The sequence below is a fragment of the Trypanosoma cruzi genome, assembly GCF_000209065.1.
Source record: "Trypanosoma cruzi strain CL Brener chromosome Unknown tcruzi_1047053504769, whole genome shotgun sequence".
In the NCBI taxonomy this organism is placed as follows: Eukaryota; Euglenozoa; class Kinetoplastea; order Trypanosomatida; family Trypanosomatidae; genus Trypanosoma; species Trypanosoma cruzi.
Window position 1 is genome coordinate 1 of NW_921055.1, and position 51,820 is coordinate 51,820.

General features: G+C 53.9%; 11 protein-coding genes and 3 pseudogenes across 11 annotated transcripts, besides 41 other annotated features; all 14 read left to right on the forward strand.

Moving 5' to 3' along the window:
* Positions 1-456: a sequence feature (heterozygous, non-Esmeraldo-like haplotype).
* On the forward strand, positions 1-582 carry Tc00.1047053504769.5 (uncharacterized protein; the record flags this gene model as incomplete). The annotated part of the gene is made up of 1 exon (XM_812405.1): positions 1-582. A coding segment is annotated over one exon (582 nt), but the record flags the coding sequence as incomplete, so codon positions are not given.
* Positions 457-876: a sequence feature (areas merged during assembly that could not be assigned to a particular haplotype. This can correspond to areas where the two haplotypes were merged or to regions with more than two copies in the genome that were merged during assembly.).
* Positions 857-879: a microsatellite.
* Positions 877-1,335: a sequence feature (heterozygous, Esmeraldo-like haplotype).
* Positions 1,173-2,036, forward strand: Tc00.1047053504769.10 (uncharacterized protein; the record flags this gene model as incomplete). Its single annotated transcript, XM_812395.1, has 1 exon — positions 1,173-2,036. One exon carries the CDS (start codon positions 1,173-1,175, stop codon positions 2,034-2,036), a length of 864 nt encoding a protein of 287 aa, XP_817488.1.
* Positions 1,336-7,093: a sequence feature (areas not merged during assembly with more than two copies in the genome that could not be assigned to a particular haplotype).
* On the forward strand, positions 2,603-3,409 carry Tc00.1047053504769.20 (mucin-associated surface protein (MASP), putative; the record flags this gene model as incomplete). The annotated part of the gene is made up of 1 exon (XM_812396.1): positions 2,603-3,409. One exon carries the CDS (start codon positions 2,603-2,605, stop codon positions 3,407-3,409), a length of 807 nt encoding a protein of 268 aa, XP_817489.1.
* Positions 3,764-3,811: a sequence feature (T-rich).
* Positions 3,986-5,683, forward strand: Tc00.1047053504769.41 (annotated as a pseudogene).
* Positions 6,598-7,076: a mobile genetic element.
* Positions 7,094-7,766: a sequence feature (haploid, non-Esmeraldo-like haplotype).
* Positions 7,115-7,143: a sequence feature (AT_rich).
* Tc00.1047053504769.60 (uncharacterized protein) lies at positions 7,152-8,384 on the forward strand (the record flags this gene model as incomplete). Its single annotated transcript, XM_812397.1, has 1 exon — positions 7,152-8,384. One exon carries the CDS (start codon positions 7,152-7,154, stop codon positions 8,382-8,384), a length of 1,233 nt encoding a protein of 410 aa, XP_817490.1.
* Positions 7,767-11,603: a sequence feature (heterozygous, non-Esmeraldo-like haplotype).
* Positions 8,418-8,459: a microsatellite.
* Positions 8,489-8,567: a sequence feature (T-rich).
* Positions 8,617-8,662: a sequence feature (T-rich).
* Positions 8,701-10,299, forward strand: Tc00.1047053504769.70 (uncharacterized protein; the record flags this gene model as incomplete). The annotated part of the gene is made up of 1 exon (XM_812398.1): positions 8,701-10,299. The coding sequence occupies one exon, from the start codon at positions 8,701-8,703 to the stop codon at positions 10,297-10,299; it is 1,599 nt and encodes a 532-aa protein (XP_817491.1).
* Positions 10,347-10,368: a sequence feature (AT_rich).
* Positions 10,385-10,416: a microsatellite.
* Positions 10,453-10,502: a sequence feature (A-rich).
* On the forward strand, positions 11,272-13,698 carry Tc00.1047053504769.80 (uncharacterized protein; the record flags this gene model as incomplete). The annotated part of the gene is made up of 1 exon (XM_812399.1): positions 11,272-13,698. The coding sequence occupies one exon, from the start codon at positions 11,272-11,274 to the stop codon at positions 13,696-13,698; it is 2,427 nt and encodes an 808-aa protein (XP_817492.1).
* Positions 11,604-11,900: a sequence feature (haploid, non-Esmeraldo-like haplotype).
* Positions 11,901-12,004: a sequence feature (haploid, Esmeraldo-like haplotype).
* Positions 12,005-12,577: a sequence feature (areas merged during assembly that could not be assigned to a particular haplotype. This can correspond to areas where the two haplotypes were merged or to regions with more than two copies in the genome that were merged during assembly.).
* Positions 12,578-16,621: a sequence feature (heterozygous, non-Esmeraldo-like haplotype).
* Positions 13,727-13,764: a microsatellite.
* Positions 13,911-13,939: a microsatellite.
* Positions 14,071-14,093: a sequence feature (AT_rich).
* Positions 14,103-14,141: a microsatellite.
* Positions 14,142-14,169: a microsatellite.
* Positions 14,205-14,244: a sequence feature (AT_rich).
* Positions 14,319-14,354: a microsatellite.
* Positions 14,485-14,752: a mobile genetic element.
* Positions 14,642-14,668: a sequence feature (AT_rich).
* Positions 15,334-15,358: a microsatellite.
* Positions 15,425-15,463: a sequence feature (AT_rich).
* Positions 15,544-16,014, forward strand: Tc00.1047053504769.89 (uncharacterized protein; the record flags this gene model as incomplete). The annotated part of the gene is made up of 1 exon (XM_812404.1): positions 15,544-16,014. The coding sequence occupies one exon, from the start codon at positions 15,544-15,546 to the stop codon at positions 16,012-16,014; it is 471 nt and encodes a 156-aa protein (XP_817497.1).
* Positions 16,597-16,627: a microsatellite.
* Positions 16,622-16,959: a sequence feature (haploid, non-Esmeraldo-like haplotype).
* Positions 16,960-51,820: a sequence feature (areas not merged during assembly with more than two copies in the genome that could not be assigned to a particular haplotype).
* Tc00.1047053504769.100 (trans-sialidase, putative) lies at positions 17,742-20,039 on the forward strand (the record flags this gene model as incomplete). The annotated part of the gene is made up of 1 exon (XM_812400.1): positions 17,742-20,039. One exon carries the CDS (start codon positions 17,742-17,744, stop codon positions 20,037-20,039), a length of 2,298 nt encoding a protein of 765 aa, XP_817493.1.
* Positions 20,485-20,545: a sequence feature (T-rich).
* Positions 20,637-20,686: a sequence feature (T-rich).
* Positions 21,097-25,167: a mobile genetic element.
* On the forward strand, positions 25,353-26,459 carry Tc00.1047053504769.140 (trans-sialidase, putative; the record flags this gene model as incomplete). The annotated part of the gene is made up of 1 exon (XM_812401.1): positions 25,353-26,459. One exon carries the CDS (start codon positions 25,353-25,355, stop codon positions 26,457-26,459), a length of 1,107 nt encoding a protein of 368 aa, XP_817494.1.
* Positions 26,518-26,559: a sequence feature (T-rich).
* Tc00.1047053504769.150 (uncharacterized protein) lies at positions 27,381-27,830 on the forward strand (the record flags this gene model as incomplete). Its single annotated transcript, XM_812402.1, has 1 exon — positions 27,381-27,830. The coding sequence occupies one exon, from the start codon at positions 27,381-27,383 to the stop codon at positions 27,828-27,830; it is 450 nt and encodes a 149-aa protein (XP_817495.1).
* Positions 29,335-39,390, forward strand: Tc00.1047053504769.160 (dispersed gene family protein 1 (DGF-1), putative; the record flags this gene model as incomplete). Its single annotated transcript, XM_812403.1, has 1 exon — positions 29,335-39,390. The coding sequence occupies one exon, from the start codon at positions 29,335-29,337 to the stop codon at positions 39,388-39,390; it is 10,056 nt and encodes a 3,351-aa protein (XP_817496.1).
* Positions 36,595-36,735: a microsatellite.
* Positions 39,750-42,767, forward strand: Tc00.1047053504769.170 (annotated as a pseudogene).
* Positions 46,210-48,528, forward strand: Tc00.1047053504769.190 (annotated as a pseudogene).
* Positions 48,635-48,654: a microsatellite.
* Positions 49,198-49,218: a sequence feature (AT_rich).

Consider the following 51,820-nt stretch of genomic DNA (forward strand, 5'->3'; position numbering starts at 1 on the left):
AGACGACAGCCGCAACCTCAACAGAAGCAGCAAACAAACAACAGAAGTGGTGGGGGCGGTAGTAGTCAGAATAGTATCAACAGCAGCAATAGTGCTACTTGCAAGTGGGTTGCTACTGCTGCTTGCAGTCGTTCTCTTTCGGATGGGAGTTTTGTAACGGTTAGTTCTTCCCATTCCACGGAACGCATTACAAGTGCACCTGACCTGACCACCCCTAATATCTCTTCTGCCCCGCAGAGAGAATGGATTTGTTCAGGGAGGGCCATTGCCAATGGCGAAACGCTAAAGAGTGGCTCGGAGGAGGTGGCGACATCAAGCCAAGGGGCGAGTCTCAGCCGTCCACGCAACACACACAGCACAAGTGATAGGAGCGGCCTGGCCACAACGCAAATTGGAAATTTTATAGGCTTCTCACCGCCTATTCTTTGCCCTAATGACGCCAATGACAATGCGGAAGAGAATGAGGTTGATGAGAGGGAGGCAGATTGCGTTGTACAGCTGCGCTTTGACGATGGTCTTCTGTCCCTTTCGCAGCTCTCAGCCGCGTCGGCAAGCACGGTTGATGCGGCAGAGAATTTATAGTTGAGAAGGGGGATTTCATCTCCTCTTTTTTTCTCCGAGTAGCCGATGCTTTTTTCTCTCTTTATGTGTGTGTTTACCCGTCAATGTCCCCCCTCCCCCCTTTTTCTTCTTTTTGCTCTGCTAGATGTGGCGTGTCTCTTTCCTTTGAGCATCATGTTTTGCGGCGACACTTGCCCTTTTCTTACTTTTTATTTTATTTTCATGGGTCCTCCAATTTAACACGGCGGCTCCTAATTATTTTTGTTTATGCGCTTTTTTGCGGGGGCAACCACTGCAACAACAACAACAACAACAACACATGTACACATACATGCGTTTCCCTTCTGTTTCTCTCTTTGCTTCATTGTATGAGTTTATTTGGATTGCTCATTTTACATGTATGACCGTGTGCAAAAACATTTGGTTGCGCAGACGTCTATAGCCGTGTGTTTAAATATACACATGTTTGCCTTTACTCATTAGGCTTAGCACCAGTGTGTGTGTGTGTGCAGCCGTGATGGCGATGACGATGACTGGCCGTGTGCTGCTGGTGTGTGCCCTCCGCGTGCTTTGGTGCGGTGTCAGCGGTGGCTACGCGCTGTTTTTTAACGATGAGTTGCACGCATATTATTAGGGGGCAAACGGTAAATACTGTAAAGCCCTTCCCGACGTTTTTTTGCAGTAAAACAACTGGGGAAAAGTCTCCACAAAATGCAGCGGGAGGCTCTGTCACAGGGGGAAATGCCGAGTCGGGAGAGGAGGCGAGTGCTCAATCAATTGCTGGTCTGGGAGGGGAAGGAAGTGGTGAACCGAGTGGCGGTGATTCTGCTGGGAGGCTGGCCCACGGTTCGGAGGGAAGTGGATCGGGTCGTTCGAAAGAAGATGAAGGTAAAGCAGAAGAATTAAACCAGCAGGGAGGAGCGCCTCCGTCACCACTACCACCAGCACCAGCACCAACAGGGCCGATAAATTTGCCGAGGTCAGCGGAACCCGGTGAACCAGCGACCTCCGGTGTGACAACAGAACCACAATCGGCGCAGCAGCTGCAGTCACAGTTGCCGGCGGCAGGAAAACAAGGCGTTACGGGCGACGGTTCACCAGAGCCAGGAACGGCAGCCGCATCAGATGCCACGCGGAGCACAACAGCATGGGGTGACGCTGAGCCAACATCCCCATCCCCAGGCGGCCAGGCTGCTGCCAGCGGTCCGGGCGAAAACTCCGCAGCGGAGGGGACTCCCAACGGCACCCCGCCGTCTGCTGCCGCGGTGACGCACGACGACAATACCAACACCACCGACACGGCCACCTGCGAGGGAAATTCTACGGCGGCAGGCATGCTGGCTCCACTTTCCTCTGCGCCCACAACGAAGGCGCTGGAGAGCAGCGTCGGAAGTGACGCCTGCTTCCATGACACCCGTCTGCATGCCCCGCTGCTGCTCGCTCTGGCTGCGCTTGCGTACGCCGCTCTGGGCTGAGAATTCTGTGTGGGCTGTGCGTGCCAGCACTCAGCCGCGGGGACTTGTGCGCGTCTATTGTTTTCCTAAGTAATAAACACGAAAAAAATAATGACTGTGTTTTACTGTTTTTATTTGCATTCGCTGCCCTGCTGTGTGCTCCTTGCCGCTCCCCGCGTCCATCACGTTGAACGCATCCCAGACACACTCATGTGCATGGCACGCACACAACTGTTTGCGTGGAGTCACGTTTGAGGATGGGTGCGTGCGCGCTGGAGCCATACTGTGCAGTCCTTTGTTTTGTGTGTTTTTATGTTTTACTTCATTGCTGTTCTTTTACCTGTGTTTTGTTTTTAAGCGTTTTGTGGGTATTTTTCTGCTTACTTGCTGCGGGGCGTTGTGTGTTTTTCCCCTTCGCTGGTTTTAACTGTCTCATGGTGTGTGTGCGCTGCCGCTGCTGGGCTGCTGCCATTTGTGACTGTGCGGTGGCTGTGCGTGGTGTAGCGGCCGTGTCTCTCCTTTTGCTTTCACTCTGCGTTGACGTGTTGTTAGTCTGTGCTGAAGGCTACACGCAATTGACAGGAGTGATGGCGATGATGATGGCTGGCCGTGTGCTGCTGGTGTGTGCCCTCTGCGTGCTGTGGTGCGGTGCCTGCGGTGGCTACGCGTGGGATTTCAACGGAAACGAATCGTTGAATGAACAACATTACGGAGCAAACGGCACATACTGCAGGCTCAACAGCAGCCTCTTTCTTTGCAAAGAGAAAAGAAATGCAAGTGAACTCGAAGAAACTACCTCACAGAAGAGTAACACTCAGAGCGGGACTGGGAGTGACGAATTAAATGCCGGTGATTCCTCTGAGGGGCAGGACAACAGTTCGGAGGGAAATGATTTGCGTGGCTCGGGTCGTTCGAAAGAAGATGAAGGTAAAAAAGAATTAAAAAATTCTGTAGAGGGAGAAACAACGCCAACACAACCATCAACGGTATCGGAAGATTTGCCGAAGCCAGCGGCACCGGGTGGACCAGAAGCCCCCGGCACGGAGACAGAACTACAACCACCGCAGCAGTCACCGCCGCAGTCGCCGTTGCCGGCGGGAGGAACACCAACACCAACACCAACTGCCGATGGTTCTTCTGGGGGGCGGGACAACAGTTCGGAGAAAAATGGTTTGGATGAATCGGAAAAAACAGACGCAGGCCCACAGGAATCACAACCGCCGCAAGGGAACGTAACAGAAACACCAACACCAGCAACAGTCACCGCCGCTCAAACAGGTGCCACGAGGACGCCTGACGAGAGTGACGGCAGCACCGCGGCCTTCCACTCCACCTCCCCTCTTCTGCTTTTTCTTGTTGCGTGTGCGGCTGCTGCTGCGGTGGTGGCCGCGTGAGAGTGAGGGAGAGAGAGCCGTGCACCGCCCGCACACACACTCGTCCTTCTCTCTGTGTGTGTGTCCCTTTGCATGGACTCTCGCCCTCACCTCAGCCTAATAAGCACACACTTAATTTTTTTACTTATTTATGCATGCACACCCATGCAGGCCCGTTGGTTCTCTCTTTTGAGCCACACGCACCGCTGCCGTCCTGCTTGGCTGCATGGTGGAGCATCGTAACAGTTTTTTTTCGTTTTTTATTTATTTTCCATTGCTTTGAGTGGGCGACCTCTCTCTCTCTCCCTGTGTGTGTGTGTTTTGCTTTACGGGAGCAATGAGAGTGTGTGTGCTTCGGTCGTCCCACGCTTCGGCTTCTTGTTTTTTTATTTTTCTTTTTTGCTTTTTGTTTTTTGTTTTCTTCGTTGAGTCTCTGCTCGTGTTGTGGTTGAGTGCACTCATTCCACCGTTTTATCAGTGGCTTGCATTGACTGCGGGCGTTTAAATCTCTTCTTTGTGTTCTCATACCGTTTCTTTCTTTTTGTAGAGGTGTCAGCCTCTTGCATCCTCGTCAGGCCATTACGTTTTTTCTTCCACATGCGCCATGCGTCGGTTGATCCACGTCGCCCCGCGGCCTGCAGTGCTGCTGCTGCTTGTGATGATGCCTGCGATGTGAATTGCCGGCGGGTGTCCCGCTGTCATCCTGACGTATCCCTGCTTCCTTGACGATGCGGTGCGTGCCGACGGCGTGTGGGCGTCCCCGGGTGTGGTGGGAGACGTGCCTCTCGGAGCGCATGATGCGTTGCGGGCGTGCAGCGTCGTTTGGAGGGACCGATGGGTGCCCGTCCGCATCAAGGCGCCAACGACGGACCCGTGTGGCAGCAGGAGGCACTGCGGCTTCTCCTGGTGTTGCACAGCGAATGCATTGGACGGCGCGTTTGGCTGCAGGAATGGTGTTGTGTCGTCTGCGCACGGGAACGCTGTTGCCGAGGTTGTCCCTGCTGCTGTCAAACTGCATGCGGATCGTCTGCTCGTGCAGCCACTGGAGGGTTCGTTGATTTTGCCGTCACTCACCACGGGCAGTGTTTGCAGTTGGTTCACTGTGCCTGCTGAGCATTGTTCGGCTGGCGCTGCCAATTCTGACACAGTGCAGTACGTGGCTGCTGCGCCGGGTGGTGTGTGGGCACTGCCGTGCGCTACGCTGGAGGATGCCTGTCCCGTCGCTGGCGCCATGAACATTGCCCGGCCGCTTTGTTTCACGGACGCCTCGCCACCCGCCTCGCCGCGCACCTGATGGCCCATGCTGTCGGGTTTACCTGCCCGCACATGGCAGGCCGCGGCATGGTGAGGAATGCTGCCTGTGTGCGTGGCGGGGCGCTGTTGGTGGTGGTGCACTCGACGACTGCCGCGATGGCAGAGAGGGAGCACCACGACTGCGACGACGTTGATGGCGTGGAGCAGCAGGATGGCGATGGGGACGGGAGGACGCTGGAGTCGCACCGGTCGCGGTGCCATGCGAGGGATGAGTGGATGGCAGCGATTGGGGTGCCGGCGACTGCACGGAGCTGACGCTGGCTGCATTGGCTGTCCTGGGCTGCATGAGGGTGAAGCGGGAGATGGCGGAGCCGACGCGTTGGTGCGGGGATTCGGGTTGTGCGCTGCAGCAGCAGAGGAACTGCTCCGCACTGAACATGGGTGAGTATCTTCGCATGCTGTGCGAATTGGGCGTTCCCGTCGAATGCTGCGCGTCGGATCGGTATTCCAGTGGCTGGTGTTTGGGAGTGTGCATAAAATGTCAGCAAAGCGCCCGATGGACAGCTGCCCCATCATTGATCCCGCACTGGATGTGAGGGGTGCTGACGGTGTTATTTGGCGGGGAGAATGTTTGTTTGCGGTGCCCGGGGATAGGCCCTCTTCGTGGTGTCCGGACACGCCTCCCACGAACACGACAGATGCGAGGGACCCGGAGGAGACGTATCTGAGTGCTGCCATGCATGCGGCATTGGGGTGCCTTGTCATGCAGGTGCGTCTTAGAGTGGTCGAAAAGGGCGGCGTCCGTTGGGTCCCATGCACGGACGGGGCGACGATTGCGTGGGCCACTCGACCGTACGATGAGGGAAGCGTTGCTTGCCGTGGCCACGCGCAGGTGTGCGCGATATCCGCCGCCGCCGGCACTCTCCTTCCGGTGGTTCCGTGGGACGGCGAGGCGAGGGCGTGGAGCAGGACGGTCCCACTGGCAATTACTGGACAAGGATTGCGAGGGGGCATCCGTCCCCGTTGCGGAGAGCATTGATCCCGGCCGCGGCACCCCACCGAAGGATGTCGACTCGGCTGCACCCCAGAAGAATCCGTCGCCCGAGGAGAGGCAGTTGCCCCAGATGCTCCGACAGGCGACGGGGTGATCTCGCCCAGCGACACCGCGGGTGCGCCGCAGGAGGCTTTGAAGAAGAGCGGTCTTCCGTGCAACGACGATGTTGCCGCCGATGGTGTGACGTCTGTTGTGGGACAACCAGCAGGAGATGAGGCCGCCAGCGACAGGGCCGGTGGGGGTGCCACAACCACGGGACCCAAGGGCCCTGATGCCGCTGATGCCGCGCAGGGCGCCGTGGACCCTCCGCAGAGCGATGATGATGCGGCGGTGGGGCGCGGGGATTGGGAGAGGGACCTGACGGACGCCCCGCCTCCGATCCACGGCAATGACGCTGCTGCTGCAGCTTGTCCCTGTCCGCTGCTTCTTCTGCTTGCCGCTGCCGCCGCCGTGACACCACTCTGCTGAGCGGCGGCATGGATCCCGTCGCACGGTGAGGCGACTGCTGTTGCCTCCTGCGTGGATTGCGCTCAGCAGTGGATGCAAGAGAGAAACAATCCATGCCAATTGATATGCCTCGCTCTATATATACTTTCTGTTTGTCTGTACACTTTATGCCAGGGACATGCTCTATACACTCTGCCTCTCCTGTGCTGGCTGCCGATGTCGAGGCATCACACACCTTTTTTCTTTTTGATGGTTTACGAGTACCAATCTGCTTGACTTCTTCTGAGGAATGCCGTGAGGGCGTTTGTGTGCGTGTGCGAGGGCCCCGTGTGGGCTGCGATTTCTCATTATTGTTTATTTATTTGCCTTGGCTTTGTGTAATGATCCTTCGCTTCTCCTATTGTGTGTGTTGTGTGATGGGCGGTAAATGAAGTGTTTGGACGAGCCGAAGAATAGGTGCTTGTGACCAGGATGCTTGTGACGAGGGCTGGCTGCCTAAATGAATATGCATCCTGATAAAACGAAGACATTTCTGTGCGGTACTTTTTCTCTGTCTTGTGGTCGATTGGATGACCGCGATGGACGCAATCAGGGTGCCGATGGCGGTAGGACAAAAGTGTTTATTTATTATTAATTTTGCCTTCACAGCCAACTCCCTTTTGATTTCCCACCACGCGGCGGTGTTTTGTGGCTGCAGGACTCCGAAGTCTGCCGCCTCGCAGGTCTGTATCTACATATCCCATCCGAATAGAGTGAGCGGCCCACAATTGTGGCTAACGGACGATATTTATATACATATATACACTTACCTGGTGTTAAGCTTTGAGGGTGTGGTGAATCCACTCTTGTCCCGCTCATCCTTTCGTATTCCTATCTGGTTTGTTTTCTACCGTTGATACACTCAGGATCCGGCGAGCGGCCCAGAGGATTATTCTGCTTTAATTTCTTTTCTTTTTTATTAAGCTTTTTAGAATTTATTTCATTTTTTATTTTTATTTTACTGCGGTGATGAGGAGTTGCTCGACGTATGCATCTGAGGACGTTTCCTGCGCGACGGCGCGCGGAGGGTGCAGCGGTGTACCTGCAGGTTTGTGTCCGCCATCGCGGGTACCAACTCCACCGCGGTCAATGGACTTGTTGGATGAGCTTTTTTCTTCTCCCCCAGTTTCGGTGCCGTCTGGGAGTCATTTAGTTTCTGGTGTGCCTGTGAGAGACGATGCTGCGGCTGCGACATGTTTGCCAGCCGATGATTTTGCTGCTGCCCCAGTCTCGAGGCATTCTATTGGGGATTCGGTGGGGGCGGGTCCCAATGTATGCGACGTTCTCTCCTCTGCCCACTCGGAGCGACTGGAGGAAGTTGTGTTGGTTCTTGAGCGCATCATGAATGATGATGTGCCTCGATGGTACGAAGCGTCTGTTATTTTGCAGAGTCTTCTCTGTCGGAGTGACTCTGGCAGCATGCCGAATCGAGTGGCGAGTGACGGGATGGGAGGTGACCCACAGGGGAGTTCTGTTTGGAACGATGGGTTTGTTAATACTCATCGTAATTTGGTTTCTATTTTTCCTTTTTTGGAGTTTGTGCAGACATTCAAACACGTGTCGGCCTTTCCGTTCCTGCAGGTCCCACGTTTGGCCTTCAAACTCCGCCAGTGTGTACGAGATTGGGTGGAAAGTCATGGTGGTGTGCGAGCGGTGTTGTCAGATTCAAGTTTGGTTCTGGATCTTCAGACGTTGCTGAAAAATGTCAATGAGGTGTTTGTTGCCGTGGTTGCGACGTCGCCTCAATCTGCTTCCGAGGCCTTGTTACTTTCATCGCTTACAGACGTGTGTCGTTACTGCATACAGTTGGTGTGCACGTGCCTTCCTCATGGGAACCATTTATTTTTTGCAACGACCATGCAATCGGTGATGCATCACAACTCCTCCGTGATGCCTCATTTGGAGGGGGAGCTAAAAGCCCAAGAGGATATTTTACAGCTGTTGGTTGTAGCACGCTCGACTGCATATCATCGATGCTCAGAAGATATACAAGCCAGTGTTTCTCCTCTTGTTGCAGAGCTTTTTTCTCTATTGGATACCTTTTCTTCATCATCCATGGTGCCGTTGGATAAGAAGAAGGTGCCAGAGAGGCGGTGTAAATTGAGTGGTCTCAGGCTTAATTCCTCTGATACATCTGAAGTAATAGATGCCTTTGTCAAGCGCTACTGGAACGTGGCAATAGGATCACCGATACCCCCTTAGAGAAGCCGGAAAAACTGTTTTTATTTGATTCGGTATATATATATATATATTTATATTTTGTATTTATTTATATATTTGCATGTTTATGTGTTTATTTGCGTTGCTTTTTTTTTTTAATTTTCTTTTTTTTTTTATGTGCTCACAAATGCTCTTTTCTTTTTCTTTCTCTTTTCTTCTCCTTCTGCGCATGCATGAGAGTGAGGACTTTGCAATATTTGCCACGCCGTGATGATTTTAACTTTATTTTTATTTTTTTATTTTTTTCCATTTTTTTTTTTTACTTGTCTCGCCAGTCAGTTCAGAACAAGAATTAGGAATGTGCTCGAAGGAGATTTTGTCTGCTTGTGCACCCACATTTGAGGACATTGCTCTTGAGAACCGTAAACTTTTGGAGTTATTGGGCATTCTTCCAAACAACCGGGCTGTTTTACATTCTTTGATGCAGATGATGTCCTGCATGGGGGAATTGTCTAATCTTGCATACAACAATGAAACGTCACTATCGCCCTTTGAGCAGGGTGAGGTCCGTGCGGTTGTGGGAAAGATGGCGGTCTGTTTGGCCACATTTGGCGAGGCATTTGACATCAATGTGGGCCAAGCCGCCATGGATACTCTTGCGGATCAGTTCCATCGAGCAAGCAACAGTACGTTGGGGCGATCCAGAGCGGAACGGAAGAAGTCTTTCTTGTCGACGCTCGTTGCAGAGGATACTGCAAAAGAGGAAGGAAAGAGCCATGCTCATGCTCGGCCCAATATTCTTTTGTCACCAACGTCGAATCGAGACTTCTTTGGGTTTCTGGACGAACTCGTTACTTACAGTCGAAGTGACTTTGAAAAGGCCGAGCTGAAGTGGGTGGCTCCGCTGCCTGACGGAACAATTCAGGAACTCGTTGAGAATGGCTCGGCGATCAACGTGCAGTACAATGACCTCCCCAAGTACTTGGAGTGTGTTCAACGCTACCGCAATGCCAGAACGAATGAGGCGAATAGGAATAAACCCGAAGCGGAGACTGCACCCTTCGTAACATCGCAGCGTGTCAAGAGCGCCTCAGTTCCTATTTTGCCAGACAACTCACAGCATGACAAGGAACGACCCATTTCTTCCCCAGGCGTAATGGACGGAGGTCTGATGAGTCCTGGGACCTTGATGTTCCCATCGGCATCGGATACATCGGTGGCCAAGGCAGACATTGGCGATTTCAGCTCTGCTGAGTTATGTTCTTCAGATGCCGACTTTTGCGCCAAGGTTGAGGGGCTAAAGCGAGGACAAGTGACGGGCTTACAGATTGCACAACTGAACTTGACGTTTAGTGTGCCACGGAACGGTAGACTTGTGGAGCTTATCCCCAACGGTATCCATGTGAAGGTAACATCTGCTAATGTGGCCGAGTTTCTTCGACTTTTAGGGGATAAATCTGTAAACCAATGCGGACGAATTCGTCGTATGGAGAGCATTAAGAAAATTGAGGTTACCGGTGCGGGATCGCAGGACCTTTCGAGGGAAAAGGACAAATTTTCTCCGACGCATTTCTCAAAGGATATTTTTGCACCATACGAAGACCGTACGAGTTTTTTAGTTGATTTTGATGCTTCCGATGAAATTTTACCTATTTTTATAAAAGAGAGGGAACAGCAACAACGCAGGGCTGAAAGCCAGTATGTACGTGTTGTTTGTCAGGGCGATCTGAAGGCATGGAGGGCCATCATTGATGAGGTGCAGAATAACCCTGCAGCCCTAAAGAAGTACGGAGTAACATTTTGTGTCCCCGCCGCGGTTGTCGTTGATGCAACGGAGGAGGAGCAGATCACGAAAGTACATGAGTTGATGCGAGGTGGCATCTCCACCCCCGTGGAGGACTCTCAACTTTGGCTGTTTTCGAGACTAATTGAGCAGTTTTCCCATTCCTTTTCATGAGACGGGGGACGAGGGACATTTATTTGTTTTTAATCCGCCTCCCTTCCTTTTATTTATTTATTTATTTTTGTTCAATATATAAACCAAAGAAAAGGAAAAAGAAAAGAAAAAAAAAGAGAGGGGGAAATAAAAGGGAAATAAAAGAGGAAGAGGCAAAAACAAAAACAAAGAAAAACAAAAACAAACAGAAAACAGAAAACAAACGAACACAACAAAATGGGGCCATGAGCTTTTGTGTGTGGGTGGGTGCGTGTATGCCTCTGATGGTGAAATTGTGTCAGCGGCATGGGGAGTGGGGAGTGGGGATCCGCCTATGACTGCTGTATTTGTTGGTGCACAATCACCCTCTTTTTTTTTTCTTTTTTTTCTGTAATAGGGGCATGCTGAAGAGGATTTGAGCGGGAGCAGTTGCCCGCGCCATGGTACTTTTTTCCGTTCTCTTGGATTCATCTTGTAGTGGTCTTCTATGGGCAGACACACAGCGCTGGAATTTTGAGGAATGAGGGAGGGCCGCATCGGCGGTTTTTCTCCTTCTTTTTTTTAATGGTCTGCCTATATATGTGTATATATTATATAAGCGGATAAAAGTTTTGTTTCTTCGCCTTCCAGGGTTTTTCCCTTCTGGCGAGTTCATTGAATGGCCCGGCGCCAGAGCTGAGAGAAGGGGCGGGGGTTCCTGTCCGACTGTCGGTAACAGTGAGTGGGGTACTTCATCCGTCATTGGGGGCGTGTGGGGCGAATAAAAACGTGGCGTTTGGTCTCTTTTCAGTTTTTTTCTTTTTTTGTGTGTTTATTTACTGTCGTTGTTGTTTAACTTTTGTCGGGGGCAGACGGAACGAATTTACCCCATAATTTTTTTTTTTTTTGCTCTTTTCACTCACACGCACTCTCTCTCTCCCACACACACACAGAAACACAGCAAGAATCACCCGTTTCTCTTTTTACTAATTTTGACTCTTTGAGCGAAGCTCCATGAGCGCTGACGACAACGACAGTCTGTGGCTGCAGAAGAGCATTCACATCTCGGACCCGATCCCAGAGACCGGCGAGAAGGCGCATCTTCAGAATGATGGAAAACAGGAGGAGCCTAAAAGTGCATCAAAAAAGACGGCAGACCCTGAAATTGAATTGACGAGGACACCGTTCAGTATAAATTCTTTGCGACCAATGCATTGCCCTTCGCAGCGTCTCTCCTGTCGTCTTTCAATGGCAAACTCGGCCTTTGCTTCTTTCCAGGAGCTTGATGAGTTACGCGCACGCGTGAGCCAAATGACGCGCGAGCGTCTCAAGTGGTCGAATGTCCAGCGTGACCTGGAGATCGCACGATTTGAACTGACGCAGGCGCGGGAGGAGCTAAAAACTGTGCGGGATTACGTGAAAACGATGAGGGAGGAGTTGGATGGGGCAAACAGTCGAGCGGATCGTGAGACGAGAGAGCGGCAAACGCTTGAAACACAATTAAACGATGTTATGGAAAAGCGGAGGGCGGAAACACAATTTTTAAAGCAAAAGCTTGATGATGTGGAGGCAGAACACACCCGGCGTCTTGCGGAGATGGCTGAGCGGACAGAATTAGAGTGTAACTCGCGCAGCGAGACCTTGCGGGGTGATGTGGCCAAACTTTCAGAGGAAATAGAGGAACTAGAGGCAAGAAGCATCCAATTAGATCGGGAGCGTATGCAGTTCTACAAGGAAAATGAGGAATTGCGTGGACAACTGAAGGGCATTCAGGAAAAGTACGATGACTCCAGGCGCGCTGTAGAAGAATATTCCAGACGCTGCATCGAGCTGGAGAAGATGCATGCGGAGTTTGTGAAGGAGACTGAAAAATCACACGCGGAGGTGTTGAACTCTCACATGACGCTAAGCGATGAACGCGTACGCCAGATTACTGAGTCGAAGGATGAAATGGTAAAGGACCTTCGAGATGAATTGCAGGCACAAAAGGAGAAATCCCGTGCCCTCATTGACGATCTTTCGTCGTTGCGTCATCGGTGCCAGATTGCGGAGGAGGAGTTGAAGCAGCAAGGCTTGGATCACCAAAAGGAAATTAAACGACTTCTTGATGAGCATCGTCTTGCCCTCTGCCAACAACAACTGCAGACGGAATCGCTTCTGCGTGAGGCGAAGGGGGGCCGGCTATCGATGGAGGAAGAGCGCTCCTCTTTGAAGCGTCAACTTACGAGGACGTCCGAAGAACTCTCCACCGTGACCACCATTCTTGCTCAACGGGAGAAGCACATCAGTCACTTGGAGAAGGAGCTTGCCACGGCAAAGGACACCGCGTTAAGAATGGAGCAAGAAAATATATCCCTTTCAAAAGAGGCAGAGGCGGCACAGGAGGCTCTGGCCCACGCCGAAGAACGGGTTCAACGGCTCATGGAGCAACAAGACACATCGGATGCTGATTACGCAAAGGACTTGCGAGAACTAAAGGATCAGCTTGCTACCACCCAAGAAGAACTTGTGCGTGTGAGGGGTGAGCTTTCATCTACCGCGCAAGAGAAAATGAGGCATGAGACAGAGTGCAGAGGTGTAATCTCTGGGCTGCGAACAAAGTTGGAGGAGGCACGATATGATGCAGACGCCATGCAGCAACTCACCCGTGAAAAGAAGCACTTGGATGAGATTGCGGAGGAATACAGGGGAAAGTATCTTTCCATGTGCAAGAAGGTGGAAAATCTTGATATTGAGCTGACGGCCGCGACAAATCGGTGCACGCTGCTGGAAAAACGTCTGGATGAGGAGCTACGCCGTTCACTACGAAATGTCTCCACGTCTCCCACTCCACAAAGACAAAATGGCGTGGAAAAAAGACTTCGGAGTGCATCATCGGTGAATGTGCCACTATCCTTGACAACGCACCCGAGAAAGAAGAGCCGATCAGTCGAACCACGTGTTTTTACCATCAGTGGATTTGATGCATCGGAGTTGTTGACTGAAATTAAGCAGCTGCCCCATGCAACAGTTGCTGAGTGTCGGTCAAACACACCAGTTCCCTCCAATTTGACGCACCTGATCACAAATGGTCAGCTAACTATCAAATTACTCACAGCTCTGGTGCGTGGGTGTTGGATATTGCCAGATGTTTACGTGCGTGACTCGGTGCGGGATCAACGGTGGCTTGATGAGAGCGCCTATGGCTTTCGTCACGAGCGTCCTCCGCTCTTCCAAAAACGCATTGGATTTACCGAGGGATTCATTTCTTCCAGGCATTACAACACTGCCAAACTCATTACGGACGAGGGCGGTGCCACTGTGGAGACTGAGTTGCGTGTTGCAGACATAGTCTTATGCACTCACGCTGAACATGGCACTTTAGAAGAATGCACGCATGCAATGACGTGGGACAAAGTCGTGGAACTTATTTATCCGGTGAAGATTGGCGAAACGCAATAGAGGCATGAAGAGAAAATAGAATCCACCCCAAAAACAAAAACAAAAAAACAAAAAAAAAGAAAGACAGGGTATTGTTTGTGAGGAAATGAAGGAGAGAGAAGATACAAAAGATACAGACACGCTTATAGAGTCACAGTGGGATGCCCTTTTTTTTGGATTTGGAGGGGAGGGGGCATACATTTTTTAAATTTTTGTTTACCGTCCCAGAGAGTTTTTATTTTATTTTATTTTATTTTATTTTTTCCATCTCTCTCTCTCTCTCTCTATAGATATATATGTGTCTTTTCCCTCTCTCCACATTTTATACACGAAAAGGCTTCTACATGTCTTTTTTATTGTATCCAGACAGAAATTTTTATATAACTAAGAGAGAATAAATAAATATAAATATAATTGTGGGATGCTGATCATAGGAATGGTAATAATGATGATAATAATAATAATTTATTTTATTTTATTTTTTTTTATTTTTCCCGTCTTCACCTTGTGAGTATTTCTCTGCAGTGTTAATTTGTTATTACTAATTAATATAAATATATTTTTTTTCTTTTGGGATTTCATATCTTTTTTTCTTTTTTGTGTACGTGCATGTTGCCTCGGAGCGCAGGATGACAACTGCATTCTTTTCTTTTCTTTTCTTTTTTTTTTTTTTTTTTGCCCGACTGGTGGCACACACACAAACCGAAAAGGACAGCGTACAAAAACGGTGTTAAAGAAAATCCTGCCAACGGACTGACATCGATGGGAACCGCACTCTTTGGCCTTATTTTTTGCCGGTAATTCTTGGGTGCTTGTGACCAGGATGCTTGCGACGAGGGCTGGCTGCCTAAATTAATATGCATCCTGATAAAACGAAGACATTTCTGTGCGGTACTTTTTCACTGTCTTGTGGTGGATTGGATGACCGCGATGGACGCAATCAGGGTGCCGATGGCGGTAGGACAAAATTATTTATTTATTATTAATTTTACCTTCACAGCCAACCCCTTTTTGATTTCCCACCACGCGGCGGTGTCTTGTGGCTGCAGGACTCCGAAGTCTGCCACTTCGTAAGCCATGGTGTTTCTAACCCCAACAACGTGCAGCGTGTCACGATGGTGGCAGTCCAAATATGTATATAAATGTAATATATGTGGTTGGAGCAAGCACTGAGTGGATTGCGAACCCACTGCCCCTCCGTTTGCCCTTTTCTCCCGTCTTGCTTGGTTTCTTTAGATATTCAAACAAAATATTTGCGTGGACGGCTGGCCGGTTCCTTAACCCGTTTCTTACTTGTCGTGTGTGTTTGTATTTGATATTATTTCTTTTTTTTTTACTTTTTTGGTACAGAGGCATATGTAAGTTTTGTTCTGTTTGCTGTTCCCGCGAAATACCGCAATCCTCATATTGGCAAAAAAACAAAAACAGTGTGTGCTAACGTGAGGTTATTTATTCGTGGGCATATGGCAGCCCTGTGATTACTACGAATTTTTATTATTATTGTTGTATTCTCTTTTCTCCCTCATGGATGCGTGAAATTCAAATTGCCCATAATTCTCATTTAATCTCCCCCACACACCGTGAACGCCTGAAGGGGAATTACGAATGTTTCTTTAGTGGAGAAAAAGCCTTTCTCTAACACATGTGCCGATTAACGTGTGTGTGTGTGCGTGTGTATGTGGTTTTGTTTCTGCCGCCGGTTCTGTTTCTTAATTTGGATGAAACTGTCTTTTTGTGATGGAAAAACTAATAATAATTGTTATAAGAATTATTATTATTATAATAACTGAAACACACAGAGAGGTGAAGATTCAGTATCAACGTATATAACACAAACAAGTCTGGGTAGGGTAAAAGTTTGGACCCATGACGATACCCGTGGAGGTGGTGGATCAGGAAGTTGTAAACGACAATGATGAACAATGTTTTCAGGGGCTTTCGTGGTCCTCACGGATTCAGGGTTACGTACTCTTCACGGCATTGGGATTTTTCTCTTCATTTATGGGTTGGGTCTCCTTGGGCATTGGGTACTATTGGAAGTACTCGGTTTTATCTACCTTGGGGTCTCTCATGTCTTTGGCGAGTACTTTTATACTTATGGGTCCCCGCGCGCAACTTAATTACATGTTTGATGAGTACCGCCGCACTTCTTCCCTGCTCTACATTAGCTCCTTGATTATCACTTGGATTGTCGCTATCGCCTATAAGTCCGCCCTCCTTTGTAGCCTCTGCGGTTTGCTACAATACGGATGTTTAATATGGTATTCTCTTTCGTACGTTCCGTACGGCCAGGAAGCTGTCTCCGGTTTTATTGCTCGTCTCATTTTTTCCCGGTAGGAAAAGGGATGACATGTGACTCCATGGACGGCACTGCAGCGAAAATAATATTTATGCAAAATTCTTCAGCGGTATGTCTGTTTTTCCGTGTTTCTAAATTTTCACTGTGTTTTGTGGCCGTGAGAAAATTTTATGGTTCGAAAAAAAAAAAAAAAACAGTAATCAAAAAGAGAATATTTTCTCCGTCTTTCATGGCTAGTTGTTTGAGAACGTCACTTTTATGGACTGCGGCCTGGGCGTAATGTCCACAGACCACGATGGGAAGAAGGTAAGAAATGCACAAGGTGTGCCTCTGTAGTGAGGGGAGAATGGGAACTCGTATTGGAAGAGAGAGAGAGAGAGTGGGTGGAAGGAGTTTTGTTGAAAAACGTGCAACAAATCTGACTGACTTATCGCATCGCCATTGTGAGCAGACTTTCCCGCGTAGAAGACGTCTGCTCTGTGGGGTAAATTGGTGTGAGCCTCGGGAGCCACCCTGGCGGTGTGTTGAGCGATGTGGCCCGAGAGAAGCGGGTGGGATAACAACAATGGATGGTTAAATGGCGTGGACGCTTTTGTTAAAAATTGTTTGACGTCCCCACGAAAGAAAAAAACGAAAAAAAAAAAAAAAAAACGTCTTGTTCGGGTGAAAGACAGCACCAATAAAGGGATTTTTCTAATACCTCACCTTCGCTTCTGCGTCGGGCATTTCTTCACGCACAACATTTGTGTTTTTGTGAGCAAATCCTTTTTCCGGTTAAAAGAAAGAAAAACAAAAAAGGAATAGATTGCTGATAAGGGCTTCTATGGTTGTGTAACAGGCGTTTAACAGGGATGACTATTTCTGAGTGGTTTTTTTGAGGCTTGTTAAGACGGCACCAAAATGCTGTTTGAAGACAATAATGAAAATGAGTTTGCTGCGACTACCCCGAAGAGGGCAGCATGAGCAGAGCCGGGTGGAGGGCAGTGGCGTGAGGTTTGTGTGAAGAGAATCCGCGAAAGGAGGAGCGAACTGCGTTTGGCGGTGCTGCCGTGCGATTTGCAGGGAAAGAAGAAAAACAAGTGATTTCTGACATGTTGGTGAGTGTGCCACGGCCACCGATGAGTTCTCAGGGAGAGGGACAGGAGGGAGGGAGACGGAGACCGTGCACATCGACTGCGGCGTGTGGTGCCAGAGGATGCGGTTGCCGTAGTGAAGGATGTGACGGCTGTCATAAGTGCAGGAGAGCGTCATCTGCGTGCCTGCAGAGCTTGCAGGTGCCGCGAGGAGGTGCAGGCGACCTCTCATCATTGGGCTGCTGAGGCCGTTTTTCTTCTCTGCTCAGCGGGAGAAGCAACTCTTCCTGCACGTGACATGCTGGTCTGCTTCGATGCTCCCAACGGGGCATCACGTCGCCGTGTCGTTGCAGTGCAGCTCTCGTTTTCCTCACTGCACACGTGGCCCCCTCTCATCTGTCTTTTTTGCAGGGCCATTGCCCGCGGCCCTCATTGGGAGGCTGCCCAAATTTTTTCCTTAATTTTTGTGTGCTGTTGAGAAGCGCTGGGGGGTAATGGCTGCGGGGATGTTGATGTTGTGCTTCGCTTTGAGTGGTGGCGGTGTGTATTACCATTGTGTTGCCTTTTTTCCGCCGTTTTTTTATTGCTTTCCTTCAAGAAGGAAGTTACGACTAAACGCTAATCGCTACTGTGAAATTTGAAGGCACTGAAAGGACCAACAGCACACACACCGCCCACACACACATATTTACATGCTCTCACGTGTTGCTGCTGTGAAGGCACCCCGCACACACAACCGTCGCCGCGTGACCGGATCCAGCGGAAGGAGGAGGGAAGGAAGAGAGAGTGAGCTGCAGAGGCCCAACATGTCCCGGCATCTCTTCTACTCTGCGGTGCCGCTTCTCCTCCTCCTTGTGACGTGGATGTGCTGCGGCAGTGGCGCTGCGACCGCTGATGAGGCAGCGTCAGGGGATTTGCAACTGCCGCAGGAGATCGCCATGTTTTTGCCGAATAAGACGCAGGTGGTACCAAAAAGTGGTGGTGAAGGCAAAGTGAAGGATATCTTTGCTTCACCCGCTCTCGTCCGTGCTGGTGGAGTGATGATTGCATTTGTCGAAGGCCGCACCAAACATACAGATTTTCCAGAAGCGATTGATCTCAGTTCTTCTGATATTGTTGCCGGGTACATCAAGGCTCCAGAGACGTGGCAGTCTCTTGTTGCTGAGGTAACCAAAGATAACTGGAAGGCACACACTGTCCTTGAGAGTACGAATAGTAAGTATCGTGTGGGTGTTGCGAAGCTACCCACCGGAATTACAAGGGGCAATAAAGTGTTTCTGCTAGTGGGGAGCTATGAAGAGTGGCGTGAAAATGTTGATGATACTTGGAAGACCGAGGCATGGAACATTAAAGTGATTGAGGGTGAGGCCACGCAGTCCACGGAAGTTCAGCAGAGTCAACCGATCAACTGGGGCGAACCCAAACCGCTGTTCCAAACTGACTCTCCTAATAATAAAGGTGACCTAAAGGAATTTTTGGGTGGTGGTGGCTCAGGAATTGTGATGGGGAATGGCACGCTTGTGTTTCCTCTTACGGCGAAGGATGAAAATGATAAGGTTTTCTCCCTAATCACTTATTCGACGGACGACGGCCAAAAGTGGGAGATACCAGAGGGCGTTTCTTCTGCGGCATGCCGTTCCCCCCGCATCACCGAATGGGAGGAGGGAACACTTCTCATGGTTACTTATTGCGAGGATGGCCGCAAGGTGTTTGAGTCGCGTGACATGGGGAAAACGTGGACGAGAGCTTTTGGGACACTCTTGGGCGTGTGGCTCAAATCAGGTCCAGAACTTCCGGAAGTAAGTTTGCGTGTGGATGCTCTCATCACCGCGACCATTGAGGGAAGGAAGGTCATGCTGTACACACAGAAAGTGAGACATTCTCTGGAAGTGGATGAACCCAACGCACTCCACCTTTGGATCACGGACAACAGCCGCACGTTTCATCTTGGACCGTTTTCTGTGGACACTGCTGAGAATAAGACGTTTGCCAACACTTTGTTGTACTCGGATGATGAGCTTTTTCTTTCACAACAGAGGGGCATTAGAGACAGTACAGCCGTTTCACTTGCCCACCTGACTGAGGAGCTGAATACGATCAAGTCCGTCCTCAGTACTTGGGCACAGCTGGACGCCTCCTTCTCCGAGTCGTCTATACCCACGGCTGGTCTGGTTGGATTCTTGTCCAATACGTCGTCCGGTGGTGACACGTGGATCGACGGTTACCGTTGCATGAATGCAAGCGTTACGAAAGCAACGAAGGTCAAAAATGGTTTCAAATTCACGGGGCCTGGGTCCAGGGCAACATGGCCCGTAAACAGTCGGTGGGATATAAAACAGTACGGCTTTGTGGATTACAACTTCACTCTTGTGGCGACGGTGAACATACACCAGGTTCCGAAGGGGAGCACTCCTCTGCTGGGTGCGAGTCTGAGGGGGAGTAAGAGGACGAAGTTAATTGGTTTGTCGTACGGTGCGGACGGTAAGTGGGAGACATTGTATGACGGGACAAAAACAGTACAGGGTGGCACTTGGGAGCCGGGGAAAGAATACCAAGTGGCGCTCATGCTGCAGGACGGCAAAAAGGGCTTGGTGTACGTGGATGGTGTGATTGTGGGGAGCTCGGCGATGTTACCAACACCTGACGAGCGGTGGACTGAAGTTTCATACTTCTACTTTGGGGGCGACGAGGGAGACAGCGGCAGCAATGCGACAGTGAAGGACGTCTTTCTGTACAGCCGCCCACTGAGTGTCGGCGAACTAAAAATGATCAAGAAAGTTGAAGATAAAAAAGAAAGCGGTGACGGTGACGGTGAAGATAAAAAAGGAAGCGGTGACGGTGACGGTGAAGATAAAAAAGGAAGCGGTGACGGTAAAAAAGGAAGCGGTGACGGTAAAAAAGGAAGCGGTGACGGCTCCATGCGTGAGGGTATGTCTCGGGTGCTGCTGCTGCTGGGGCTGTGCGGCTTTGTGGAACTCTACGGGGCGTAACGCAGTGAGGATTTCCTGCCACCAGCGGGAGCTATATGTATCTCTCCACTCACTCTCCGAAATAATTGACTTTTGTGCGGATGTACCTTTTGTTTTATATATTTTTATTGTCGATTGGACCACCCCTTTCTGTCCGTGTAATTCATTATTTAAATGGCGTGCTCTCCCTCCCGGGACTGCATTGCGGGGCCTGTCTTTTTTTCTTATATATATATGTATTATAGTGGAATATTTTGAGAATGGCGGGATGTCTTTGGTGTTTCCGTCGGCCGACGACAGGTGCAGTCGGCATTGAGCGCCACGACGATGGTGCGGTAAAGAAGGGATTTAAGATGTGCAGCAACGCACTGAATGTCCCAATGAAATGTGGGTGTTGTGAGGACACCAGGGGGTTGAACGGCTGACGCAAATATATTTTTACTTTTGCGGGAAGAATATACACGTGTTTTTTTCTTTGTTTTTTTTCGTCACGATGTTTTTCTTTTTTCTTTTTTTGTTATATTTCTATGGGTGTGGAAACTGCTTCAAGGAATCTTTTTTTTTTCGTTTCAATTTTCTTGTTTTTTGTGAGCGTGAAAAACTTCTTCAAGGGGACTGTTTTTTGCGTTTTAATTTCTTTTTTTTAAATTTTTTTTTTTTGTTTCTTTAAGCGTCTTGTGGGTTGCCGTGCCATCTCGAGCCTTATTGGCCTTCTCTTCTCCTCCTTGTCCGTCCTGCACCTCTGCTGCGTGTTTTTCTGTCCTTTCACGTGCGTGGCTCTCTCTCCTTTTTTTGTGCGTTGCTGTGGGTGATTCCTGCGTGGTGTGTGTGTGGCCCCAAAACAAAGTTGTCCGAGGGCACACCTGTCGGCACGATGGCCGCAGCGTGTGGCTGCCACTCTGTTCTCTTGGGAGATATGCCACGACGCTTTCACTTGTGTGTTGTTTCGGGGACAATGTGCCGGCGGCTGCGCGATTGCCGAATGGAGGGAGAGGAGTGGAGGGAGTTGCGTGAGCGCAGCGGTCAAGGGTCGCGCTGGGTGTCTCGCCGCGGAGGGGAATGCCCACCCAGCCCAACACCGCTCCTGCTGTGCGGGGATTTCAACATGCATCACCCACAGTGGGAGCCATTCTTGGAGACTTCTTCAAGCGAGGTTGCTGCAGAATTTTTAGAACTGTGCACGGATGCGGGACTCACCTTGGTTAACATCCCTGGTGAGATCACGTGTGCCCGTGGCACAAGAGAACGATCCTGTATCGATCTGACATGGTCAAAGCATTTGACTGTGTCGGATTGGTCAGCTTCCGTGTCGCCGCTTAGTGATCATTATATGCTGACATTTACGCTGCATCAGGCATTTAAGGATACCATACCTTCGGCACCCCCTTCGGCACCTAGGATATTCTACAGTTGGGGGAGTGCAATTGGGATTCATTCGTCAAGGACTTCGACGCACAACTTCCGGCATACGACTATAAAAAGCAGTCCACCGGCATTAAAGACTTCACGAGAGCGCTTATAACTTCGCATTGACGACATTTCTCCCGCGGCATGCACAAGGACGGTCCCAGGCTTTGGGACGACACTTTCATGGAAGCCGAGCGGATTGCTACCGACAGCAAGGCCCGCTATCTACAGTTACCGACGCCCGACCGTGAGGCAGAAATGCAACGGACAAGGAGTCAATTCTTCCTCCTACTCCGAGAGCGCTGGCGCAACACGTATCTACGCCGCATCAGCAAGTTAAATCCAGGCGAGCCTCTCGTATGGAAATACATTTCCGGACGAAAAAAGGCATCACTTCCATCTCCCACATCAATGTTATTAGGAGATGGTCAACACACTTATAAAACAGCAAGGAGAGCAGCGAATGCTCTCAATCGCATCTTTCTTCCATTTCACCCCTCTCACAAGGCAGTTAGGTTTTCCAAAGGCATCAACAGACAGAGTGCATCTTTGAACATTAATGCTTCCTTTCTTTTTGGGCAGCAGAACAACAGCGAGTCTGCTGCCTCATTTACTTCAGGTTCTTCACTCTCATCTAGTTTCGAGCCACAGGATAAAAACGAAGCTGCCACCACATCTGGTTTAGTTGCTCATCTTCACTCCCCTTTTGATGCACCTTTTAATCGTACGGAACTGCTTGCTGCGCTACGTAATACGCCGTATGGCAAGGCCCCCGGACCGGATGAAGTCTACAGTGAGGCACTGCGACATATTTCGTCAAAGGGCCTCCGATTCCTTCTTCGTTGCATTAACCACAGTTGGACGACCGGTACGATCCCGGTTGAGTGAAGACGCGCTACCATCGTTCCACTCTTAAAACCCGATAATTCGCCGGAACTGCTTGAGTCATATCGACCCATCAGCCTTACCTCCATTGTGAGTAAGGTTGCTGAGAGAATGGTACTGAAGAGATTGCTTTGGGTGTGGACGCCGCACCCCCACCAGTATGCATATCGCAGTATGCGTACTACGACGATGCAGCTGGCACACCTGATACACGAAGTGGAGCATAATAGAAATCATTATTTCCAAGTGAGCCTTCCCAAGAAGAGCGGTATTGGCATTCAACCCCACTACAGACCCCATCGGACTCTGCTGGTGTTGGTTGATTTCAGCAAGGCCTTTGACTCCATAGATCATCGAGTCCTCAGTCGCTTGCTGGCTAATATTCCGGGGGCGAATTGTAGAAGGTGGCTTAGAAACTTTCTATGTGGTCGCTACGCGAAGACACGAGTTGGTCACAGACACAGCGTTCGGCGTCCCATGCTGCGAGGAGCTCCTCAGTGGTCCGTGCTGGGACCGTATTTGTTCTCCCTTTACGTACACCCACTTCTCAATCTGCTGAACAGCTTTGCGGGTGTCACAGCAGACATGTATGCGGACGACCTCTCTATTATCGTTAAGGGGCAGTCCCGGGAAGACGCCATTCCCACTGCCAACATGGTTCTTGAAAAACTGCATGCGTGGAGTCAGGAAAATGGCCTGGCCATTAACCCGTCAAAGTGTGAAGCCGCTTGGTTCACACTATCCACGCACACGGAGTCAGATTATGATCGTGAAGGAAGGTGGCCCCTGGTAGTGGCTGGATGTCAAATCCCAGTCATGACCATGGGGGCATCGCGAACTACGAAGCTTCTCGGCATGGATCTCGATCCACGACTGACGCTAAATGTGGCGGCCACCAAGCAATGCGCTGCCACTTCGCAACGGATATCGCAGCTACGTTGCATAGCGCACAAAGAGGCGGGACCATCTCCACATGACCTACGCACGTTCGTCATTGGATACGGTGCTTCCAAATTACGCTATGGCAGCGAGCTCACATGGGCAGTAGCGACGGATTCAGCGAAGAATGAGATGCAGAAGACGTACGCAACTCTAGCACGCATTGTCAGCGGAGTTCCGAGCACTGTCAACCCGGAATCCGCGCTACTGGAGGCTAATATGCCGCCGCTCCACGTTCTTTGCCTGCGCGCGCGGCTCTCAATATTTGATAACACACGCGCATGTCAGATGGACTGGATGCGGAGACCCCCGCCTGAGCCTTCGCCTCGCGCCGGTTTCCGCATCTCGCCATTATCTCGGGACGAGCTATATGCCTTTGTAGACGCATACGCAAAGGGCTACGGCATCCCACGGAGCTCACCACGCGAGGAGCGGTTCTTTCGCAGCTCCATTCCTCCCTGGTCTGCGGCCTCCGCTCACCGGGTCACCATCGGTGTGGAACTTCCGATAGACCACTCAATAACTGACGAAGAAGAGCTGATACGGTAAAAGCGCAGAGTCAGCGAAGAGGCTCTGGCGCTGCACAGCCATCGATCGTGGATACGTGCGACCGATGGCGGTGTAGACGTTCCCAAGACAGCAGGGGTTGGAATACTGCTTTCATCCCTCAACTAATCGGAGATAATAGAAAAGGCCAGTATAAACTGCGGTGCACGCCCATGCAGCTGCAGGACGGAATCCCGTGCGCTGCTTCTAGCCCTAGAGAAGCTGATGATTCCTCGTATCCAGCACAGGCGTAAAACCCTGCTTGTGGTTACGGACAGTCAGTCTCTTCTAGCGGCTCTAAACAAGGGCCCGCTCAGTCAGACAGACTGGACGGAGGATCAGATCTGGCAGCGTCTATTAACACTGACGTGTGCCGGCTGGTCCGTGCACCTGCAGTTTTGTTACGGATATTGCGGAATACATGCTAACGAGCTTGCAGATCAGTATGCGACGCAGACTATGGAAAGTGGACAATACACGGAGCAAGGAATCGCACCTTTATGGCATACGGATCTGCCGACATGTTTGACTACCCAGCTCCCCAACAAGTGGCGTAACACCATTCGTCAATACACTCATCGCTACTTGCTTTGCGGCACAAGGCCATCAGATCTCAGCGGTAAGGACCTGATCACTCAGGAGGTTCTTCACCGTCAGGAACTGGTTCACCTCGCAAGGGCAAGGTGCGGGGAATCTGAGCTCTGGGGCCGACTATACTGGGCCGTCAGAGATTGCACGAACCAATGCCGATTCTGCAACATCTCACCGGAACAGTCTGCATATATGCGCTCTAACAACGATCCAACTGCACCGGGGACGGACACTGTTCCCCCGTCGGCGAGGGAGGAAGACGTCTCTCCAGTAAGGAGACGGAACCTCACACGCCGTCGGAAGGAGAAATGTCCGCACTGTGATTCCACATTGACGGGATTCTCGAATCTCGTCAGTCACTGTCGGTCATTTCATCCGGAGCATCCTCCACCGCTTCCCGAGCTCAAGTGCGATTTCTGTGACATGGTTTTCCCCACACGGAGAAGCACCGCACAGCACAGAAGTCACTGCGCACACAACCCAGACGCCACACGGCATCTAAACAGCAGTGCCAGGAGGCGATCCCTGCTGCCGCAGGATCAGCCAGCTTCCACAAGCACGCCAATCGGCCCGCAGGAAACCTTGCACCATCTGCTTCTAGAATGTCCAGACACCTTGGCTGTGCGCCAACGGCTGGGCATTGAACAGGACCTTCGCCTCGGAAAGTTCTCTCAATGGCAGTTGCTTCATAGCAGGAAACTTTTGTCGTTGCTCGACCACCTCTTCGGCACTCAGATGGCACTGTATAGCTAGACGCGCTGGTAAGAGTAGTAAAAAAAAATTAAGCCGATATCCCGTGAGGGTGATGACGCTGCCGCCAGTTCTCTTCTGGTGAAAAGTGAGGATAATAAGGAGTTGATTTTACTGTACGAGAAGAGGAATGGTGATGGGACATACAGTCTTGTTGCCATGCGCCTGACTCAGCAGCTGGAGCGGATAAAGTGTGCGGTGAAGACATAGAAAGAAATGGACAACGCCTTGGGAGTTCCCACTGAAGGGCTGGTTGTTTTTTTGTCCAGCACATTGGACGGGACTGCATGGAAGGACGAGTACCTCGGCGTGAATGCCAAAGTGGGGAGCGGAGTGACCAGCACGGAGAGCGGTGTGAATTTCCGGGGAGCAGGGGCACAGTGGCCTGTTGGCGACATGGGGCAGACTGTGCCGTACTACCTTACAAACAACAAGTTCACTCTTTCGGCGACGGTGGTCATCCACGAGGTGCCGGAGGCAGGCAGCAGCCCCATTCCTTTGATTGGTGCGAGGCTGAACGACACGGCCAGCACGGTGCTCTTTCAGCTGTCGTACACGAGTGAAAGAAATTGGAACCTCACACTTCACAAGATGGAGTTTTTGGTGAAGCCGTCCGGTGATGTTGGCAATTGGGAAACAAACACGGCAATTCGAGTGACGGTGCAAAAGGATAACGATGATGAATGGTTTGTGTACGCTAATGGGAGAAGAATATACGAGACGGATGAAAAAGAAATGGCTCAGGACCGTAACGCTGATCAGTTTGGTTCACACAGGATCTCACACTTCTTCTTTGGTGCGGGCAATAAGAAAGATGAAGAGGGCAGCTATGTGACGGTGGCTGATCTCCTTCTGCACGACGACGCGCTGTTTGACGATGACCTCGGAGACCTCAACGCCAGGACAGTTCCTATTCGACATCCGGCTGCCGAAGAACTGGACACTGCGGTGAAAGTCACAGCGACGGGGGAAGAAAAGCAGAAGGCCACACAGCTGACGACTTTCTTGGCAGACGTTGAAGAGGCTCCAATTGCACAACCGACTGACTCTCAGTCTGTCCGTGTTCTTGCGGGCAGTGAATCGAGTGCTGAGAATGTTACGGACGAATTGCATCCACGCACCGCCGCTACAAATGACACTTCCGTTCCAGAAACCAATCACTCAGCATCCGATGGCAGTATGAGTCCAGAGGACCGCCTCGCCCTGATCACCGACGCGAAATTGATCCTGCATGATTTACTTGGTGACAGCACTGCGCGTGTGCGCGTGTCTTGTGTGTTGCTGCTTCTTCTGGTACTGTGTGCACTTGTGGCAGTCTTGTGAGCCGAAGAGTGTGACATTGCGAGTACTCACGGAGATTGTGTGGCGCATTCCCCGCGGGTTCTTTTCTTTTTTTTTTCCTTTTTTTTTCTTGTGTTTTTTTGTAATACTCAGTAATTCTTTTTTTCCTTTTTTTTTAATTTTTGGTTGCTGCACACTGTCATGAGCGAATTCTTTTCCCCCTATTGTTTGCTTTTGTTTTTGCCCACACGCGGTGCCGGCCCTGCGGCTGTGCATTCCACGGCCTGCACGAAGGGGGGATTGGAAGAAGAGGCCGGATGCCGCAATAAAAGTGAGGGATGTTGTGTGGGCTGGTGGAGCAGTACAATTTCATTTTTTTGTTTTACTTTTCTTTTTTCATTTTTTATTCTTGGTGCAGGTAATATTTATACAGAACACACGGTCGTCTTGTGCCGAACCGGCACATGAAGTAAAATCCCTGCCGAATCAACATCTTTTCTTTTTTATATTTTTGGGGTTTTTTCTGAACTCCTACCCTTTTGTTTCTTTTTTTTTTTCCCTTTTTTTAATCCCTGCGGACTTTTTTTTGTCTGTGCCATGTCCACTGCCACTTTTTGTCCTTGTGTCCCATTTCTTGCCTCTCTGCTGACCGTGCTGTTGAAATGCCCCTATTGCCTCTCTTTTTTTTTCTGCTAGAGGCACTGATGTTCCTCGACGACAATTGTTTGTGTTCCCCATTGCGATGGCAGGAGATTGACTGGACGCCGTGCCCCGGCCTGTTGAGTACACTTGTAGGGGAGCAAATGATGTGCGCTGTGCCTCACTGTGAGTGTATGGCGCCACTCGGCACAATCTGCTGTGGGGCGTACTTCCAATCCGTCGGGGCAGAGAGAAGTAAAGGACAGCGCCGTGGACTTGTATGCGCTCCGTCCCTCTTGTTGCGGCCGTGGGTCTGCTGTGCGCATGACTATATCTTGCGGCGCGACGTGGATGGCGGTGCTTCTGCGTGCGTTGTGCGGCGTGTTTCTCTTCCCCATGTTTTTTCCCTTTTGTGTGTGGGAAGGTTGTGGGAGAGGATGTGTGCGGGAGAATGAGCATGGGTGGCTGCCAGCCCCGCCCAGCGCATTGGAGAATTCCGTACACGTGGCTTTGCTTGACGGCGTTTCGCGGCACCCAGAGTGTGGCGAGGAGGAGGATGGGGAAGATCTGTTGTGGGCAGAAGGAGGATGGACAGGACAGTCCTCTTCCGTGTCATTTCCGATGTCGTTGGCAGTACATACTGAGAGCGTAAATTTGAGCGAGTGCGAGATGAAAGGTTTGTGCCGCTTTGTGTGTGCTACTCAATCGTCGTCATTGCACGCTGTCGTCACGGTGCGTTGTTGTGCGGTGCTGTTTGATGAGGGAATGGCGTGATACCACGGCTGCTGTGCACCACAACCATTTATTGCCTCTGCACCGTCATTGTTTTTTTTTTTTTTTTAGTTTGTGTGAATTTTTTCTTTTGCTTCACAATGAATTTGTTGGAGGAGCTTTGGTTTTGGTGACTGATTTACGGTGTTTTGCCTTGTGTGTCGGTTGCGGTGCTCCTACGTGATGCTAAAGCGTTTGATCGGGTATTTACCCTTCTTTTTGAGTCCTGCAGCCGACCTTGTTTGGTCATGGCGGCAGCAATGGGACTCTGCGGCTGCGTGTTCGTCGCACGTGTCGCCTCTCCCGCTGTTGCTTCCTTGCTGTATTGGTGGGGGAGTGGGCGAGTGATGGCGTCGGTGGAGTTGCGTCCCAGTGGGAGAGGTAATACGCTGACGGCGACGGTCTCTGTTGCAGGTGACCTGACGAGATGACGTCACCGGTGTCACAGTTAACCGATATGGATGTGGGTCGCACCTTTGCTTTTTCCCTTCTCTCCATCCCCCAGCCTCCTGCAGACTGACGAACTGCAGGGCAGTGGCGTGATTACAAACCGGCCGTCTATGAGCAAACAGGCCGCACAATTGACGTGGACTCTTGTTCCCCGTGTCTGGGCGCCGCCACCGTACTTCTTTATTTGTCCTTCTTGTGTGTGTTGTGTGCGCTTATGATGCCGCTGCGTGCTGTGCAATGCCGACCCACGTAAGCGGGAAATGACGCCTTAACTGCTGGCGATCGGCGAGTTCTCCACTCCTCTTCCATGCCACTATTTCTTCCTTTTGCGCGCTCGATGGCTGCTGATTGTAACGCTGCCACGTGGGTCTGCCCCGGCCCTTGTGTGTCTTTCACGGCATCGGGACTGCTCTGTGGTAGAAACATTTGGTTACAAGAGCGGTGCCAATGGCCATGTGTCTTTTGCTGGGATGGCGCCACTCTGCATGGTGGTTGTGTGGGGCTGCGTTGGCGGTGGGAGGGCGATGGTGTTGCCGGCGTGCTTGCGTCAGTGCTTCTTTGTCGGTGGCTGTGCATTGGTGGGGACTGTCTGTGACCGGATGCCTCTGCGTGCCGCTGTGTTTGGTTACTGTTGTTGCTGTCTTTTCCTTTTCTGACTGTGCAGTTAGAGATACTTTTGCTTGATCAGCACAACTATCGTTTCAAGGTGTTAGGGATTAATTGCAGTATTAGGACTAGTAGTGGTGGGAAATCGATCTATCGGAATAGTGTTTCTGGATTTTCCATTTGTAGAAATGGATCTGCGAAGCAGGAGCTACGGTCGACGGGGCGACTGCGACACACCACGAGAGCTCTATTGATATCTGATTGGTTTGTGGATGTGGTCTGTTGTGGGTGCGTGTCCGTGCAGCCGGCACCTTGTTCGGCGCTGCTCGTTGTGTTGGCACTGGTTGCGGCGGCGGCGTGGGTGCCCGCGGTGCATGCGGTGGTGTTGCGACTGCGGGGCGGCACGGTGGAGAGAGCCATCACGGTGGGCCGCGCCGTGGACACGGTGCTGATGGACGGCGTGTCCATCACGAACGGCGTGGCTGTGGTGTTTGACGTGCCGGCGATGCTTCCCGGCGCGCTGCGCATTGAATTGAGGAACTGCGTGTGCGACGGCGGTGCGCAGATCTACGTGCGGGGCTACAGCGGCGAGCCGGCGAGTGACCGGAGCCTGGAGGTGAGCGTGAGCGGGCTGTCCGGGAGCTACTGCTCGCTCGTGTTTGTGCACAACCTGCCGGCACACACGAACGTGACGATCCGTGACTCGACGATTGTGACGCCGGGACCGATGCGCTACTCGCAGCTGAGCGGGCTGATGGACGCGGTGGCGTCGCCGCTTGTGCTGCACGCGACGTCGCTGTTGCAGTCGCAGCTGCGTGTGAGCAACACTGTGCTGAGGTCGTTGCAGGCGGGCGGGTCGGCGGTGTACGCTGGCGGCGGTGTGGACCTGCTGTCGAGCGCGGTGGTGCTTGACGGCGTGTCGCTGGAGGCGTCGGGCGGTCCGACTGCTTCCGCGTTGCATGTGGCGTCCTCGTCGATTCTCAGTCTGCGGAGCCACTCGGTGTTCTCCGTGACGAACGTGTCGGTTGTGAGCAGCGGCGGCGGCTTTGTGCTTGGCGAGCGCCTCGCGGTGTCCGATTCGGTGCTGCGCTTCGTGGGCGTCGAGGGGTCTGTTGCGTCCTCGCTGGTGCGCTGCGACGGTGGAACGGTCGGTGCCGGCGGGTGGCTGGAGCTGCACGACGTGTGGGCGGTGGGCGAGGCGTCGTCTGTGGCGTCGCTGTCGGGGGTGACGCTGAGCGGCGGTGCCGTGTCGATTGCTCGCTGCGCTGCCGCTGGCGCTACGCTTGTCTCCGGGCCGACGATCACGAGCGGCGTCGTGTCGGTGCAGTGCAACCGTGCCGGCGGCCGTGTGCTGCGGAGCAGCGGCGACTATCGCTTGGCCGGCCTGCCCTCCGTGAGCGTGGTGCCGTGCGACGGCTGTGCGGCTGCGCTGGCATGCTTTGATGCGCTGACGGCGTCGTTCTCTGACTGCGTGTGCAGCTGCCGTGCCGGCGGCGTGGGCGAGGCGTGCCTGCCGTTCGACGTGCCGCCTGCGAGGTTCGGTGGCGGTGCGCAGGATTGCGTGAGTGGCGTGACGCTGACGGAGTCGGTGACGGTTGGCGGCGGGCGTGCGACGGCGTGCTTCGACTCGGTGGTGTTCAGCGGACCGATCACTGTGGCGGTGGACCTGCGCTCGATGGACTTGTCCGCTGACGCGCTGAACGTGACGCTGCGCCACTGCGTGCTTGCGGGCGGCGCGCAGCTGCGGATTGGCGGCCTCAGCGAGAGCACGGCGCGCCTGATGCCCCACGTCCTCGTCAACATGACGAATGTGACGTCGCTGGAGGGCACGATCGTGCTGCATGGCGCGATGCCGCTGCACTCGAGTGTGCTGCTGGCGAACTCAACGCTGCGCGCGACGGTTGGCGGGTCGCAGTACGTGCAGACTACCCCTGGCCACGAGGGATCCCGGTATGGCCCCGCGCTTGTCCTGGACGGCGTCCGTCTTCTGTCGACGCGGTTTGTCATGACACGGTCGATGCTGGCGTGTGGCGGGGGTTCGTGCGCTGCGATCCTTGTGGAGCGCGGCCTCGGCGCAAACCTGTCCAGCGTCTTCTACATGGACAACTGCGCTGTCAATACGCAGATGCACGTGATGTACGCCCTTGCGTCGGACCTGCGTGTCAGCGACGGCTCCGTGTTCTCCATACAGAACAGCTCGTGGAGTGTACCGAGCATTGGCTTCTACAAAGGCGCGTGTGTGTTTGGGGACGTTGCGGTGGATGGCGGCAGCGTGCTGCAGATTGTGTCCAGCACTTTCCGTCTCGGCTTCGCCATGCTCATAGCAACCACGCTGACCGTGGCTGACGGCAGCTGGCTGGTGCACCGCGACAACGAGGTCCGCACCGCCTACGTTGTGTATGTGGCCAATAAAAATGGCGTGGCGTTCCGCGATCGGAGTGTGTGGTCGATACTTGACAACAAATTCACGTACGGCTCGTACTCGTCGACCATCGCACGCATGACAAGCAACTGGTCACCACCATCCGACGCGCGCCCGATCATCTACGGCGTGTGCAACGAGCTAAGGGGCTCTCCTGTGACGGATTACCAAGAAGAGCTCAATATTGGTTCGCCCGTGACGGTGTTGGACTGTGGTGAGTGCACCGTGGACGCCGTGTCCTTTGCGGCGAGGACGAGCAGCATCAGCGGCTGTGAGTGTGTGTGCGCTGCTGGCGGCTACGGTGACACTTGTCTGCCAGCTGCGGTTCCGGACGGCCTTGGGCCGCTCCCGCTCCCCGATGCGGACGACACGGAGGTCCGCTGCGTGCACGGTGGCAGCATCAGCTCCGTGGACGATCCTGATCCCGGTGTGCGTGGTCTGTGCTTCGTCAACGTGACCTTCACCGCCGCGATTGTGCTGGACCTGTCGTATTTCGACGCACCACAACAGACACTCAACATCACGCTGCTGCAGTGCGTCCTCATGGGCCTGTCGATCAAGGGGAGTGGTGCACGCGTGCACGTGAACATTGTTTCCTCGATGCTAGATTCTGGTGAGCTGGAGTTCAGGGGTGTTTTTGGCGTGAGCTCCCAGATACTGGTGGTGGGCAGTACGCTTGTGACGACGTCGGGCCACGCCATTTTATTTGTGAAGTTTGCTCTCAGTGCAAATGTGACGCTGCTGCTACTCGACAACTACATTGAGGGGAACTGTTACGCAGTCTATTTCTCCAGTGGTGTTGTTGTTGATGGTGGCGGGATCATTGTGAAGGGGAATACGCTGAGTACGATGGAGGATGACGGTGTGGAATCATTTGTTTGCGTTTACGCTGTTGATGTAAGGAACGGCGGCTACCTTGACGTGGAGAACAACACGATGATCGCAGTCAGTGACATTTATCTTAACGGGGACACCACTGTGAGGTCCGCGGGGCTGCTGCGAGTAGCGGATTGCATCCTTTTTGGCAGCGCGGAGTTTTTGGATTCTTCGCTGTTGTATTTGGCCGGCTCTGTGGCTCTCCAGGGTGGTGCGCAGTGGCGTGTGGAGGGCAACAGCGTGAGTGCAGCCTCAGTATTAACTATTCCGTATTCCTGGCACAAAATTCAGCTGTCAGACAGCGGCACCACCGTGGCGCTTGCACACAACCGTCAGGTGGACTCGAGGGTTTCCTTCGCCAATTTTTTTCCATCGAGCATTGTTGTGACGTCACCCGCGCGGTTGGTCGTTGGGTGCAACCTTCAGGGTGATGAGGAGGTGTCGTACGACGATGTGTTTCCGGAGGGCGTGGTGGTGTTCAGGTATGGCACATGCAACGATGACGCGGCGTGCTACATGCCCGGGACGGAGTCGGTGGACCGCGGCTCGTGCTCGTGCAGCTGCAAGGACGGATGGCATGGCGCGTCGTGTCTTCCCTTCGAGGTGCCCGACGCGGTTTTGCTTCCCTTGCCGGAGAGAGCCGTCGACGGCGACACGAGCTGCGTGGTGAACCGGACGCTGACAAGCCTCACGCTGAACTTATGGAAGACGCACCACTGCTACGTGGGTGTGACATTCAGCGGCGTGGGTGCTGTGCTGACATTTTCTTTCAACAGTATGCCGCTGCATCTCCCCATCAACATCACGTTCACGGGGTGCACATTTCGTGGCGGTGCCGCGCTGCAGTTTGTTGGTGGCGCTGAGGCGTCCGAGTCAGCCGGCGTCCTGATCCGCGTGAGTCAGACGGTGATGCGTTCCTCTGTTGTTGTGTTTGCACTTGCCCTCCCGCAGCGCTGCGACGTTGCCGTCACGGAGGTTGACGCGGTGCAGTCCTCCGAGGTTCATTTGCCGGACACTGTGAACAAAAGGTTGAGCGTTTTGATGCTACACGAAGTTGTGTTGGCTGCGTCCTCGCTGTTGGTCAGCAACGTCAGGGCGCGTGCATCGAAGCGTGATGCGTTTGGTTTGTACTCGACCGGGACGCTGACGCTGGTGCGTGGCAGCTCGCTGTACATGCGGCATTGCAGCTTCGATGGCTACACATATCTTTTCCACGTAAATACCCTCAGTGTCCGCGATCGCTCTGTTTTTGCGTTGCTCAACAACACAGTTTTCTTCGGGAAAAGCCTTTTGCATCAGCACTCCCGATTCAGCGTGTCGGATCACAGCGTGCTGCGCGTGGTGGGCAACAGTGGCTCCGTGCAATACGCCATCTGTAACTATGACTTGTGGACTGTTCAGCGGTCAAGCTGGCTGGATTGGCGCGACAACGACGTGGAAGTGGGTGCGATTTTCTACAACACTGAGTCCGCATTTGTGACCATTGACAGCAGCAGTGCTGTGACGCTGACGGGCTGCAAGATGGGCTTGACGGGGTTGTCAGTGCCTTTGCTGAGGCGGGTTGGGACCGGCTACCGGTTCTTTGCTGGGTGCCTGACGGTCGCGGGACGGAAGGTGGCGACGGCGGCAGAACTGGCGCTGAACTGCATCACCAACGTGATGACGGTTGCAGTGTGCGGGGAGTGCACGAAGGACGGCGACTGCTTTGCTCCGCTGACGACGGCGGTCATTGGCTGCAAGTGCCAGTGCGCTGCTGGAGGGCACGGCGATGTGTGTGTCCCGGCGCCTGTGCTTGCTGGCCCATCGCCACCGCCGTCGCCGCCAGTGCCGCCCACACCGCTGCCACCGCCACCGCCGGTTGGTGAGTGCATCAGCGACATGGCGTACCCCGAGGTTGCGCAGGCTGTGGGCGGTGGGCTGTCGTGGCCGTGCTACCGCAACGTGTCGTTCAGCGGGGGCGGCATGAGCCTGACGGTGCTGGTTGGGGCGATGACGGGCGAAGTGGTGAAAATCACGTTCGAAGGATGCACGTGGAGGGACGGCGCCGTGCTGTTGCTGTTGGGCAACGTGCACGCCGCTGTGGGGTCGCTGCACATCGTCACCGGCAACACATTCATTGACGCGCTGCTCAGCCCGGAGGGTTGGTTTCCACCGCGCACGAACATCACGATCAGCGGGAACCGCTTCACGGTCACGAAGCTGATCCCTCGGTTGGGTTTGATCCTTAGGAGGCCGTCGTGTGTTGCGATGAATGGGCTGGTGATCAGCAACGACTCCGCGGTGGTGCTGAGTGGCAATGTGTTTCAGAGCGTGAGGGCATCGTCAATCGCCATTCACGTTGTCAGATCTGCGCTGAGGGTGTCGTGGCACTCCCTGTTTGCGGTGGTGGGCAATACATTTCATATGGACGGCAGTAACGGTACGCTGATATATCTTGAGGGGACTAGACAGTCTTTGCCGCTGAGCGTACTGAACAACTCTGCTGTGGTGATCCGAGGCAACGCTGTGACGAGGCCGGTGCAGTACTTCATGCACATTTTGTCGGCCTTACGTGTGGGGTCTCTTTCAGCGGTTTTGTTTCAGGACAACGAAATGCAGGGAAGCTTGGCTGTGTTTTTAGCTTTTTCTACCCACATTTACTACCACTTCTGGCTGCAGTTGAGCGGCAACCTCTGCCGTGAATCCCCATCGGATTCTTTTACTTTATTTGACCCCAAGGTGAATCTCCGCGACTCCACGGTGTCTGTGTCCAGCAACCGATTTATGTCCAGCACATTCACGCCGACAGTGCTGCTGATACCCAAAAGTTCCAGCGATCTCACGAACGGAGCGATTGTGGCTGCGTGCAACACTGTGAACGGCGAGAAGGGAGCGGAATACAGCATCCCGTCCGTGTACAATGCCACTATCCTGAGCTGTAGTGACCCATGCACTCTTGCGGCGTCGTGCTTCCCCGCGTACACGATGACGGCCTCGAGTGATGGCTGCGCCTGCACGTGCGCGGAGGGCGGCCACGGCGATGCGTGCCTGCCCGTTGCTGTTCCCGAGCCACCGAGCACCGACGGCGCCGAATTGTGCGTGCGGGAAGTGCGTGTGGGTGTGGAGGTGAACGTCAGTTTCGGGACGTCGGTGGCGTGCTACGTTGGTGCGACCTTTGCGGCGGACGTCGTGGTGGACATGGAGTCGATGTCGGGGAGCGTGCGCAACGTGACGCTGGCGGACTGCGCGTTTTTGGGCGGAGCGAGCCTGTGCGTTGTTGGGTGGCGGTCCGACCCGCCTGCTGGACAGCGCGTCGATGTGTTGGTCAGCGGTCTTGAGTCGCGCTCCGGCGGCGGCGTGCTGGTGGCGAACCGATTCCCGCCGGGCTCGCGCGTCACTGTGGTGGACTCGGTGCTGATTGCAGAGGCGCGTGTTGCGTACCACGACGCCTACGACCTTGGCGACCTCTCCGCGTGCCTCGTGGTGCACAACGTGAATCTGACTGGGAGCGTGCTGACCATCGCGCGCACGCATGTGGCGGCTGTGTTCGGCGATGCTGTTGGCGTGTTGTTTGTTGGCAGCGTGGCGCTGTCGTCGCGTGGTGCGCTGTACGTGGACGGGCTGTCGGTGCAGACGGCGCTGGGGCTGTGCGTGTCGGTGGAGGGCGGTGTTGCTGCCAGTGGCGGCTCCGTGGTGGCGTTTGTTGACAGCGACTTTCTGCTGTGCAAGCACGCGGTGTCTGTGCGTGGGGCTGTGAGCGTGTCGGGCTCCGCTGTGGCGCTTGTGCGGAGCGAATTCTTGTTGACGGAGGACTACGCGGTGGCGTTTTATTCGACTGTGAGCCTGGCCGACGGGTCGACGCTGCTGGCGAAGGGCAACGTGCACGACGGCGTCTCGAGGGAGATGCTCTACGCCGCTGGCGCCGTGACCGCTGCTGGGAGCACGCTGAGCTTTGTGCGCAACCGAGCGCTGCTGCCGCGGATGCTGTCGGTGAGCCTGTCGCTTGCGGCTGGGGCGCATTTGAGGGTGACGTGCAACGACGCTGGTGGCCGTGTCCTGTCGACGGCGGAGGAGTACGCAGCGGCTGGTTTTGGCGACGCTGGGAGCATCGACGTTGCTGGGTGCGACGCCTGCGACAGGGACACGCACTGCTACGCGCCCGGGACGGCGTCTGCGAGCATGAGGAACGGTGTGTGCGTGTGCGCGTGCGGCAGCGGCGGGTACGGCGAGGCGTGCGTGCCTGTGGGCGCTTTCGCGCTGCCGCCTGCTGTGGGCAACACGTCGAGTGTGTTTGTCCGCGAGGGCGTGACGGTGCGGTCGGTGTTTGTTGTGCCTGCTGGCGCGAGCGAGGTGACGCTGCGCCACGTTGTGCTGGACGGCGTGAGTCCTGTGCTCTACGTGCCGTGGATGGCGCGGGACGGCGTGCGGATCGTTGTGCAGAACGTTTCGCTGCTGAACGGTGCCGTGCTGTATGTGATGGGCGGTGGAGCGCTGCGCGGTGCGGTGGCGGCGGGGAGCGACGAGGGCGGGCCGGTGGAGCTGTCCGTGTGCGATGTGGAGGCGCTGAACGGTGCGCTTGTGCTGACCGGCACGTTTCCCGCGGGGTCTGTGCTGACGGTGACGGACTCCCTGCTGGTTGCCACGAGGCCGACGCCGCTTGTGTATCTTCCCGGCTCGCAGTCCTCGCCGTACGCACCGGTGCTGGTGCTGTCGGGCCTGCGGCTTGTGCGGTCCGTGCTGGTTGTGTCTGGCGTTGCCCTCGTGACTGTGATGACTGGTGGGCGGACGGTGGTGGTGGACGGCGCCGTGCTGGAGCTTGTCGGTGGCGGTGTTGCGCTGGACGCGGCTGTGCTCGGTGGCGAGTATGCGTTGTACGCGAGTGCGCGCGTGGTTGCGTCGTGGGGCGCTGTGCTGCGCGTGTCTGGGAGCCAGGTGTACGCCGCGCATGGGTTGGTGTTCGAGAGCGGTGTGGAGGCCAACGCGTCCGCCGTCGTGGTGAACGACAACGCCGGTGCGCTGACCGATGGCGCGCTGCTGGATCTGCGGGGGTCGGCGTCGTTTGCGTCCGGGTCGTGGCTGTCGGTGCGTGGCAACAGCATCAGTGGCAGGCTCCTGTCTGTGCCGTCGTACCCGCGCAGTGCGGAGCTTGTGCAGAGCACGCTGACGCTCCACGGGAACGCTGGCAGCGGGCACGTCGTGATGGACGGCACCGTTTCGCTTGTAGGCACCGGCCGAAGATTCGTCGTGGGGTGCCTGACGCTCAACGGGCAGGCGCTGCAGCCGATGGACTACAGGTCCGCCGGTATCATCGGGGAATTCCGCCCCGTGGCGTGTGGCGTGTGCGACGCCGACGTGCACTGCTTTGCAGCTGCGACGAGGACGATGTCGGTGTCGTGCGGCTGTTGCTGTGCTGAGGGCGGGTACGGGCGCGACTGCCTGCCGGTGTACCTGCCGCGCGTGGACGGGTGCAACCGCACGCCCGGCATTCCGCCGCTGAGCCATACGGCGACGCTGACGAAGACTCGCAGCCTGGCAACAACGTTGACGCCGGGCATGAGCACGACGCACTACAGTCCGACGCAGCACGGGCCGACGGAGACAGTGGCGCTGCCGCCCACGCGGACCCCGACGGCGTCGGTGAGCAGCACGCTGTGGTGGAGCGAGGTGGCGTGCCCGACGCTCGCCGTGACGACGACGGCGGCTGGTGGGAGCCTGACGCAGAACGACATTCGCGGCGGTGGGAGCGCCGTCCCGACGCGGCTGATGGTGGCGCTGCCGTCGCCGTTTCGGTGGGCACGCGACCCGCAGCTCGGCACGCACCTGAGCTTCGTGCCGGTTTCGACGGCGCAGCCTCGCGGCTTTGGTGGTCCGTGGGGAGCGATGCTGAGCAACGCGACGTGGATGCGCAACGCGACGAATCCGTCCACTGTCCTGGAGCTGGCTGTGCCTGTGCACCGCGGTTACTTCATTGGTGCCGACGAGACGATAGTCATTCGCTGCGACGCTGCGGCGGCGTTCGGCGGCTGCAAGGGTGTGCTGCTTGGGTCCTTCACGATCAGGTCGGACACGCTGCCCGCCGCTGCCAGCGCCCTCTCGGCGATCACCGGCGTTGTTGCGGGTGCGGCGGCTGTTGCGGTGGTGGTGACCAGCGGGCTGGGCTCCATCCTGGAGATGCAGGCGCTCGGCGTGTTTGCGAGGATGCCATGCGCCTCGGCGCAGGAGCGTGCGAGCACCGCTGCGCTGCCGTACTTCCTGTCGGTGTTTGCTGCTCTTGACCCGCTGTGGATGGTGGTGGGCAACGCGCTACTCGCTGCTGTGTTCGGGTGCGTGCGCTGCGGTGTGACGGCGGCCTTCCAGCGGTGGCGCGGCGTGGACGCGGCGAGTGCGTGGGCGGCGATGCGCTATCCGAGCCTGACGTACGTCGTGGCGCACGCGATGCACCTCGGCATCTTCTTCGGCTCCGTGTTTGCAGTGGCGATGCCCGACGCCCGCGTGCAGCACCGCGTGATTGGAGTTGTTGGCGTGCTGTACGGTGTGGCGTTTCCTGCTGGCGTGTGCTACTTGATTGCCCGCCACGCGGGCGCGAGCTTCACGAGGTACTGGCAGTTTTCGAGAAAGCCGCTGCACGAGCGCCTGCTGTACCCCGTCGGGTATTGGCACCCCGCGGCGCAGCGGCGGATGTACGGCGGCATGCTGACAAACATGAGGGGCAGCCACGTGTACTGGTGCGTGTTCCAGCTGTCGGTGCTGTGTGTGGTGGGCCTGATTGCGGCTGTGCACCCGCCCGTGGGAGGCTGCCACGTCCAGTACTTCTGCATGGCGGCTGTGCTGCTTGCGGGTGCGGGCGTGGTTGCCTTCACGAACATGATGCGCTCGGCCTTCCTGACGGTGATGCGCACGGCGAGCTTTGTGCTCCTTGCGGCGCTGTGCGTGGTCAGTGCGGCCAACCACCTTGCGCCGAGCGACGGCGGTGCGAGGGCGTACGCGGCTATCGTGCTGCTGCTGACCACTTTGCTGCTTGCGGCCACTGTGTACGGCGTCGTTGTGTGGAACGCGGAGGACCGCCACTGGCAGGAGCTGCGCGAGCCGCGGCGTGGTGGGCTGGAGGCACTGCTGCACGATGACGAGGAGAGCGACGAGGATACGCCGAAGCCCCACGACATGACTTCATTGTCGTACGCATCAGGCACCACCGGCGCGTCGTCGTACCGACCACCCGCACCGCCGTAGCAGCCCATGGCCGGTGACACACTTCCAGACGCCCTGAGCCTGCTCGAGTGTGCATCGAGTGCAAGCTGCAAAATTGATCACGCCCTCCTGTGACGTGCAACACGTAGAATTGATAGGTTTTCAGTGCTGGTTGATGGGGGAGGGCGCAGGGCCACGGTTGTGCTGCGCACCACGGCCACTCATCGCTCACAGCACAAACAGCGTCGCTCCTTATTTTTTTTGATTTGTTTCTGTTTTTTGCGACTGAGCTTGTGACTTTCTTTCGTTCCATGATGACTGCGTAGGAGGAGCTTCGGTTCGGTCGCCACTGCACCGTGTCTTTTTCGGCGTTGTTTGCAGTGCCTTTATTTTGTGCTGAAATGTACGTGTTTTTCTTCCTGCTGCGTAACCGAACTCACCTTGTGCTGTCACACTGTGTGGATGACTCTCTCGCTGTGGCTGTCAGTCATGTCTGTGCGTATTCTCCTTTTCTTTTTTTCTTTCTTATATGCCCTTTCTTTGTTTTTTGTTTAGTGTTCAGCTTTAACTCAATCCAACCACGAAGACAAGGAGAAACAATGCCTGGGAAGCGCAAGAGGGTGCAGGGTGACGATAACACCGAGTGTCAGGGATATACTGTGCCGCAAGGAGATTGCCAGACGAGAGCAAGGCCGGAGTCTGAGGATGTCACGGATCAACCCGCTGCGACCCACATAAGAGTGGAGGAAACGCAGCGACCAAAGTGGACCATGAGGAGCACCGTAAAGGACGTTCTGCTGGAAGGAAAGGAACGCATTACCAAAATGTGGCTGAGTGACTTCCTTCGGAATTATTTTGACGGCAGGGGCCTTGGGAAATTATATAGGAACGTCATGATGGAGAGCTTTTTAATTAGTCCCAATAAGTTCATCCAAGACGAAGTGTTATTGGACACAATAAAGGCATCGCCGCCATACCAAGAGCTGAAAAAAGAGCGTGAGGAGTATTACGTGCTATTGGGGGCTTCACAGGACCTTGAAAAAGAACGTATTTTCACTCTCAGGCATTGGAGGGAATTTGAAAGAAGGGATACGGTCATTCCTCTTGCAAGGGTAAAAATAACCACAGCCTACTCTCAGGTACTGAGAGTAGAGAGGTGGGAGGCAGAAGAAGAGGCAAGGCGAGAACGACAAAAACTGGGAATTAACGTTTCCACTTGGATTAAAGATGTGGTGCGTGAGGGAAGGGTTCGCGTGGATAAAATGAAACTGAATGACTTTATTACGATGGAATTGGACGACAGGGGCGTTGTGGCCGCCAATCGGGATGTCTTGCTGGAGGCGTTTTTCAAGGACCCCAATAAATATATCCGTGATGCGGGAGTATTGGGCGAAATGCAGGCATCCGATCGTTACAAGAGGATGGAGAGGGCTGTGAGGGAGGAAATGGATATGGCGGAGGATGCAGACAAGCTTCACAAAAATGGTGTGGACAAGTTACTGAAGTGGTTGGTGGCTACTGCGGAGGTAAAAGCAGGTGTTCATGGAGCTACTAAAAGGTTTTTGGATGCAGCTGCCGAGGAAGCGAGGAAACCAAAGAAGTCGAGCGCACCGAGGTACCTGGAGGGATGCTACGAGTCTGTGTACAATGCGAGGTGGCATCATGTCGTGGAGGTTCCTGGCGGCGAGGGGACGGGAATGGAGGTGAGGGAGGGGAAACCACCGCAGCCATGGACGTACAAGAAAGTTGGCTACACCCTCGAAAAGGATGACGGTGTGGAGCAATCCGGTGCAGCACGTCCCAGGCTGATGATGCTCACCTCGGAGAAGGGATGGCCGTACTCGTGGAAGTGGAAGGAGAATAATTCCACTCGTGACTGCTATGTGAACTGTGAGGTGGAGCGAGTGTGGCAGATCGTCAGCGGCGATCTCACCGAATGGCTCAGCAGTCACGGTCGAACCGACTTTAAGCCCAAGAGGCGTCTGTTGATTGGGACGCCCGGGATCGGGAAGTCGATGGCTGCCGGCTCGTACCTCCTCTACCAGCTGCTGCAATACGATATCAAGAAACTCCCAGCGGTTGCGTACAGTTTTGGTGGAAATACGACGTACGTGTTTGACAAGACCATCAAGACGGTGACGAGATACCTGGGTAGAGGAGCATTCGAGGACTTTTTGTATGATTTGCGTCATTTGAAGATGAAGGGGTATGTTATCTACGATTTGACGGAGAAAGGAAGGCCAGCGAGTTGTTTTGCGTTTTTTGATGAATGGGGCATGATTGTGTTGTCATCGCCAAAGGTAAGCAACTATGATAACTGGGAGAAGCAAGAAGGAGCCGAGCGAATCATCATGAATTGCCCCGAAGAGATGGATGTGAAGGCGATGTGTGCATGGATGAAGCGTGACGAGACTGCGGGGAAAAAAGCGGAATGGTGGAGGATGGTCAAAGAACGCATGGATAAAGTGGGGCCGATTCCACGTTACATCTTTGATGCGAATGAGTTCATTGCACACTCTGCTGCCATTGAGGATGCCTTGGATGGGATCAAGTCCCGGGATGGTGAAAAGCACTTTACGCATGGGGGAGTGAAACTGTGGTATTCTGAGAATGCGTCTCAAAAGCTGGTGAGGGTTGCCCGAGCAAGAGGAGAAGTCGGTGCTGAGGTATTTCTGAACGCACCGATATCTGTTTGCCTCGAGCGTCGAATACCGCACTATTTTGGGAAACGTGATGAGTGAGAAGGATGTATATATATTCCTGTTGCTGGTATTGGGGGTGAGAATACTCTTTTGTCTGAATGTACGGGAGGGTTTGGCCTGCGCGTGTTCACGTTTGGGGAGTTTGTCGGTGCATTAGTAGAGGAGGTCAAGGAGCTGAGGCCACCAGCACGTCGTGGAGGACAGTACTCACTGCTGAAGGCGAACCCTGAAGGGCGCCCCGCCGAGTCTTATGTGGAGTGGTTGCAATGGAATACCATACAAATACTAATATAAAGCATCGGCTGCTGTGCATACCGGCGGTTGCAACCTTTCCGCTGGTGGACGCCTTTTTTTTTTTTGTGAAGTTACCGCGGAAGACGCTGTTTGGGCTGCGGATGGCTACGGCGGGTGGGCACCACACCAGAGCCAGCACTGTGAGGCAGTTCACTGAGTGTCTGGCGGCATATTTTAATGGCTGGGAGGAATCATCCCGAGACATGTCGTGGGAGATTATTTACGTGCAGCACGCAGACAGCACGCCGATGAATGACTGGCCGAGGTGTCATGTTGTCAATTCCAATAATGTGAGCGACGATGAAAGCCGTGAAACAGCGGCGTTTTGGAAGGAAAAGGTACGCCAGTACCAAGTGTCAATATCATTCGGAGACTTTAGAAGTGACGAAGCACTCCGAAGTGTGGAAGAATCGTCGAAATAGGAAAACAAGTTGGGGAGGGAAAGGGGCAATTTTGATTTGTGGTAAGGAAATATTGTGGGAGTTATATATTTTTGGATACTTTTGTGTGCATACGGTGCGGGTGCACCAGCACCAGGTGACATTATTACAAAAAGGTCTCAAAAATGACCAACGCTATCGAACATAACAGTGGCAGAATAAATTAGGGAGGGAGTGGGGTTGTTTGGTTTCTGGTGAAAACATTGGGTGATTTCTACATGTTATTTTGATTGTGTGTTTGCATACGAGGCATAATTGGAGAATTGCCCCTGTATGAGGGAGACATTGTGGCTGGCGGTGTCGCAATACTACTGCATTGTCCATTTTCTTCTGTTTGTGTTCTAAGGCCCATCACTAACAGAAGCAGCTTTAGGGGATGGACGAAGGATAAGGTCTATTCGAGAAATGGTGTGCTCCGTGTGACCGCATGGAGCGAGGTGCCGCGTCATGGGTGGATGAGGATCCGCTCCCGCGTGTGGCTCTTTGGGTGATTGCTCGCTTGGTGTGCGTTGTGTGTTGGCGGTGGGTTGTGGCGGTATCCCGTATTGCCGGGAGAATCCAGGAGCCAGCAATGTTTCCCTCACGGGGTTGTTTTGTTGTTGGCGCAGCGCAGACGGCATCGACCGGCACCCGGACCAGACGCGTCGTGCCGGGACACAGTTGTGGCACCACGAGGTGTGGGGGCACGTGCTACCGCAGTGCGGGCATCACGATTTATTTGGGAAAGCACGAGGGAGGACAACAGAGGCACAACTGTGCGTGCTGTAGCAATTCAGCACTGAAAACCGAGAGGGTGCGCCCTGCGCCTGTTGCCTGCGCTCTCATAGCCACGTTTTGAATGGAGCGTGTTGTTTTTTCTTTTAAGCGGGCTCCGTGTGTCAACGCGACAGGGGAAAACGGTTGGCGGTGGCGGGAGTTCTTTCCGGAACGGCACTGGAGTGCAGGGTTCCCGGAGTGGGTCGCTCGCCGAGGTGGGGACGGCTCTCAGGGATTGTCTCGAGGCTGCTTCTCAATGCCGTTGTTGTTGTTGACGGCAAATCGCTGATGGGAGGGCGAGAGATAGTGTGCTGTCGTGTGATTTCTCACAGCGACACTCGTTGGAGCGCTGCATGTATGTTTGCCTCGCAGATGTGGTGTTTTGGATCCCTATTTCACGCTATTCGGTGCCGCCGAAGTGGACGGGGAAGTGATGCAGTCACGAGCTGCACGGGCGTGGTGGAAACGGCTACGCGAGCCTGTGGAGGACCCGAGCAAATTCAGGTGTACTATGCGGTTTGGGTCTACAAGGAAGGGAGAAACAGTGGGCGGCTGAGGGGAGTTGCAATGCACGCGGCTGCGGAAGATGACATGCGTTGCTGAGTTCTCGTTGAATGCCACTTTGGGGGCTTTTTCTCGAGGCCGTGAATCCTTCCTAATTTACTTGGAGGTGCTTGATGACGCCAGTTGTGGAAGGCATTTTCATTTCATACGAGGATGGCACACTGGAGACAAGGACGAAAGAGAGCGACGCCTCGCCAAAGGAGCGGCTGCTGGAACGTTGACGAGACTCGGGATTGTTTGCACGGCCAGCCGCTTGCCCTCTGCAGGATGTTTCTTGAGGCGTTCATTGGCCCAAGTGTGAGGTGCACGCACGGGCAGGCACCGCGGCAACAACCGTGTCGTTGGTTCTCCGTTGCACGAATGAGAAGGCGCACATCAGGCGTGGCAGGTGACGTCCCCTGCGGGCCCTCCCACCGCCTCTTCTGTTTCACATCTTGGCATTTTCTGCGCTGTGAAAACCGCTCCCATTGGCCGCCCTCTGTGACACGAGAGCCGCCTGTACTCCTTTCCGCCGCATTGCAGATTCGTGAGGAGGGCCTGAGGGTGCGTTGAGGAGCCGTGTGGCCTCTGCGAGCATGTCCTCTATTTTTCATAGGTGTTGAATTTTGGATTACCGAAACGCACCTTGAGTGCCTGCGTTAGAGGCACGCATGACTGATGGACAGGCGTGCTCGTGGAGGTGCAGGAGGGCCGCACCATTGGGAGGAGGAGTGAATGGGTGAGTGGGTGTGTCTGTGGCCCACATGTGGTGCCCGACTGGTGCTTCACTTTGTTTGGTGCTGTTATCATTCGCCTCCACAAAGAATGGCTTTGGGTGCTGCTTTTCCCAACTCTGTTACTGTGTCTGTGTGTTGCGTGTTTGTGGGCATGACTCTTCTTCCGTGCTGTGCATTTGCCGCGTAAGCTGTCGATGGTCTGTGTGAAATATGCGATGATTTGCGGCATTTTGTTGGATTGTGCTTTGATGCTTGCGGCTGGATGACGGTCAGACTGGACGCGTTGCTTTTTTTTTTTACTGTGATCACGTGCTATTTTTATGGGAGGCCTCTCAGAGAAGCGCCAGCCGACATTCTTGCAAAGCCCAGGCATGATGCCACACTGCTTATTGACGTGGAATGAGTTGAGAGGTTTGCACATAAGCTCCTGTGCATTCTTGCCGTGGTGCTCCCCACGCATGGCCCATGGAGACGACTGGCTGAGAATTGTCAATGGGCTTCTTGTTGAGTCGAGGGGGCATAGCGCTTTTTTTGCTCATTGAGAGCCCGGGCGTCACGGATGATGCATGGGGCGGGCAGAACCTCGTGCATGGCGGAAGGAGGAGACGAGGGGCTGGTTGTTTGATTGTTACTGACGAGTCCTGCCTCACTGCTTGGAGGAGGCTGTCGTCGACTGGGGCAACCTGTTTTGTGTGTCCAGACACTGCTTGCGCCGAGTGGCGTTGTGCCGTGTTGGTGTGCGCGGCGGCATCATGCGGAGCAGCAGCGGGGCGTTTACGGACTGCGTGCCTGTGGGCTGATGAATGTGGCGGGAGGCGTGTCTGAGGAGGGTCCGCGAAAGAAGGAGTGGCATGCGTTTGGCGGTGCTGCTGTGCGATGTGCAAGGGAAGAGGAAAAACAGGTGATTTCTGACACGTCGGCGAGTGTGCCACGGCCACCGATGAGTTCTCAGGGAGAGGGACAGGAGGGAGGGAGACGGAGACCGTGCACATCGACTGCGGCGTGTGGTGCCAGAGGATGCGGTTGCCGTAGTGAAGGATGCGACGGCTGTCATAAGTGCAGAAGGGCGTCATCTGCGTGCCTGCAGAGCTTGCAGGTGCCGCGAGGAGGTGCAGGCAAACTCTCATTATTGGGCTGCTGAGGCCGTTTTTCTTCTCTGCTCAGCGGGAGAAGCAACTCTTCCTGCAGGCGATGTGCTGGTCTGCATCGATACTCCCCACGTGGTGTCACGCCGCCGTGTCGTTGCAGTGCAGCTCTCGTTTTCCTCACTGCACACCTGGCCCCCTCTCATTTGTCCTGTTTGCAGGGCCATTGCTGCGGTCCCCCATTGGGAGGCTGCTCACTTGTTTTTCTTAATCTTTTTATGGTGTTGAGGGGTGCTGGAGACTAATGGCTGTGGGGATGCTGATGTTGTGCTTCGCTTTGAGTGGTGGCGGTGTGTATTGCCATTGTGTTGCCTTTTTTCCGCTGTTGTCTGTTGCTTTCCTTCAAGAAGGAAGTTACTACCAAGCACGAATTGCTACTGTGAAATTTGAAGGCACTGAAAGGACCAACAGCACACACACCGCCCACACACACATTTATATGCTTTCACGTGTTGCTGCTGTGAAGGCACCCCGCACACACAACCGTCGCTGCGTTACCGGATCCAGCGGAAGGAGGAGGGAAGGAAGAGAGAGTGAGCCGCAGAGGCCCAACATGTCCCGGCATCTCTTCTACTCTGCGGTGCCGCTGCTTCTCGTCGTGACGTGGATGTGCTGCGGCAGTGGAGCTGCGACCGCTGGGGAGAATTAAGTGATTGCGCGGCTGTCGTGGGTGGCGTTTATTTTCGTTCCGGGACGAACGCATTTGGAACCGAAGAGTGGGACTGGTGCAAATGGAAGGAGGGATTCATTTGGATCGCTTGCTCTTGTGGGTGTTGGTAGACTGACGGTTTTCTTTGATGGGGGTTACACGACGCTTAATGATAGCGATGGGGCACCGAGTGTGCTTTCTCATGCGGATATTGTGGCGGGTTCCATCTTTTTTGCGTGGAATTTGTCGTCTTTTTTTGGTGGGTTTAATAATGGCCGGAATACACACATCTCGTTGAGCACAGCGTATATAAAGGGTGGTGTAGACTCCACGTCCAATCCCACGACAATTGAGAGCGGCAATAGGGCGTTTCTTCGTGCGGGAAGTTAGCAAAAGTTTGGTACGAATGGTGGGTTCAATTGGGCGTTGAGAGACCGTGATCTTCAACTGGTTGTGGGTGAATTCACGCAGCCCAATGACGGCAGACGGAGCGAGCTGATCCACTGGTGTGAACCCAAATTGCTGTGATCACAGATCATTCCCGAGACTCACGAACGCGGCGCGAATGGATTGAGGGTTTTTTGTGGCTCAGGTGTTTTGAATGGCACGCTTGTGTCCCCGTGATTGCGTACAATGACGAAAAAGACGATTTCTCCATGGTCATCTGTTCGACGGACGGCGGCAGCAGCTGAGTGCTTTCAAGGTCATTCTTCCTGCGGACTGCATTGACCTTCTCATTGCCGAGTGGGAGCATGGACAACTTCTCGTGATTACTCATTGCTATGGGAGCCGGTACTGCAGAGTGCACGAGTCACGTGACAGGGGACAATGTGGGTGGAAGTACCCGGGGCAATTGCAGGCGTGTGGGCCAATTCACAATCGGTTCTTTGGGAAAAGAGCTTGCGTGTGGGAGCCATTGTCACTGCGACCGTTGGAGGAAAGAGCGTCATGCTGTAGGCTCGGAAAGTGAGCTCCCCGTGGTGGGAGAGTGAGGCCCATGCGCTCTACGTTTGGGTGACTGACAGCAACCGCGTGTTTTGTGTTGGACCGGCTTTCATGGACGCTGCTGTGAATAAGCCGATTGCCAACGCCATGCTGTGCTCGGATGGTGCGTTGTACCTTGTGGGAGCGAGGCACAATGAAGAGAAAAGCAGCCTGTTTCCTGCCTCCCCTGACGGAGGCGCTGCAGATGATCACTTCCACTCCCCGTAATTGGGCGGACGTGGACGCTTCCTTCTCCGCGTCGCCCGTAAGTACGGTGGGTCTGGTTGGATATCTTTCCAACGCAGGCACTGCCAACACGTGGATCGACGAGTGCCGTTGCGTGATTGCAACGGTGACGAATGGCAAGAATGTCACAATTGGGCTTCAATTCGCAGGGCAATGTTACCCGTGAACCGTTGGGAGGATAATAATCACTGTGGCTTTGTGAATTACGACTTCGCTCTTGTGGCGACGGTGGCTATTTGCGAGACACACGCGGGCGTCAAGAGTATCCCTTTGATTGGCGCGAAGGGAGCAGGCCGCACTGTGCACTTTTGACTGTCGCACAGCCATGAAAGGAGTTGAGGGGTGATGTTCAACGCAAACAAACACACCGGCCTTTGGGAGTTGAACAAACAATAACGAGTGGAGCTCACGCTGCAGGACCGGCAACAAGGCCTTCGTATAGATCAATGGTGAGTGTGTGTGAGATGCTGAAACGACATCATCATCGGGAAAGGGACCACGCGCGAATTCAAACTTTTACATTGGAGGGGATGGGAGCAGTGCAAGCGACACCGGGGGCCAAAACAAGTATGTGACAGTGACGAGTGTCTTTCTGTACAACCGCATATTGACCCGGGAAGAAGCCGCAAAAGTTGGTGCCAGCAACCTTGCTCTTCCAGAATCTCTTTCTGGGAAAATGCTTGAAGGGCCGGATGATCCAGCGGGAACTGACAGTGGCTCCAAAGATGGAAACGCCTCTCAGCTCACGAACAACACTTTTTTGAAGAAGGGCTTTAGTGGCTACGGCACGGTGTGTGTGTGTGTGTGTGTCTCGGATCTTGTTGCTTCTTTTTCTGGGGCTCTGGGCATTGCAGCTCTCAGCTGTGTGAAACGGTGGGAGTGGAGCCGCGACTCCCCGTGGAAAAGGGTGTGCAGCTCCTCAGGAAGACTCAATGCACTCCGTTGAGGACTTTTTATTTATCCCTTTTTTTTCACCTCTGGATATAATGTGCTGCTGGTGCTTTTTAGGAGGGATCAGAACCCCTGCCTTTTTACTATTTTTTAATTTATTTTTTGTTTGCCGCTAGCTGCACACTTTCATGAGTGACGTGTTTCCCCCTGTTTTATTTGCTTTTGTTGCACCGCACGCGGTGCCGGCCTCATTGCTGTGCGTCCCGCGGACTGTACAAAACGAGGGGTGGAGGAAGAGGCCGAGTGCCTCATGAAATGTGAGGGATTTCGTGTGGACACGTGGAACACTGCGATCTTTTTTTCCCCTCTCTGTAAGCAACATATGGAGATGCATAATTCCTGCTGCGCTGAGGGATATAAGAAATGAAATTCCACTGAGGTGATTTCTCTTTTTTTTCTTTCTTATTATTTATTTATTTATTTCTGCTGAACCTACGCCTTTTTCTTGTTTTTCTGTATTCGGCGATTCGGTGCGGCTTGTTTTATTATTTGCTGTGCTGAATGCCACTGTGTGTCTTTGTGTCCCATTGGGTATCCCACTGCTAGCTGTGCAGTTGACACGCTCTCATCACTTTTTCTTTTCTGCTAGAAGGATCGATAGTCCGCGACGACGATTGTTTGTGTTCGCCTTTGCGACGTCAACAGATTGGCTGGACGCCGTGCCCCGGCCTGTTGAGTGCACTCGGAGGGGAGCGGATGGTGTGCACCGTGCCTCACTGTGAGTGTGGGGCGCCACCGCCACGACCTGCTGTGAGGCGTAACGCTATTCCTTCGGGGCAGAGGTAATTAAAGGACTGTGTTGGAATTGGCTGCGCCTCGTTCCTCTTGTTGCGGCTGTGGATGTGTGCTGTGCGCATTGCTGTTTTGCGGTACGATGTGGATGGCGGTGCTTCTGCGTGTGCCCTCTTGAATGCACCGTGCGGCGGGCTTCTCTTCTCCATGCCTTTGCCCTTTTGTGAGTGGGGGTGAGTGTGGGTGGCTGTCGACCTGCCCCGAGCATTGGGGTCCTCCACACACATGAGGCTCATCTTGGTAGCCTCTCGCAGCATCCATGCCTCGTGACAGGGAGCGAGGGAAGAGTGGCGTGTTTCCTCCTACTATAGACCTACCAATTCCGAGCAGTTGGAGTGAAATTAAAGGGAACAAGCGTGTGTTTCTTCACCTTCTTGCGGGAGGACGCGCAGAGGTTGGATTTTTTTTGTTAATCTGTTCGTTCACGGTGCCTGTGTTGACGTTAATGGGGGGTTTGTTCTCCAGGGGCATTCATTGTGCGATTTGCGCATGTTTGGTTTCCAATTTTTTCAGCACCACCAAATGGGGTGTTGCGCAGGATCGGCATACATGGATGTGCGAGAGCATTGTGTCGCTCGCCCGTAATAATACACAGGCACACAGTTTCAGTGAGTCTGACACGTCACGTTCTTCAGACCGGTCGAAATCACTTGTGGGACATCACTTCATTTTTGGCCTAGGGACGGCGAGGGAAACGGAGAGATATGCCGAGAACGCAATGCCCCTTCATAATACCGCGGGCTGGCAGCGACAAGGATCAGAGAGCTTCTACTCAACGTTGAGAAGACGGCAGCACTCTGATGATCCGGCTTGTTCTTTAGGAAATTGTAATGTAGTGTACACCGTGTGGGCCCTTTTGCTGCGGATATGCAGAGGGGTGATTTGGGGTGGAATTATTGTTGAAGGCAGCACGGACGCCGCCTGACCTTTATTGGAGGGATGCGTGCTGTTATTCCGTGCTTCCTGGCCTGCGTTGTCGCACTCATGCTGTGTGTGCGGATGGCCACAGTAGGGGAGCTGAATACGGTTCAATGTATGTTGCTCACGGGGACTGCGCGATACATGTATTTTTTGTTGGGAGGCCCCAAGGAGGGGCGCATCGCCGTTGCGTGCTTCCCGCGGCAGTCCATTACTCTGCGAATGTGCATGCCGCCGTCCGCTGCGCCACTGCAAGCCTTTGCCTTTGTGAGAAATGGGGAGCGTGACTGCTGTGGCGGTGGTCGAATGTTCCCGAATTGGTGCTTTTGTTGATACCACTTGGAGCGCCGAGCAGCGAGGGGCCGCACACGCCCAGGAGGTGGGAGTGTGTGCTGCAACCGCACTTGCGATTTGCAGTTGGGATGTGACATGTTTCTTTGTTATCTTTGTTTTTGGTGATATGCGGGGCAGCGGTGTGTTGGCGTGTGCGGGCTGCTCATGGCTGCTGGTGTTGCCTTTCCTGCTGTTCCCTCGCTCCACTCCTTTGCGTGCGACGGACCAAACGTTTTTACGGGCGTGTGGTGGGGCCGCGTTCTTGATTGGAAAAAAAGCCTTTTGCAGGCATAATGATACTGCCGTCCGTGCCACACGAGGCAGTGGGGAGTTTCCTGGGATTTATTGGCGGGGTGGCACCGCACCCATGCCGTGTGGTTGATTTGTATTCCGCAATGCACGGTGATGGGGATGTGCGGTGACAACTTCCTCCAGTGGAGCGACACGAGCAGCACGGGGAGCGGAACGGAGGAGTGGTGGCTGCGTGCTTCCAGTGATACGTGAATGGCGAATGCAATATGAAAGGCAGCGTCACGGCACTCTTTTGCCATGCACACCGCAGATATTTTCCATAAAGCATGCAAGTTGCACTCTTTTCTTTTGTATGAAGGATTACCGTGATGCATCGCTGTTGTGGCGTGTATTATTTGGGGTGTCTGCGTGTGGCTGTTGCTGCACCGAATTTACTTTTTATTTTGTGTGCTTCTTTCAGTGGCGATGTGCCCACGTCCTCTTGCAGAGTGTGTGCGGTGACGGCGGTGCCACACGGGTGCGGGACCGTAGCGAGCGGAATGCGTGGACGAACCCTCCGTGCGCACCACGTTGTTGTTGTTTGCTCTCTCCAAAACTGTTTTGGGTGGATGACATCCACTCGCCGTCGTTGTGGTGGTCCTCGTGCATGTGGTGTGCCTTCACAAAATGTGGGTGACTCTCTTTTTTTGGCTGCGAGTCATTTCCGTGAATTTTGTTTCCCTCTCATCTT